Consider the following 57,334-nt stretch of genomic DNA (forward strand, 5'->3'; position numbering starts at 1 on the left):
GTGGATTATGTCCCTCTAATATAATTTAATCAATTCATGACATGTATCACTTTATTCTATGAAACCAATTAGTTTGAGCATATCTTCAGTACTTTCAAATAATTCTTTTCTTTTCTTTTTTCACTTGTCAAACCCCAAAAAATGTCAGATGGTGCACCTGTTTGTGCAAATGAACAGACAAAAAAATGCTATTAAAAATCATATTTTAATGATAAGACATTCAAAATTAAATATGATACGATTATTTCAAGTTTTAAATTTCTCAGATGAACCTGATTTCACAAATAAAAGTAGTTTTAATGCTGTTGATATAATTCAAAAACATTTGTCCTACAATTTGTATGTTCTCAAGTGTCAGGGTGGCACAACCATAAACATAGGACTTTTATTTATTAGTACATTGATATTAACAATAAACAGGATGTTGTATTAGCCATTAGCCTCTCTGGCTGAGTGAAAAGGTTTGTAGATCTCTCAAATATGGATAAAAATAGTTACTTTTCACTCCTAGGTGGACTGGTACACTTTTCATGTCAGGTGGTACAACCAATATAAAACTAGGAAAATGTTATTTAATCATAAAACTTTGTTTTGTACTTAAAAATCAAAAGTAAGAACTTGCTAGCAAGATTGTAAGCTAATACAGGTGTCCAAGTAGAAGCCTGTTCAATTTGAAATGAGTTGCAAACGTCAGGTGGTGCAACCAGTAAGTCAGGTGGCACAACAGCAGGAAATGTCATTATATGATATAATTAATGTGATTTAAAGAGCTAATATCATCTATTACATATCTAAAATGATTATTAGTTTTAAGTTGATAATGTTACCCAAATTAAAACCTTTTTCGTGACATTTTTTTAAATTCTAGATGCCACTATCAGGTAAAGAAAAATCAGCACAGCACAGGAAGAGAATTGAAAATGATCCAGCTTTAAGAGAAGCCTATCTTGCAAAAAGAAAAGAAAGGTAATACATCTTGATCAACCATAGTGCGAGTAGAAGAAGCCGTCCCCAAAGTTGTGCCCTCTGTAAAGAGAACTTTAGCGATTCACCAGGTCATCTCCAGTCAACCTGGCAAAATCAGGCACAGGGAGATTTATTGTTGGTCAGTCACAATCCATTGAAGTTTATCAATCAGTAGTGTGTTCCAGTTATGTGCCAAGCTATCTCATGTGATGTATCCTGACTTTGATCAACTTACTGTTTTTATTTCAATAGACTGTTGACTAAAACACAGTTTGAATTGCATTTGAAATAAAATTTAACATTTAATTATTTAGCAGATTTTCTGTCATCTTGTCCTGTCCTGACAGATGTTGTCAGGTGGCAAAACTGATAATAGTCAGGTGGTGCCACCAGGTAAAATATTCCTTTAAACCAATAAATAATAGGATAGAATAAAGAAATGTTTGATAACTATGATGTAAAAAGGTATTGTACTGAATGCATTAATTTGTGTTTTATATAATACTTTTTATGTCTTTAAATATAAAGTCAGGTGCAATAATAAGCCACTAGAATGAAGTATTCTTAAATATTTTAAATACAAAACACAACCACAAAATAATGATGTGTTAAGCACTGTAGACACTCTAAGGGATACTTGCCAAAGATTTCACTTAGAATAAATAATAGGAAAATACTTTAAAAAAACCAAAAACATTCGGTTGCACCACCTGACATTTTTTGGGCAGTAAAGTTAAAAAGAGTTAAAAAAAAATAAAACCTAATTTAAACACTTTAAAACAAGACATGTTTAAACACATTGTTGTGGAAAAAATATGCATTACATCCATTTTAAAAAGTCTTTTAAAAATTCCTTTTTAGAAGCTCTGTTTGTCAGTGACCCATACACATGCTGAGTATCATGTTTATATGAAATTTAAAATTTCAGAGCTCTAATTTGCAGCTCACATATTAGAAAAAGTGGCTGTACTTAGCATGTACTCAGTAGTAACATAAATGAATTAATTTATACTATTGATAGTTTTCTAATAGCATTCTGCTTCTGCATCATTTGCAGCTCTATTTACCTTAAAAAATATGTTGCAGCTGTTCCTTTTAACTGAAGTAGGCTGTACACTGACCATGCATCAAAAGCCTCCGTCTATAGGAATGTCCACAGAGCCTGGTGAAGAAAACCTCAGTTATCAAAGAAGGTATAACCTAATGTCATGATACCCGTTATCGCTGCTTTGGGTTTTAGGTTTCGCTTAGCCAGCTAACACTAAGAAAGCTTGGCTATGTTAAACTTGCTTGTAGTACACCACTTAGGTTGTTCATGACTAAAGCAGGAGTTTCTCAAATATGGAAGCTTAACAAACACGGTGGCTGTCTATAGTTTTACTTTTATTCAAATATTATTCTGATGTGTGTCAACCAGTTCTCCTCATCAACCAATATACTGGCAAATTAGATCTTAGGTTGCGAGTCTGCACTTCGCCACACATTCCAAAGAATAGAACCAAACAGGCAAAGAAAAAAAGAAAACAGTTTGTAGTCATATCATAGACGTGAAGGGCCTTTTATAAGTTCTCACATATGGTGTCGATAGCTGTCTTCAGTCAGATGCAGGAGAACTTCAACTTCAAAACTGTCAAAGTTAGGATCTAAATCAAGTGAAAACCTAAATGCACCAAAAACACTCTAGTGCCAGCTGTCAATACTTCATAGGTTGTGATGTGACTTTCCAAATGTAATTTTGGGCCAAATTATTGCTCTAATCCTTTTTTTTTCTTTTTTTTTTTGAATATAAGACCTGAAACAAACTGGGAAGTGTTGATTAGCCATAATCAACGTATCCTCCATCCTTCACTCATCAGACAGTTTATCTATTCATCTTGAAGCAATATCAGAACGTAACAACATGCAAGACTGATTAGCTGTTGATTAACCAGTGACAGTAAAATGTTCAAGTCTTGCCAACTTTCTTCAACCAAATATTTGTTGAACATTCAGCACCACAGTCTCCTTTATCAGTGAGCTCATGCCGGTTACTGTAGGCCAACTCTGCAGCAAGCTGAGTGAAAATATCAACATTATATATATAAAATCTCAATGATACCACATTTAACCTCCAACCATCACTTCATTCTGTGATAATTCAGTTTACTGCATCATCACATTGTAAGCGTTCAAGCTTTTTTAGTGCTCAGCAGTTTTATAGTTTTTTCTTTAGATGAGGGAACAATTAATGAATTTTATGTTTAAAAAAATATTTTTATTGTGATGCTTGTCTTTGGTAACATTTGTTTTAGTTCTTTCGTGAAGTTTTTATCTAAATTCATTGCGTAAATGCATGTAACAGTCAAAACACCAGATTTGTCTTCAGCCAAAGCCCAAGAATGATACCAGTTAAACTGAAAACATAATGTTTGGCCAATTAAAGGTAGAGTAAGTCATTGCTGAGAAAATGTGTAAATATTTGAACTCCATTTTTGTCTGTTAGCAAAGAAGCAAAGCCTGGTGATGTGTAAACCAACTTTTTGCTCAACATTTCCCCTTAAAAAAAAAGGGAAAGGAGGAGAGGTTGCTGCCGTCTACCCGCTCTATGAGCTGCTGCTACACAAAAACCATCTACTGGTGTTTGTTAAAGATCCCGGAAATACACTTTATTCTCCAGAAAATGTGCAACAATTCACTGAGGAGTCCTGTGACCTCACACATCTTCCACCTGCTGTTGTTTGTTGCAATAGTTTCTCATTTTGCAGAGACACTAGATATTTTCTGTCAGGAAATATTTATGGAATTGGACAAAAAGTGTATTGAATTAGTATGGATTGCTCTACTTTTAAACTATAATGAACGGTCCATATGTAAGATCCGATTACAACAAAAGTGTGAGCACCTTTCATTACTGAGATTCCATTCTACTTTTTGATGACGGATTGGATCCTTCTGGACAGGGGTGATAGTGTGCAAAGATATTCTGCTAGTATATATATAAATTCTTATTCTATACTGTAAAACAACAAATAAGGGGGCCGCCATCATTTGGCGAATAAACGATTCGTGTTGTCGCCACAAGATGGCGGCCGCTCATTGCTCATTGAGAAATCCGTTTTTCACCGAAGAAGAGCATGCAGGAACTGGACTGTACGCTGCTCCCGTTACAGTATTTGTAGCAGTGTTTTGGTTCTATCTATGTTTACGAAAGGACAGTTTGGGCTGCCGTGTAATTTATATGTAAATATACACGTCCTAAAGCGATAAGAGGGATGCGTAATGTGCACTTTTTGGCGAGCAGTGTTGAAATAGCCTCATTGTTTGGTGAGTTTTTTGCGAATTCCTCGTGTGCAGATGTTTCAACTAGCTAGATGTGCTAACAACAATGCTAATACTTCCCTTTTCGCCCAATTACAGCCATTTTTGCTGTGCTTCACTAGAAAGCAAAATTCATCCCTATAATGTCAATTCCTCTTCTTCTCACTCTTTCCATTCCTTCCTGCTCCTTACATATGCGGATATTTTGTTGTGAAAACGGGCATGGACACAAACTATCACCTCCCACTACGGCGAAATCAGCGTAAGAGGACCCCTAAGCGACCCATCCTTTATTTACCTGCACCTCTTAATGCTGTGTAAGGGTGGTAGACAATTAGTTAGGCATTTCAGGTAAAGCCTTAAGGCTGTCAGAAACTCACTTGCGAAACTGTGACGCCTTTATTCTCCTGTGTCGATGAAAATACTACGACACTTGTGCTCGTCAAATCTGTACAGTATCCAATTACTATATATCCCAGAGAGGTTTGAGGCTTCAAACCCTAAACCCCCTGCTGTAAGGACACAGTGCTAACCACTGCTTTACAGTGCTGCTCAACAATAGACCAAGTCTGGAAATGATATTAGGACTGGTCACATCTGGACTATCCCTAAGAACCCAGGTATTTTATAAACACAGGTCAGATCTGTAAAACCTTGAACCCATTTGTGAAAATGCAGTATTGAGACATTTAACTGCTCTTTAAAAAAACAAACAAACAAAAAAGAAGGTTTATGCCAAAACTATGTGTACCCAGCTCCAGATCTGAAATCACTACACTTTGACTGGTCAAATTTGCACTAGATTATCCCAGAGCAGGTAAAGATTAGTTAACACTGAATTTCAGGTTTGTAAAACATTTATTCTTCTCTTGAAAATGCAAAACTGAACATTTTACTGCTTTTTACAGTATTAGTATTTAGACTGATCCAATAAAGACTAAATTATTTCAGAGAGGCTAAGGAATCTTTAAAATACCGTTTAGGCTTTTGTAAACACTGCACTCTGATTTAAGCTGAGGGTATAAGCCTGCCATTGGTCACTCATTTTAGTTGTCTTTCTCCTCTCCATGTAAGTAAAGCAATTTTGCAATTTTTTCTATGTAGTTATCAATTTTAATCACAGCGCTTGTCCCTCGTGTGCAAATGTTTCACATACACACACAAAAAAAATCCACCTGTCGCTAGTTCTAGTTTGAGGGGGCACTGAAGCGGAATCCTTCGCTTATCTCTGCCCATAAAGATCATGATTGGTTGAAAGAAATGCAAACAAGCCAGAGCACGTTTTCCCCCTATAGCAGAATGATACTAAAGTACAGCCAGACCATGACTTACTACAGAATAGGCTGGCTCAGTGAGACTAGGAACCCCATAACTGCCAAAGTAGAAGCTGCAATTCAGAAGCGAACTTCAGTGTCCTCTGTACCCTGAAGAAGTCATCGTTTATGAAAAGAGAGTTTCATAGGCTGGTCTTAGTTGATGTTTTTGGTTGAGCTATACTAGAAATGTTGTTGAACACAGATTGGAGATCCTGTGTTTGTGTGTGTTTGTGTATGCTACAAGGTCTTTTCTTCACTGTGTTTGCGTGCTGAATAAATCAGATAAATGAGGTCATATCCTTTTTTTCCCCTTATAGGTTTGTCATTATTTGCTGAAATATCTTGAGGACACCAGTCAGGGAACCAACATCAGTCCTGCAACAGTATGTGAAAATAACTGCATTTTGCATGTTTGTTTAAAAAAACCAAAAAAACATTTAGTAGTCTTTCATAGAGATCTCTATCTGTACATGAACTGTTTTGCATTTTTCTACATGCTGAAATTTTTAAAGCTCATCAAGTGAAGTTGTGCTACACAACATTGTAGTACCTGGTGCAAATTTTTAGGGTGGTAATATGACAGTGTTGGAATCTATCCCAGCTGACTTAGGGCAAAGGCAGGGGACACCCTGGACAGGTCACCAGTCTATCACAGGGCCACACTTAGAGACAGACAACCAAGCACACTCACATTCACACCTACGTACAATTTAGAATCACCAATTAACCTCAACATGTTTTTGGACCATGTGTGAGGAAGCCGGAGAACCCGGAGAGAACCCACGCTGCACGGGGAGAACGTGCAAACTCCACGCAGAAAGATCCTGGGTGTCCTCACAGGGACGTGAACCGGCGACCTTTTTGCTGTGAGGCAGCAGTGCTAACCACTGAACCACCTTGTGTTCTTCCCTTGGATAATATATTGACATTGTCACTATCACCTTAAATTGCTCTTGGAGGACAAATAAAGTTTTTTTTAATTGAATTAAATTGTTTGAAAAGTATCCTGCCTTTATTTTGGCTACATGTGGAACAATGTTTGCTCTCGTAATCCTGTCTATTCAGTCCTTATCCAGTTCATGTCAGATCTGTTTGAATAGATTTTGTTGTGTATTATGCAAAGTGTAAAAGTTACTGTATAGCTTTACACTTAATTCTAACCAGCACACACTCTTTCTTTCTTCTTCTTCTCTTCTTTTAGTGGCATATCGACATGGTCGAAAAAGTATTAGAGAGGCCTATGAGGACCACTTCACAGCAGTGGATGCAAGAGAGGTACGGAAAGAAGTGGTTTGCATGGCCAAATAGTGTATTACGTCGTCTAAACCCACTAGGTAATAAATGTAAAGAATTGCTTTGTTAAAGTGGCAATACCTATTAGGGCCTGACCAAATTATCGGCTGGCCGATTAAATCGGGTGATCATAGCCCTTTTCAAAATAATCATCACTGACCGGAGTTTTGCTGATTAAACTCTGATATATTCTTAATTTCTCATAAAACAGTAAATGCTGTTAAGTGCCACAGTCGTATTCATACATTCATTTTGTGCAACTAGATTTTGTAAAATGACAAATATTCTCCAAGGCAAAAGTGTGTAAAAACACTTCAGAAACACCACGAAAAGCCCCGTTTTTGCTGCTGCTTTTTGTAAACAAGTCAAACTTGGTTCAAGGAGATAAGGAAGAGTTGAGATAGCTTACAACTTTACAGCGGTAAGATCACTCACTCTGCCGCAAATTCTGAAACCAAAACAGCGCATAGAGCCTCACTCTGACGGTTTTTCAGAGAACTACAGAAAACAACTTCTTATCCAACTTTTTGACTAACTTATTTAACTTAGATTTTTATTAACTTGTTCTCATCAACTTTAAAGACAGCACAGTCTTTTAGAGTACAGAATGACCATTCATCACTCCGTCAGCTGCGTGTTGAGGTGCATTAAGGAGGAGCGATGGGAATGCAGAGGGGAGAGACAGACAGACAGACAGACAGACAGACAGACAGACAGAGGGGGTTTATTCAGTGCAGGCTGAAAAGTTAAAGTAATCAACAATACTGTCTGTCTTCAGCAACCGTCATGATGTCATGTCAATCTTAGTTTTACTTTGTTAGAAAACACTATAAGGTGACCCAGGGTGTAACAGCAACTCACTGTGTGTGTTGTTATGGAGTAACATTAGTGTCGGACTATTTGTGACCATTATATATGCAAAATGCAACTCTGTCAAAGATGACATGTTTAAGAAATGCGTCTCTGTTTTTTATTTTGGTTCATATGAGTCATGACTTCATGGCAAAAGAATAATGGTGTAGCGAAAATGGGATTTAAGTGCGTCAGAGGGCTGCATAAATAATGTTTTGCCAGTAACTTAACTCATTATGTTGCTTATATACAGCATACACCTATGGCCTAAATCTAAAGATAAATTCATCAGTACAGCTGGAAGCTATATTCATGCATGCTCCATAGAAAGAAAAATGCACAATACAAATTTAAAATAAAATACCCCACATTACAGATATTTGTTTGGAAGACTTTTTTTTGGGTTTTTTTTTAACAGACGCATGTCATGTTTAATGCTTTGTTGCATGTTTTGGTACAGCTCTATTATACTAAAGGACAAAGTATTGTAAAACAGTAAAATGTTCTGCCTGTAATTCATATCTTTGTTGTTGTAAGCATGAAGGGACCAAAAAAGAAGCTATTTTATTCATTATATATTTTTTAAATTAATCGGCCGATTAATTGGTTATCAGAATTTTCTTTTTTTTTTTTTTTGCCAGATATCGGCATCGGCATCGGCCTCAAAAAATCCATATCGGTCGGGCCCAAATACCAACAGCAATAACCTTTAATTACATTTTTTAATCGGATCTGCATTTGGTGTATCTTGAACATTACATCCCAGAGATCCTAAACAGCTTCTGACACATTTTCAGATTGCATTTTCTTTTTCAGGCTGCACGGTGGCTCCAGGGTTAGCACCATCGCCTCACAGCTACAAGATCCCCGGTTTGCGTCCCGCCTGGGATCTTTCTGTGTGGAGTTTGCATGTTCTCCCTGTGCAGTGAGGGCTCCTCCTGCACTCCAAAACCATGCTGAGGTTAATTGGTGATTCTAAATTGTCTGTAGGTGTGAATGTGAGTGTGCTTGGTTGTCTCTCTGTGTAGCCCTGCAATAGACTGTCGCCCTGTGTCAGCTGGGATAGACTCCAGCCCCCCGCGACCGCAGTGAGGATTAAGCGGTGAATAGATAATGGATGGATGGATTTTCTTTTTACTTTCAGTTCATACTACAGCTGCCCTTGCAGTATGCACTGTTTCATGCAGTGTGCATACAACAAGGATCCATCCATCCATCCATTATCTATACACCACTTAATCCTCACTAGGGAGGAGCCTATCCCAACCGACTTAGGGTGAAGGCAGGGGACACCCTGGACAGGTCGGCAGTCTATCACAGGGCTACACAAGCACACTCACATTCACACCTACAGACAATTTAGAATCAGTTAACCTCAACATGTTTTCGGACTGTGAGAGGAAGCCGGTCTCTCCGCTGGAGAACCCAGAGAGAACCCACGCTGCACAGGGAGAACATGTAAACTCCACGCAGAAAGATCCTTGGTGTCCTCACCGGGACACGAACCAGGGATCTTCTAGCTGTGAGGCGACGGTGCTAACCACCGATCCACCTTGCAGCCCGCAAAGTAAAACCCCAGCGGCAAAATGATAAGATTGGAGAGCAAAATAATTTTTTAACCAGTTTTGTTCATTGGGGCCTCATGTCCTAGTATTCAAAGCCAAGAGACTTTTTAAAAATCAGATGGTGAGAAATAACAAAGATTTCTGTGAAATAACTCAGACCTGTTTCCTGTACTGTGCGTGGACTGTTCATGCTTAATGTGGAGCCAGAAAAACTCCTGACTATGTTCCCTCATTAGGCAATAGATAGTGACTCAACAACTTGTATTTAAATAAAAATCTTTGATATTGCCACTTTAACAGTCCGTTATATTGCAATGCTGTGCTGTTAACAATCACAGTGTTTTGATTAACTTTGAATAGTCATGGTAGGTATTCATTGAAGTAGTGTTTCTTGTTTGTCAGTGTTGTATTCACTCCTCGTGACACTCAAGCAATGGAACATTATGTCATCTACTCTGTAGGCGTTATTCTTTTATTACCTTTTTGCTCAGCACTTAAATGTCAGCTGTGATATTTTTGCATTTCAGGTGACAGTTCATCGAGTTGTCAATATTGTTGAAAAGAGGAACCCAATGCCACGGCAGGGGTTGGAATTTGATAGAGGATTTAATGATGACTCGTGGTATGGCAGTCCTCGAAATTACCAGGACAGTTACCAGGACAGTTACCCGGACAGCTACCAGGACAATTACCAGGACAGTTACCAGGAAGCAAGAAGTCACAGCGAAGGGAGCTATCCTCCCAGTGATCGTCGATACTTTGATGATAGCGCCAACTTTGGGAGTTATCGCAGACATTCCTCACCACCACGAAATGTAAGGCAGGCTTTGCATGCATTGTTTATATGCTATTTTTTTGTGTGTTATAGGTTTGAAAATAAGTATTTTATTTTTTTTTAAATCTAAAGAAAGTAGTGCCAGTGTATAGTCAGATAATGTCAAATCATGACTGAATGGCATACCAGTGTGTCTGACTGTCAGAAGGTTACCAGCTACATGGCATACTACTTTTATTATTTAAAGTTTTTATAGGCCTTTTGCATTTCTCAATAATACCAACAGCAATAAAATAATCCACTTTTGTAGCATTGTTTAGTTAATGTTGTTGAAACTGCGATTTTTGCTTTTAGGGGGCTTCGTACTCCCAACAGAGCTATGGAAGAGATGATCTGAGGCATCAGTTAGTCTCAAGGTAGTATGTTAATCCTTCTATCTCAAAGATTCTGAATCTGTTATCAATTTCTTCTTTTTTCCCTCTGATTATGTCGGTTTAAAGTTTCTTCACTGAATTCTTTGTGTAATGTATCAAATTGACCACTAGGTGTAGGCAGAGTTCTGTCTTTCGAAAAGCATAAACATGAGCGAGATTGTCCGTGTAATATATAATAGTGGAATATCAAGAAACACTATGTTACAAAAGTGTAAAATCACTTTCCTTTTCTGTTCTTTCCACTAACATTCAACTATAGTAAAGAACTTAAAATTTACAATTAAAAATTGTTGCTGTGGCAGAAAAGTGTAGCTTCAGAAAATTTATTTAAATACCATATTTCAGGCATTAATTGAAATTATAATTTAAATTTAAATCCACACAGTGCAGCTCACAGAACAACTACATCAACAGATACACTTCTTTCGTTGGCCACTTCAACATACCACCAGTTTACGGGGCCCAGGCCCCCCTTTCCAGGAGTCGTACCCGGCTAAAGAAGGGGACAAAGGGCACTAGTGTCTACTCACTCAGCCAAATAACCCCACCCCCACCTTGAGAGGAAAAACAGCTGGACCACTTCTTCCTCAGTCAAACACTCACACACACGTCTCAGATACTCAGAGCAGCAAATGTCTCATGTCTTTTTGGTCCTTTCTGCATTAAATTAATAGTTAGGTGCATGTTGTTCAAATTATTAAAAGTGCCTAAAGACATACTTACTATTTAGGGTCACATAACCAGTTTTATATTACCTACTGCCTCAGTTTTTTTTGAGGCACACTCCTGTGGATTTATCATGAAACCTTGACTGGTGGCAGAATACATAGATGCAGCATTGAACAACAACTTTAAAGACTCTTGAACCTGTGTTGATCTCAACTAATATTAAGACAAATGTTAAAATTTGGCAAATAACCTGTTCAGTATGATTTTATCAACTGCTCAAAACTACATTCATGTGGGATTTCCACTAGTAAGCACTTCATTCAAACTCTGCAACACATCACTGACTTAAAGAAAAGGATGAAATATTTTTGAGTCTTTCTTTAAACAGTTGCCAAATGCCCACACATACACTGAAATAGTTTTCGCCCTGCTCCTGACCATTAAATGGTCTCTTCCTAATATTGTTTGTGTAAAATGCATTCTAAAACTAAACCTGATGTTAAAATGATGGTCAGTCAATCAGATGAAAAGAAAGTTTCCCCAAGTTACAGTCAAACTAGCACCAGATTCACTCTCTGCAGGACAGTCAAAGAAGGAATTTAGTACTGAATGACTGTTAATTTTGACGACGCCAACTTGACATGAATGCTTTAGATAACTATATTAACTTCTGAAAAGCTGTGGAATTTTTCTTTATTCAGAATGAGAACTATTTAGTTTTAAACCATCATCACTTACACAGGGACCGTGCAATGGTAAATATGAACAAGTGAAGGACTACAATGACCATAAACTTATCTCTACAAAAGAGCAACACGGTATTGTTTTAGGACAGAGCTGAAAGGTATCATCCTCTTCTTTCATGGCACCCATGTAATATTGATCTATAATCACAACAGAATAACTGCAGTGTTTTGGTTTAGAGTAAGTTTATGCTTCAGCTTCTCCTGTCAAGAGGCAGCAGATTGCTTCTGCCCTCATCATTTTGCATCGACCACAGGCCGAAAAATAGGATTCTTTTTTGCAGAAGATACTTTTAGTAGCCACAATGACAAATGAACGACACTCTTATTGAACAGTTAGCTTTATACAGTAATCAAAGAAAGCAAATGAAGTAAAGATGCATGAATAACTAGTTCTTATTAGCTTGTTTTATCTCTAGGGTCTTATGGTTACTTTAGACTTCGTGATTCACCAAATTAGCGATTGACTGAACATCAAGAATTCTCCCTTTAAATGTCTGAAGTCACACCTTTTTTTTTTTTTTCTACGCTTATAATTTGAACATTAGTTTTGTACCACAGCAATGGAAGTTTGGTGTTTAGCAAATGGCAGGCTAAGTCTTGGCTACTTCAAACAGACTGTGAGTCGTAAAAGTTTGAGGCCTTGTTACAACGGCTTTTTGTTTGAGATGTGGCTTGAGTTCAAGCAGAGGTCATGTCAGCCAGGTGCCTTTGGGTTGCTTATACCTCTACACCTAAAAGATGTTGTCCAGACACAAGCTTTGAGTCTGGAAAATTATGGACACGGGATGTAATGAATAATGATGATGTAACAGTTGTGCTAGGTGTATAAAAAAAAAGTCTACTTTCATTACATGGTTAAATAACAGACAGTTTTTTTCTAACTTCAGCTCCATGTTTAGGGGTAACCATGGCTCTGCATACAATTGAAGACAGATCATAGTGAAGAGAGACCAAAATTGGTCCGTCTGTCAGCCAACTGCTGGTTGTGCCAAAGTGGAAGATTGCCTCCGTTCCACAAATTGATCAGTGTGCCACAGTGCCCCACTGATTTTGAGTTTAAGTCTTTGTGGTTTGTCTTCTGCTTATTCTGTTTCCATTACCAATATGAAGGTGCTCATTGATGAATATCCAGCACTTTTTGTTCCTAAACCATTAATGATGAAAAGAATACATTCTGAACATGCATTTAGTATGTTCTAGTAGATTTATTTCTAATGTTTTGTTGTAATGTGAGTTCCTTATTAAACTGCTTGATTTGCCAGTGTTTTTGACTATGCTTCTTCTCGTCTTCAGGAGCAGTGGTAGACCTCACCATTTCCGCAAAAGAGGTCGAGGGTCAGGTCCTCCTCAAAGGACAGAACAGGACAGAAAAGCCAAGTCAGTGCCGTCACATTCATATTGTTTTCTGGTGTGCATTTAACAAACTCCTTCATAAGCACACAGGTCTTAAAAACAGGTCCAGTTTTTTATTTAAGAGGTGAAGTAATAAGTAAGTTTCCAAGCAGACTTAGTCTTCACAGAGCATTTAAGATTTAACTGAGGGTATTACGTTGGCATTAAAACACAAATTATTTTCGACTCTTAACGGTATTCAAAGTAGGTGGATAAAATGTGCATTTTGTTTCATAATACTATTAAAAAAACTGTTGTTGTTAAAAGTGTTTTTTCTGTTGTTATCTTTCTGGTTAGGAAAGTTTTAAAAAAGCATGAAAACTGAGCCTGTTACTCAAGTGAAGTGAAATAACTTGCTCACACACAAAAAAAGCAGAAGTAATGCTAAAGTTCTCAGCAGATCTACAGTAATTCAGTTTTTAAGACCTTGCTATACAGTATATCCTCATGACAAGTAAGGTGCCCCTTGTTTTTAGTGCAGCACACTTTTAAGAATGCATTCCTACCTTCAGCTGTTGTGGTACAAGGCAAGGTTCTTATGGATGGAAATTGTTGATTGTTTCTTCCTATCATTGTTTCCATAGAGAAGATCGTGATGACTATAGGACCTGTCAGCCTCTTGTTATCACACGGGACCGCTCTCCTGGAAGGAGGGAAGCCCAGCCGTCTGTAACTGTTCGCTCTGGATCAAATAGCAACAACAGGAACTTCTCTCCTGACAAGGACAAAAGCTATTCCTATCAGCAGTCACAGCAAAAGCGTAAGTATTAAGGGGGCTGTAATATTCAAAATCCAGTTTTTCATTGTTTTTGGCACAGCTGCGTGTCCTATTTGTGTTTATGTTGTCCCACAAAATATGACAAAAGTGCATCCCCTCATTTATTGCCATTTTCCCCCATAGATTAGAAAGTGTTTTCTGAACTAAGTTTGCTCCTCTCTGCTAATCCCAATCTCCCCTAAAGCCTTAACACTTACTTACCAGCATCACAGCTGTAGTGCTAGAGTGTGTGAGTTTGTGAGGGCTAGATATAGTTTCTAAAGAAAGAATGGGACACATTGTGACAGCACACATCTCCTATGTAGAAGTTTGACTGAAAATACCAACAACTATAGTAAACAACTATAATATACTATAATAAATAACGAACAACAGCGAGCAGTCAGATGCTGTCACTTACAGATAAGTTTCAGGGCACATTTTTATCTCCATACCAATTATGCTTGGTTTGTACACATTTTACGGAGGGCAGGATAACGTCACCAATTTCACCATAAACTATGGGTAAGTCCCTTTAGGAAAGTCTGCAGATATGTGAACTAACAGAAGGGGCACTCAACAGCGTTACAAAGTCTGCATCAGAGCCCTCAGAATGGTTTAACAGTAGGTGAGGCCCACACACAATTAGCGGAAACACACCTCAAAATTTGTGAGTGTGGAGATTGGGATTTGGTCTCTCAACAGAGTAGATGCAGAGAGAGGTTTGCCTGCAGCCCTCTTCTTGAAATGGACGTGGGCAGTAACAGCTTAGTTGGATGTAAAGCTACACATACTGAACAGTCTGTTTGGAACAGAGCTGAAACCAGGATGCCCTGGTAACTTACTTGGTTGAGTCGGTGCTGCCATACAGCAAGACCAGAGTCCCCCTCTTCTTTGCTGTCTCTCCTTGACTATCTGTGAAATAACGGCAATTTTATTGAAATAACAATGTGTGCACTATTTTCAGTTGAAGCCTGAAATACACATTCTAGGGCAGTGCTTCTCAAATAGTGGGGCATACGATGCCGGGAGGTGTGTCTGACCCCGGGGCAGTGTTAATTTTGTCAGTGACAACTTAAACAAAAACTTTTCGTTGATTATCAGTCAAAACTTATAAACTTGGGCAAATTAGTGTAGAACGCACTTTCCACTGTTTTCCAACAAATGTTTGGTCGCTCACCTGTCAGAGGAGCTGCACTGCAAACACCTGGTAGCATCTACCGGAGCAGCGTGGGAGGCGTTTAGGGAACATCAGTAAAATGTACCATCTACAGTAGCAGCATGTGAGGCGTTTAGGGAACATTGGTAAAATGTACCATCTACAGTAGCAGCATGTGAGGCGTTTAGGGAACATCGGTAAAATGCACCACCTGTGGGCACTTTCAGCAATTGTTTGGTCTGTGTCCAGTTAATGACTGATATTAGAAGAGGATTGGTGACAAAATAAATATATTTTAATGTTAAAACATTTTACAAATGTCTATTCTTGTATCCCTGAAGATTATTGCAACATCACTAAGTTATGCAGAAACAACTATTCATCAGCTGCATGGTGCATTAACAGCTGTGGCAATGCTGAACCAAAATAAGGGAGCAGGGCAACCAAATCATTAGCTGGTGCGACCAATGAAGAAAGTTGGTAGCACCAGTGCTACCAAGTTAGTCTGGAGAGAACAGAATCGCAAGAAACCACATTCAACAGCTGAGGATCTCCTACGCCCCACTGCTGTTGATATGGTGTCAACAATGACTGATGAGACTACCACCACAAAATTGAAGGCTATCCCCCCTGTTGCTTTTACTAATCACTGAGCAAGTTGTTGCTGCATTATTTGACTGCTCATGATATTTAATTTCAGCAAATTTAAACTGGCTAATTTCATGACTATTTAAGGCGAGGGGGGGGCGCGAAAGATTTTTGTCCTCCGAAGTGGGGCCTGACAGAAAGCAGTTGAGAACCACGAGGGACACGTGAGACTTGCAGTAACTTGTTAAAAAGGAGTATAATATTGGACCTTTATGTCTTCTGTGGTTGTCAAACAGCTCAAGTTAATAGATTCAAAAAAGCTTCGCTTTCAATTTGGCATTGTGAGAATTGTGGTTAAATATTCTATAGAATATGTACTGTGCTCTTAACCTTACCAGAGGCAGTACTGAGCAGTGTTCGGTTCATGTAAATGCTGCATAACCTTAATTCATTATGCAGATATTAGATTTTTCCCACTTGGATTTGTAATTGAAATCTTTCTCAGATACCTTAGCAATCATTCTCCTTAAAGCAAATTTAACACTCTGAGAGAGGCAGTAGAAAAGTCTTGTCTCCATTTCTGGATCCAACATGAGCTGCTTAGCTTTGTTTTCCACCTTTGATTTTAAATCAGTTGCACAGACCTAGCAGTAATGGACTTGACCGTCTGACCTGGCACTCCAGTGGATAGTGTGACATCTAAAAACAAAGCACTACTCTGAACTACCTGACGCTCTGTGACACATACAGCATAAAAAGAAGCTAAAAGCGAATAGATAATGGGAATGATCCAGGCAAGTTGTGAATTTATTCTGATCGATACTATGGTTGTTTGTGCAGCTGTTGCACCCTGTGTAGTCATGATAGAAATCAGTTTCCCATTTTACAAAGACACATGCATCATTGAAATGTCGAAAGGAATTAAGCCTTTCCAGGTAAAGCATCTGTTTTCAGAGGTGGTGTGTAATGTGAGGGGTCAGGGTGTGCTGAAACATGTTAGGATGTTAATTAAGCTAACACCACACACTTTTAGAGGCTGGGAAAAAGAATGCCCTCAGTTTATTGGGGTGCTTTGGCTTTGGATTCAGAACCTGACCTTTTCCTTAGTGCTTAACGATGTTGTCAGAATCACTTTGGCTCTGTCATTTTACATACTTTCTTTTGTGAGTTTTATAGCCTTCAGAACTTTAATTAACAATGCTGAGCTAATTAAATTTGTGGATTTGCTTTTACAAAGCTTGTTTTAAAGCAATTTGACATGAGCAATGCTATTAGTTTGAGGGGAGACATGTGGACAGTCATTTGTACAGTCCTTTGATTTCTAAGATGTATAAACATATTTTTGTTGAAAGCTTAGCTCCATCTTGTACCACTCTTTGAAAATGCAATAAAACAGTGAGAAAACAGTTGTACCTCCCACCTTCACACCCATCTGGGATACTAATTAGGGCAGCACAGCAAAGTACACAAAAAAAGGGTGCTTTGTGATGAGGGCATCTCTCCCAAGCTTTGTTATGCAGACAGAATTCCTTGTACAATGTTTTTTTTTTTTCTGTCTTCATCTCTAACTGGTTGGCTTTGCAAATGTATGGCTGGTTAAACACTACACATCTCTTAAAGTGTAGCACAAGACTGTTGACCAAAAGCTTTTTATAATAGTCCAAAGCAGGACGAGTAGCCATGTTCAAGACATGATGGAGTTACTCCAGGAGAAATCTAGCCGGGGAAATTTAGTTTGTTGAATCCTCTCCTCCAGTTATAGAAACCAAGTGTCCTATTCACACAATGTGAGAATACCCATGATCCTCAGCTGAGCTTGGCTGTGTTGGATATTTCCCAAAGAATAAGTCACCCCAACTGTAGAGAAGATAGGGTTTAAAGTGTGCTACACACACATACATGCAAATGCATGCACTCACACACAACTTTCCATGATTGTAGCTAGTGGGCTATGACAGTTTTTTCAAAAAGAAAACTAGTGTTCTTTTTGAGTAGTTATGCCATTAATGCCTCTCTAGATGACGACAGGCTGTTTGCCCCAACTTCCGTTGTGAAAAAACAGCTTTAAGAGTTACAACCCCTTGTGCCTTTAGACATGGTTCGGTGACATGCCATATTAAGTAGTGCATTGAAAGTGCCTGGCTTTTACACTGTTGTTTGTCTGTATGCGCTGAACCACAATATCCAGTCTTTTTGCAGTGTCTGTAGGTTCTCTGTAAAAGTGCCATCTGGGGGCTCCACAGTCCCCGCTGAGGGACTCAAATGAAGTTTTACAGATCACTCTAATCACAATGACTAATGTCATTACTAAAAACCAACAATTTAGCACTATTTGTTTTTTTTTTTTTATCTAGACACACCGGAGCCAACAGAGGACAATGTTTCAATTTAAGCACAGCTGAACTCCACAACCACTATTGTGTGGGAGGCTCCAACAAGGGAGTATTAAAACGAAACAGTGATTTATACTTCTCAGCTGCCTCATAATGCTGTGGCCTCGCGATTGTTCACAGTGATAAGTGAACAATTGTTTAATACCTCACAGTAGAAAGCAGTTGTTTCTCCGGGGTATCATCAAAACATATAGTTTCGTGCTATTTTGTTGTTAGTCTGCACAATAGAGAGACTTAAGCAGCGTGTGTAGAAAGAGGAGAATAAACTATAATGCAGATCACTATCCAGATTTGACCAGGGATGTTGTATTTAATGTGGCATGTGTCCAAGACCCCCAGGGTTTATTTCAATACAGTGGAAAATGAAAAAAAAAACAGTGTTTCCGCTGTCATGTGTCGTTTGGCTCACCCTCTTTATGAAGTTATCTTATCTGAGTCAGAACTTTTTTGTTTAACATAACTGTTTGAAGATAATTATCTACTTGTGTGCTTATTATACTCTGATATTTTCTCCATAGATAAGCCCAATGTGGTGATGAGTCACACTCCCAGTAGCTCTGCGGAGGGGTCTCCTCACAGTTCAGGATCTTCAAAGGTAATACCAGCAAATCTAAGCCAGTACTGCTCTTAGAAGAAACATGTTACCAGTAATAAATTTGCACCTAATCTGACAGCTGGGGAAAAAATTCAGATAATGTGAGCTACAACGAATTGTTACAGAATATAACTACATGTGCATTTTCTAAGCACTAACCAGCAAGACAACTGCAGCTGGCTCCATAATGTTTGCGGCCCAAACAAATAACACACATCAGTTATGGTCCACTCTTTCATGTTGTTTAAAATGGACATTGAACAAGAAAATGTTTACAATACTCAACCTTGTCAATCCAAAAAATACATTACTTATATTGGGATAATAACAAGTGGTGTAAAGGTGACTTGAATTGAAACAAAATGAGGACATTAATTGCACCACCATCAACTTACATAAACGTCCTTAAGTCTTAAAGTGTCAAGATAATCAACAAACGTATTATTTGTAGTCAGTGTGCCAAAAACAGGCCAAAACATCAGCATGTTATTATAATTAACAAAATGTATTTTTGCTTCATGGGCATTTGGGTTGTGTTTTCTCTAATTGTAGGTGTAACAGATTGAAGTGTTTGTGCCACTGGTTCTTTACTTTGATCTGGCTGTCAAGAGCCTGTAGTCAGAGAGATCCACTCCGTATACTACCTCATTCCTGTTTATTGTTGACATGCGGCATGCATAATGAGACACACACGAAAACAAGAACTCAACACCTGTAAGAGTACAGAGTTGTCTCTATTTGAAACACTTTGAAATCAGAGCCAGTTTCTAAACCTGTTGACCTCGGCTTTAACCCTTAACCTTTGGCCCGCCAGGAAAAACCTTCAGCATCTGTAGCGGAGTCAGAGGAGGTGGCGGCTGCCAGCATGGAGCCAAAGCTGACACCAGAGGAAGACTTCAAGGCTCGCCGGTTGGAGGCCATTAAGGCTAAGGCTCTGGAAATTGAGAAGGTAGTCAGATTTGCGCCATGAAATAGCCTGACTTCTGAGAAATCATGTTGCTTTGTTGGTTGTGCTACAATTTCATTAACCATAACTATCTTCACTACCTTTGTTAGATCTGCACCTTCCTCCATTAATCGTGCTGGGTCTTTAATATTCTATTAAACTTTTATTTCTTAACTAGACATCTAGTGATATTTTATTCCCTTAAAATCTGGTATTAAGGTCAGATTGTCTTTCTGATTTCTTTAAGAGATATTTATGACATAATAATGGAGCATTTTATTTTATTGCGTCTTTTGGTAAGGGTACTGACCCGTGACAGTCTTATACACCACACCTGACAGCCTTTAATATCCCAAGTTAAAGTGATCACACAGGACTTAGGCACAAGTCGGGAAATATATCGTTGGGCGGTTGATGAAACAGTAGTCCACTGTGGCTGTCACACATCAGACACAAAACTAAAGATTCTAAGGGGTTCACCTTACTGTGTGGTGGCCTCATATTACATGTCTAGGCTTTACCCTAATCTCATGGTGGGTTATGTATGTGGATAGCCCTTTTAAATTGGCTTTATGATGTCCCTGAGAGTCAAGGGGTTGATGTGGGAGGTGTATAAATGTGTGTCTTGGCTTGCTACACCTAATATTTGAGAAATGCTGTAGTTGAGAAACTTTTTTTTTTGTTGTAGAAAAGGAGGATGAGTCAGCAGAGAAGTCCATAGCACTTCAGGTTGTGACGCTTCTTGTGGCCTGCTATTTGGAGTTGCACTTTTTCCCTCCCCTTCATCACTATGAACTACAGTACCACTTATCTGTTCCCGTTAAAGCAGGGCAGGAATTGCCCTGCAGGATGCAGGCGGCCCACCCACAATGTGGTACATCTCTTGGCATTAGCGCACACATGGCTACCCTGCCATTTCCAGCTGCTTCTACAGACGTGGTGAGAGGGAGAAACCTCGACTGCGTCTTTACTGTAACATCTGCCCCAGGCACAGTTAAACACACATTGATCTGTCGCTGTTGTGGATAGCCAAACTGAGCATATCAGGTAGTGGACAGCTTTTTTGAAAGAACCGCTCTCATCAAGTTAGTGTAAAGTAAGTCTGTCACATGCTCCAAAAATGTAATTACTGCGTCTTTTTTAAAACATTTTATTACCTAAATTGGCCTTTTCAGCAAAGTCTAAATGGTGTATATTCGTCCCAGTTCTCATGGGGCTCATTTAGCCTGAAATGGATTGGTTATACCAGTAATAGCTCATTGTTTTTTCAGCCGAGAGCTTGTTGTAATACAGACTATATATTGATATTTAAAGGTTTTCAATGAAATCTAAAATCTCAAATGAACTCACTGGCAGTTACCGTCCCTGCTTGTCATAACACTTTACTAAATTTCATTACTAGTATAATGACTAGCATGCTGTTGTTTTGTACATCTTAACCACAGTACCTTATTCTGGTTTTTGTTTTTTTTTTCTGATGCAACATATCAAATCAGAGCATTTAAAATAACAACCACAAAGAAACTTAGAAAATATCCTTATTTCAATATCACAATGTAGCTAAATGCCTGGGAGTGATTTTCAGTGAAGTCCATTCATCATCTCAATCAGCACAAATGAAACATATCCATTTCAACTATTAGCCCCTCCATTGAGAGGTCCGGTTTGCAGCTTGAGTGATTAAAATGGCTCTTTTAATATCCCCTAATGTGTACCAGCCCTCAAGTCATTACCCTACTTCCCTTATTATGGAGGACCCCTGCCTGCATCAGCGCTCATTTGAACAGAGCCTCACTAAATGTCCATGTGAGAGCCGTATGTATAATCTCACTCAAACTCCTAACTTCCCAGCCCCCACTCAGTATTCCAGCGCACACTCCTGACGGTATGTTCACAATTTGGACCTCCACAAACATCCGATTTGGGCAGAAGCCCACTTTTTAGGGCTCCTCCTTAAGGCCCCTAGTGTTGCTGCTTCTCTTGGGGCTCCGGTCCATCCTGTGTGGCCCCATAGTATCAGGCTTAAAGATCAGCACATGACTCCCACTTCAGGGAGGGAACTTAAGCCAAACCTCCTTGCAACCTTTTTTCTAATAACATAAAGAGCATGCCCAGGTCAAAAGCACTCTTCCTGTTTGTTCAAGTAACGTGGGATCAGTTTTTACAAAAATAACAGACTATGTGAAGTCACTCCACGATTGTTCAGTACTGCAATTAAGGTAGCGCATTCTTCACTGCACACAAATTTACATGTAGTCTGGTGCACATGACAGCACACACTCTTGATAAGAAATCTCATTCATTCTGAGTTCATTCTAAGGCCACTTTTTCCAAGCCTAATTTGAAACTGGAGTGAAAATGTCAATAAAGGCTGTCGCTTGGAACAGCATAGGAAGATGTTGTGGTGAAAAATAGCAAAGATAATGAACACTTACGTGATTAAGAGGAGTTTTGGAAAATAGATCACATGGTTGTGTGTCATAAGCCCATCTTTTATGTCACACCTTAAAACCTGTAACAGGTGTTTCTTCTAAACAATGCTTTCTTTGGTAATTTTTTAAAGAAATGAAAAGTCTTCCCATGAGGGATAGTGGTATCCTTTTTGAATTTGGTTTGCGTTCTATTAGGATTATTTAACAGTTGTTTTTAACAGCCTGAAAAGGAGCAGATCATACTGTGTGGAGACAGAGAAGGAAACATACTTTGTTGAATAAAGTTGACCCTGAGATTAGCTGGCCACACGAGTCGTGAGTCTCGCTTCCTTGTGGTCGTACTGAAGGCTACCATTATGTGAGGCCGCAAATTCGCTTGACATGATCTGCAGACATTAAAGCGTCCTCCAGAGTCCAAACATCTCCCACAGTCTGGGATATTTCTGTCAGCGTTGTCTTGACTGGCCTTTCCCAAGTGTGTGTATGGGAATGTACAATATATGTTGTGATCCTGTGACAGTAACCTGTACTGCTAAAATAATCAGCCAGAACATTTGATACATTTTCCTTGTAGCTGGAACAAACATTGTTTCAAATTCATAGACTGTAGCACAGAAGGTTAGTCAGGGATACACGAATGAGCGGACAGGTGAGAATCACTCTCTGAACATGCTGTAGCTAGTTCAGTAAGGATTATCAGGAGGAGAGAGAGGAATGAAATAAAAAGGACTAAAGGGGCTGCAAGCATTGCAGTTTTTTTTTTTTTTATAAACAACATTGTAATTATGAAGAACAGCATAAAATGAAGACCCTTAATTTTCTCTCACCAACCTTTGTGTATAATTTTACAGTTTCACATAACCTCATATAGTCTAACATACACAGTTGTGCACCTGGGATTTTTTTGTCGCAACAGGTACTGTCAGTATCCTCCTTTTTAGACACTTCTTAAAATGGGACTTTTGTTTTGCCTGAAAACACAGTGAAAGGTTCCCATGTGGTAAACTGTTTCTATGCTTATTGTTCCAGGCTGAATGTCATATTATTTCTGGTTTCTTTGACCTTTTCTATGTGTTTAAAGCCCCACCCAGCTCACCTCGCTTTCAGACTTTGACTGTGGCAAATGTTTTGTTTTTTTCCCCCTCATGTCCTCCTTTTCCCTGTCAATAATATTAGTAAAATATTTGAGTAAATCATATATTGCAAACACTTTGCTTGCACAAAACCTTCTTCAAATTCTCATCAAGTAATGATAACTCATATGACAGTGAATCACTGCACAGATTAATGGATATGTGATCACAAGTTAGCAAAGACAGATTGCATAATATGTATCTAGGCGTAGGAACAGCAGTTGTGGCTTTAAATTTCCCCATAACTGACAGAAGCCTGGAATAAAGCTGTTTAACCGGTTAACCTCACATTCTGTTCAAGCATGGATGCTGATTTAAGTTGACAGGCAGCATTTTTCTTTTCAAACTTACCAAAGCTGATGACTTGTGTTTTATTGCATTTAACTGGCAGTTAATAGGAGATCAGATACCGTCAGCTATTTTTTTTCTACAATGAAGGCCTACAGAGCCCACGTTCCTAAAATGGTTATGTGGTCTCCACATGACACAGTTATAGTACCTCTTAAGACGCTGCAACTGTTTTCATTATGTTGAAGAAGTAGGTCACATCTTAAGACACAAGATAAGACAATTGACATGAGAAAGGTACTAAAATTAACTAGACATGATGATGAATATATTGTGGGATACACTATGATATCTGTACATGTATTTTATGTCATATAAGCCTGCTTGTGTGTAGACATTATCTAAGAATTGCTACTTGATCCATCGCCTCCAGAGGGGAAGTTTTAAGCCACTGAAAAGTATCCTGCGTGCCCCAGTGACTCTAACTTGAGGGGAAAGGTGATAAGGGCTTACCCTTTGTGTACTCTGATGTCCAGTACTTCTTTTGGAGAGGCTAGTGTAGCCTTAAACCTCTCAGTGCCTTCAGTAAAACGCCCTACATTTAGCCTTTTTGCCCCAGGTGATAAAGATGTTGTGAGTTTGCACCTGGGACTCTAACAAAGAACTTAACAGCCGTTTTGGGTCGGCAGTAAAATCTGAGAGGGATGTGAGAGCTTGTTGCAGTGTGGTGTGAAAGAATGCTACAGCACCACTAACATACTCTGACACCTCGTGTCCCTTTTGTTGAGAGTGGACACTTGAATAGACTCCCATACACACATTCACACACCTGTTTCATGGAATATGCCAGTTTACCAGATCTGGGTTAATTAGGTTTGAAATGAGGAGTCGTAGATTTCAAACAGATGTCAGACGGAGGTGCTTACCTGTGTGGGAGGACTAATAAATGTATCACAGAATTATACATGCATGCATTTTCTTTAACACCATACAAGTTTTTTCTTTCTGTTATACAATTACACATCTTCATTTGCAGGGTTTCCCTTTTTATTACTTTTCAACATTGAATCATGGTTCACAAAATTTACAAGAAAATGACTCATGCCAAAATGAAAACAGATTTCCACAAAATCATGTCTGTTAATTAAAAATCTAAAATGTAAAATAAGCATTTGCAAAAGCATTTACCCCCAGCAAGTCAGTATGAGATTCACCTTTGGCCCCAATTACAGCATTGAGACTTTGTGAATAGGTCTCAATCAGTCTGGTACGTCTGCACTGCAGCGTTACTCAACAGTTTTTTTTTAATTTTTTTTTTTTTACAGAACTGCTCAAGCTGTCAGGTTGCACAGGCATCATGAGTGAACAGTCCTTTTAAAGTCCAGCCACAAGTTCTCAGTCTGATTGAATTCTGGGCCCTGACTCGACCACTCCAGAGCATTCACTTTGTTGTCTTTAAGCTAAACTAACTCTGGCTGTATGCTTTAGGTTATCGTCTTGGTGGAAAACCCATTTTCTTACAAGTTGCAGTTCTGTTGCGGACTGCATTAGGTTGTCCTCCAAGATTCCCCTACAGTTTGCTGCATTAATTTTACTCTGTACCTTTATAACCAGAGCCTGCTGCAGACAAGTATTGGCACATCATGATGCTGCCACCACCATGCTTCATGATGGAGACAGTGTGTTTGTGATGAAGTGCATTGTTGGGTGTCAGCCAAAAAACTCAATTTTGGTGTCACCAGACCAAAGAACCTTCTTCCAGTTGACTTCAGGGTCTCCCAAACGCTTTCTGGAAAACTCTAGTCAGGGTTTGATATGAGCTTCCTTCAACATGGCTGTCTCTATGCCATTCTTTCAACTGGTAAAGAGTGTAACTGGACCTTCCAGATACAGGTGTCTTTATGATACAATGCTAGAGGAACATCAGCTGCATTCAGATGATCTCCATTTCACTAATTGTGTGACTTCTAGCAACCCACTGGCTGCATATGTGTTGAATTACGGAGTCACTTTGAAGACGCAATCACTTATTTTACATTTTACATTCTAAATGAATTGACATTACTTTGCAGAAATGTTTTCACTTTGACATAAACAAGTTTATTTGGTAAATTCTTGTCAAAAAAGCCAAATTAAATTAGCCATGATTGACTGTTGAAAAGCAATAAAGGGGAAACCATCCAAAGTGGGTAAATACTTGTATTAGGCATTGTGTGCTACACATGCAGGAATGTATGACACAACCTGCTAACTTAGATTGAGGTGAAGTAGATTTTATTTACTACAAATATGTGAAACACGTTTTGCAAACCCTAGACAAGTTATGATCACTGTATCTTCTTATGAATCATAAATATGATTTCTTGCCATTTTTAGCCAAAAGAGCAAACATTTATTTTTGGGGAATCTCAAAATAACAAATACACAGATTTTTGGTGTTCAGCCTAGAAAATACAAACAAATGTCTGCTTATAGATGTGTAAACATTCAGGACTAAAGAATCTTTAATGTATCTATAATGTTTGTTTGCTTTTCTACAATGTATACTTGATTATATCATCATGAATATTGGCGCTTCTGATATGATTGTTTCATGTGCAGCATTACAGGCAGGACTGTGAGACATTTCGCACAGTGGTGAAGATGCTGGTGGACAAGGAGCCCAGCTTGGATAATCTGCTGCAAGCTCCTCTAGATGCAAACCTGTTGGACATCAAACAACACTGCCTTGATGCCCTTAAAAACTTCATGAAGGAGCTGGATGAGATATGAGAGCAGCTGTACACAACAGCAGAAACCCCACATCACAAAACGCTGAGGTGACAATGTAGAGTATTAACACAAATAATTTATCCAAAGTTTTTCATTTTTCATTTTTCATCATGTCCTTTAGTCAAATATTAATGATTGTGATTTTTATTTTATTATTTTTTTAATCAAGTATTATAAACTGAAGACAGGATTTCTGGGAAGGTAAGGAAGATGTGTTAAGACGAGACTGAGTTACTGATAAAATGGATATGTGGTTACAGTGAAATACTTTTTGTATTTGAAGTGAAATCAAAAGGACCTTTTTGGACTGAGATGCAAGCGTTGCAGTTTTTATTAAAGACTCAACAAATTAAGTTTGCAGCTTCAGCTGCATTTTTTTTGACAATGAATCATGTTGACAAAACCAGCTAGAGGCTTGGTTGGTTTTATTATTGAATCCTATTGATGATGCACTGCCAGAGAAATTAGTGAATCATGAAACTAATTTAGTGACGTGTAATAATTGTCCTTCCGTTCTTTGCTTGTCTTGCCTTTATGATTGCAATTGCTACTGATGCAAACTTAGAGATAGATTAATGTCTTTGAAGTGGAGTTTTATGAGGTACTTACCCATAGCCAGCGTCTTACCTACAGCATATTATACCCTGCATGCTTCAGGTTTTTAAAAGCAAAGACGACTGCTGGCAGAAATGCCAAGTCTACTGCTGTTATCAGGGTCAGCAGCAAAACATGTGTTAGCCACCTAAAAAGACATCCACCCTTAAAGAAAATCAATATCCATTTAAGCATACACTATATTTAGAATATTCCCATAGCTTTACCTCATCATCGGACAGCCCTTTTCTTTAGCACTACATTTTGTCACCCATGGAACTTCTGTATTCCTACTCACTTGCGTAGACAGCTGCAGGAGTTCCAGGGATCAACAGTAGGTAATACAGTGGCTATGAATAGGTACTTCATACAACCCCACTTCAAAGAGAAACACAAGTATTTTTCAGCCAGTATTGAAGGGTCCAACTCTATATGGTATTTTATCAGTGCAGTGCTATTTCATACAAAGGAGAGTGCATTTTATACATCATATTTTGTCTTATTTTAAGTTTAAAGTGAACTTCTGATGAATTCTTTCAAATCTATTGAGAAACTTTTGTAAATAAATGGTGTGGCCTTAAAAATAAAATGACCCCCCCACCCCCACCCCCCCTTTTTTTTAATGCAATATATCAATTGAATACATTTGTGCAGGAAGAAACACAAATCATGATATATAGATATTTTTTATTACAATTATCATCTATCTTTGCCTTATATTCCAGTTTGTACATTTATACAGATTACAATGATTTGCTTACAATACAATGACCCATAAATACACCGCTCAACCAAGCAATTTAATTCACACAGTGCTTTCATGTTAGTGCCGCACAAGCCAGGAAGAAAACACATTTGAAGAGCTTGGGTCACAGTCAATTTGTCATTATATTTCTGACACCCTCATAAAAAACAAGTCTCCATACCGACTGTCAATAGTTTACTGTTAATGCCATTTTGGTACAAAGCATGTCAAGGGTACAAAAATAGCCGTTTTGTTTTTTTTGTTTTTAATTCTACAATATATACATAATATCTGCACTGTTAAATAAACACAGTTTAAATTGTGTTCTATAAATATGCATTATTCTGAAATACTTTACCGGCAGTTTGTAATGCTACAGAAGCAAACACCTATGAATAATCAGAACATGAACTTGTGTTTTACACAAGCACCTTCGTAAATTGAGTGCTGTGAAGCATGTAATAGCAAGCAGACTGTTATTGTATTTTAAACAGTGAACATAAGAGGCAGAGGTGAGTTTCAGAACATTTCCTAAAGCACAAAAGTCTAGGAAAGTCTAGGAAATTATACAGTTTTTCCCTTTGTGACCTTTTTTCTTTTTGGACTTAGTCCATTGGCCATAGGGAGGAGATGGCATGCCTGCCACTGGGCTAGGCAAGTCATTTGTGTAGTAATGTCTGTGGGGTCTTGGCTGAGGAATGGGTTGACCTAAGAAAAAGCCTTCCTCCTCAGAATCAGATGAGGATGAAGAGCATGTGGAACACCAGTCGTCATCATCATCGCCATACAGCCCCAAAAACCTTCCCATAGCTGGGCCCTGTAACCTGTAGTCTGACATGGCAGCAGGATTAGGGTGACCATGGAAGGCCTGGTGCTCCTTGGGACCGAGGGCATTCCTTCTATGGTCCACTTTGTAACACATTTGGGCCCTTTCCTTGGGCAGAAGGTTAAGAGCATTGTCAGAGCGAGACTTGCGACTGCGGCGCCTCCTGTGGTGGTGATGATGGCGACCAGAGTGAAGCTCTTGGCCCTGTTCCTCAAAGTGGTACACTCTCCGGCGAGTCCGTTCACTCATAGGGGGCTGACGCACTGGAAGATCGCCATAATGGCCATTGTCCACCACATCATCAGAGAATTTGACTTGCTGGGGCCTGGACTGTGAACGTGTCCTCCTGAGGGCAGGGACATGAGGTTTGGGTCTTTCCTCCAAGGGTGCTTCCTCTTCTTCAGGAACATTCTCCTCCTCCTCCTGCTCAGATGCAAGACTTTTCAGGGAATTTGCACTTCTGTGTAACATAGAAGAATTGAGGGTTCCCATATTACTGGTTTTCTCACAGTCTTCTGTCTCCAGTTCATGAAAGCCTTGCAGGGAATATACCAAGGCTCTCTCTTTACTATCACCATCTACAGAGGCCCCTGGAGAGGAGAGAGAAAAAATTCAATAATGCTTGCAGATGAACTCAAGAGTCAGTTTTACAAACCGACCACTGTTGGTACAAAAAAAAAGTTTCAGATCTGATTTACTGAATTCTGTCTACTTACCAGTAATATTGGAGAGAGCAAGTGAGTCCATGGAGTCCCGGACACTTTGATCTGTCTTCTTGAATTCGTCCGTGATGCACTCCAAAGAGTCAGTGTACCATTGTGGTTCCTCTCCCTGGAAACCTCCTCCAGCCCCATGATCCAACTCCAACTCTTGGATTTTTCTGCTACTTGCTGGGCCTGGATGACTGCCGTAGGCAGAATCCCCTAGCCCATCCTGTGACTGTGCCCAGTACATGTCAGCCTGGTACTTTTTACTGGCCAGACTCCCCCTTCCTCCTGCTCCAACACTGCCAGCTTTTGAGGACTCCTGCTTTGACTTGGTATCTTTTTCAGCAATCCAGAAGTCTGTGGGTCTGGAGTCATTGGCTTGTTGGAAGACACCATGTTCGCCAAACTTTAATAGCAGCTGAGTCATATAGTCTTCATGCTCAGCCCACTCCTCCTCCTGGTCCTCAGGTGCCTCAGTCTCCTCACCACGCTCCCTCCAGAAATGCTCATCAGATAAGTTCATGTGGGCAAGCTTGTTGGTCAGGGTGTCATCAGGGTTTCCACTAAAGCCAGGGAACTTATAGTTGACAGAGGGAGAGAAGAGGAGCGATTGTCGGCATTGGTCAGCTGAGCGACTGCTCTTGCCCATGCGCACGCTGCGGCGGGATTCACGTGAGCGTGCTGACTGGAAGGCAGAGTCAGAGGAGTCAGAGGCATGCACGTCTTCCCCAAGACTGCAGGCCTTGGAGCAGTAAATACGACCCTGATGTGGCAGGAAGGGGCAACCCAGTAGAGAGCTCTTACACTGGGCACAGCTGAAGCAGCTCTCACTGGCATGCCAATGGAGCCCATCATAGGTCATCTGAGCATGATCAACACCTGGGTAAGGGGAAATGATGATACAGTAAGCCACACATACAGTATTTCTTGATCTGAGTCATTAGGCAATCATGACCGGTGTAAAGAGAAACATGATCTTTTACCAATGTGTTCCCCGCAGGCCTCACAGTACTCTGCATAGAGAGACTCAAAGCAGCCACAACAGTATGGTCTGCCGTCCTTCATGATATAACGCTGGCCACCCAGGATTGTCTCACATTCAAAACAGGCGAAGTGCTTCATGTGCCAGTGGCGCCCCTCTGCCTCTGTGCATTCATCAGCAAAAATGATCTGGGGACAAAGATGTACACTGAATGAGACTAAACAGTTATATTTTGCCTTTCTCACTGTCAGCGATCTTTATGTTCTTACTGGATTTATTTAAGTTAGTGGAGACATATGTTATTGCTATTCCAGAGGAATAGGCGATAAACTTAAGACATTTTTTCCTTCACGACAATGTTTTTTCTCAGTATTTCAGTCTTGCTGTTTTACCTCGTCACAAGCCGAGCAGCGTGGTTTGAGTAGCTCAGCATGGTGCCTTCCACAGTGGATCTTTCCGTCGTGGTAGAAGTAGATCAAATCTACCAGCATTTCACTACATGTGGAGCAGGCAAAACATGCCGGGTGCCAGCACAGCCCAGGGCTCGCCCTTGTAGCAAACACTGCCATTTCTCCACCGTTGATGTTTTCACCACACTGCAATATACAGACACGACTGCTTAAAACATCCTGAAGTCACTCTACAATTGCACATTCGCTGTAGGTTATAAATATATTCTACAACAAAATCATGTGACTCCTGCAAGGACATAGGAACTGTATCATTTGTATCAGCCTTTGTTGATGAGAGGACAAATATGTGTCTTGTGTGTGGCTGCATCAGGTTGTCCTAACTGCAACCTGTGACAGATTCCTTTTCCTGTCTGTCATGCTGACCTATGAAAATATCAACGATAGTGACTTGGGATACAATACGCCGTTCAAAAAGAGAGGCGAAAAGCTATCTTCGAGAAGCACGAGTCACCAGGTTTATGGGTACCCTTTGGTGGCTAAACTATCATTGTAAATACGAAGTGAAACACTGTACAGAGCGACACCAGCCTAAGCAGCAGACAAAGACTTTTTAGTCTGTGTGGCTACAAATTGTACACTTGTGTTTCTCTTAAAAACCATAGCTGACACTGAAGTCTTTATTTCAGCTTTTCCTCTGGGTTTTAGCTAAAATTGGATCCACATTAGCCACTACCCATAAAAGAGATGCACAGAAAAAGTTTGCAAATCATTGTCAATGCTGTTGTTAAAGAATGCTTTTTTTTTTAAAGCATATGCTAACTAGCGCTTTCATTTTGAACTGACTTCTGTCCTCTCCACACTGTAAACGATACATACAAGACAGTGAACGTACATGCTCACAAATGCTGTTCAGAAGATTGCGGGGCAGCAGTTTTACTGTGCCCCTCCCGAGTGCTTCCTTCTTCCTCTGGACACTGAACATATGAAGCTCCTTCTTCTCCTCCTCACTGAGGGACTGGCAATAACGAACCTGAGAATGGAGATGATAAGTTATTTATAAGAAGGACAATATACCAATGATTACTTCTTTTTCAAGTTCTCATACCAGATGTGATATAAATTTCACTTCAGTGATTCAATTGCCTTTTTTTTTGTTTGTTTTTTTTTAAAATATATTATGCTCCTTGAGAAATCCCATAGCAGGGCTGTTGGCTGCTAATAAAGGTTATAAACTTAGATAAGTATGAGATAGGGCAAAGTGCATACCAGAGCATGCTGAACAAAAGCAACTCTTGACCCCAGCTTGCCCTTCCTACACCCCCCAACATATCTCCACCCTCGGTCCCTGATTGAGAACCTCATTTTTACAACGGGCCTTTTTGATGTTTCCCAAAGCCTTAACAAGAGGGAAAGCAGACGTTTACACAAACAAGGCCTGTGTTTAGAGTGAAATCAAGAGGACGGGCAACAAAAGAAGAGAGACAGCCAAGTCGGACTGTGGTGCCACTGCGGTGGTGGCATCACATAAAGCCTCTTTCAACCAGCATCCCTCTCTCCCACTGAGCAGTCCTCGTAAAAACCACTGCTATGACAGGAATCCTGCTGGTGGGGGCTCCCGGCAAACATCATAAAATCATCAAGTCAAAAGTCACATTGTGCCCACTCTACATGTCTACAAGATTGTGGAACAAAAATCCCCCAGTGTGATGTCAACGTGAATGCCAAGGGCTCACATTAGTGGGATGGCATGGACGTGGTGAGGCTTTCACACTGAGGGATTAGTGGGCTGCAGATACAACTACTCCAACAAAATGGATAGTGGATCTTTCCTGCAGCTGCTGGATCAATTTTATGATACTTGCATTTACACACATGCACAGAAAATATGCTCACCTCATTATCATGTGGTGGCAGTTGGTAGAGGAGCTGCTTGATTCGGAACTTCTCTCCAGGACTGTTGACATAGGGGACCTTATCTTCAGGCAGACAGGAGAAATATAGCTGGACCTGAGGAAATGATGGTGAGGAGGTACAGTATTAGGCATGGTTTGTTGAAGTTGCTGAAAAACACTTTCGAAAGATATAAATAAATCACAACTTATCCGTGGGCTAACTGAGCGGTTCAGTAAATTTCTACAGAAGCTAACTAAAATCCATCCCAAATGATACATTTTCAATCGTTTTTGGACATCGTTCCAAGCCTATAGTTGTTTTTAGTTCACTAAAAAGTTCTCTTTAAAGCCCGATTTTTCATCCATTAAATTACGGCAATATATTATTGTTATTATCTTGGACAGAGTAGCCCGATATTTATTGACACAGATTCTTTTCCAGCGAAGGAGAACCAGCACATTAATTTGTCATGAGGCATGTCTGGGATGTCTCTGTGTAAATGTATGGAAGACTGACTTTGTGGAATCAAAGAGTTCACTTGAGGTTGTCCTAACACCCCCCCACCCCCACACACACTCAAAATCAGCTCTTTGGTGATGACAGTGAAGGAATATTCTTCATAAATCTGTACTAAACAAGCCTAAACGGGTCAACGGGTCAAATCAGTTTAACGGTTGTATATTTCAGTCGTATGCTTGTCTCTATAGGGACAGGACAAAGCAGCCTGTCGTGGGGGCACCCTGACCTTTGGGGCTGACCACTGAAAACTAAACTTTATGAGGGAGGGGCTATTACAGTCAGCTAGATAAAGAGGTGGGATGTGCTTGTCTTGTGTGTTGGGAGACTTCCTGCAGCTTTCGCCGTCTAAGGGGGTGGGTAACAGCAATTTACCCTGACAATCAACCCAACGTCTCCCCCCACCATAAATTATGCACATCTTCATGCTGCTATTACCCCTCATCCAGCTTCCGAGGGTTTGCTGAACAGTCAGCTATCACCCAGGACCTATGTGCTTCTTCAGTGTACTGATGACCCATAATGCACAGCCCATTAAGGGAAATGACTGCAGTAAAGGCATTACAGTTGACCTATGCATTTCTCAACACAAAAGGTCATGCGTGTTTGGGCTTCGGGGTTCTCCGCTTCTGCAAACCCATCTCTTGTTGCCCATCACCCACTCATTGCTTCCATGTGTGTTGTTTAACAAGGGCAGCGGGATGGAGAGACTCTGGGAGCAGGAGAGAAACACAGCAAGAAGAGAGAGAGAGCTCAATAAGGAGAGAGGAGGAAAAATGCAGCAGATTTGGGAAAAGTGCCACATCACACTGGCTGCCCCGCGGACACAACTAACAGCCCTGTCTGTGTTTGTGGAGGAGAAGGCTTGTTAAAAGACGGCCCCTTGATTCTTAAATCCTGCCAGCAGTACTAGGCTCGACCCACCAAGTCTTCCTCCTAGCAGATCTCTCATAATCACAAGCAGACTTTGCTATACCGCAGTTTGTAAATAAAAGTACACACATCCTGCCTGGAAGTGGCTGCATGCTAGAGCCCGACAAGTCTGCCGCAAACAAAAAGACCACAGAACTTTTATGAAATATATTGTCTGTCCCATAGGTGCCGTTTCATACAGACTTGACTTGGTGTGTTATGCAGTAATGGGCTGAATAGCGTTTATCTGGGCCAGGCAAATAGGCTATAAGGGAGTTAGAATCAGGTCAGGGCTGTTTTTATTCTCTGTCAGGAGGATATTATTCACTGTGCTGATTTGGGGAAGAAATGGATTGTGAGCCATTGAAATACATACCACAATTAAAGAGAACAATGTCATGCTGTACGTCTTTGTAGTAAGAGAAGGCCATATCGGAGCTGAGCAGCCTCATGAATTTCACAGTCACCTGTAAGTGATATTCTGCATACCTGTTCAGGTCTGAGGCCAGGTGGTACCCAGGCGTACTCCTCTAGTGCACAGCCAGAGTCGTCGTCAGAGGTTGAGCTGCGTTGGAAGCCAGAGGTTAGCTTACTGACTTTGTGCTCCATGACAAAGTCTCGCTGGCGGGCCCCACCCTGAAAGCCAGCCGCTGGCCCTGCTGCACTTGTCAGGCTCATCAGGCTCTCTTTTTTACTAGACAGACAAAAAGATGGAAGGATGGGGGCGGGGAGGAAACAAATGGGAATTGGGGAGAGGATAGGAAAAGAGGTGGAAGGATTGAAAGACAAGAAAACAAAATTGTAGATCACTTCCTGCGTGATGCTGTCCTCACTCCGTATAACCCATGCTCTCATGTCAGTGGTGTTCCACTGAATGTTAACCACCAGCTGAATCACACCATCAGAGCCTCTTTCATGAGGCCTGCAACCCCCCTCAAAAGCCCATTATGGTATCTGAGCAAGCTTTTCTTGGCTCGCTTCTGGTGATGAGTCTACTACATAAAGACACTCATAAAGAGAACTATACCCTTTCACTGCTATTGTGGTGGCAGTTAAACATGTGCCCTCCTCATGTGGCTTTTGAGGATGTAGAGACCATTAGGAAATTCCCTAAGCTTCATGAGGTGACGTCCGATCTCATTACAGTGACGATAACAAGCAGTTAGCTATTCATAAATACACACAGTACATCCAGAGTTGCTTATATGTATGCCTACTCTTGGGTAATGACCTCATACTCTTTTACTGTGCAGTTATTCAGTTTGCTCAAGTTCAACATAAAAGCAAGAGCAACGCTGGCTGTTAAATCTTTTTATTTCGCGTCATCTGTGGACTTTAGGCCTACATGAGTCATCATCATTTTACCCAGCCGAGGTGCCGCGTCATACTACGTCCCAAGAGGGGCCACCACATGGGATCTGATGCTGGCTTGATCAGTTGAGCCTGAGGTCTGTATAAACACAGGCCTGGCCTTAAGAAAGGGCCACCATATGGGGAATGTCCACAAGCCTGCTCTCTCCCTTCATCTCCCCTTTTCCTTTGGACTGTTTGTTTTCCAACCTGCTGCAGTGAGTGTCTGATGATTCTTTCATCTTTTTGCTGGACAAAGCAATGGCAGACAGGTGACGGAGCTGCAGAGGGAGGGATGGGTAGAGGATGGACGGATGGGGTCGACTGATACTGACAGTGCAGCAGGAGACAGAAAATAGAGCAGGAAGATCAAAGACTGGAACCATTTTGAGCTACGTGTGTGGTGATCACGGTCACTAATGCACTTTTACACATCCACATACATGACTGTACTGCTGAAGTGACAACCAGATAAGATAGAAACGAACTGTACATAGCTGGGTAACATATCATTTACATATGTATATACATAAATCATACATAAATCTTTATCGTCAAAGGTAACTTTAAAGCAGAGATACTGCGTGCAAATTGTGGCCACACAACGGCATTATGCCGTTTATGAAGTAACGGTAAAATCTAAACCATAGTTTAATCATAACACAAGATGTGACGGATCATGAGGTCCGCAAACTGATTCAATACCTTCTGTAAAAATCACAATATTCATCTTAAGTTTGCTGTCATAAGCCGAGCTGTTACATCAGCTTTGTAAATCTTTAGTTTGACAAAGTGTTGAACCATGCCACCAAATTCAGTAAGTTTGTGAACTATGCTTGCATAGATTAATTATGATCAGTTGTTAATCAGCCTCTGACACTAGGTATCTCTCTATCCATCCCTTCCTATCGAACTACTTCTTCACCTGTGTGGTGTTGCTTTGTCTGTCCCTCCTAAAATCGCTCCCTACAGCCCATAACTTTATTCCATGAGCTGCTGTAAGCTTTTTAGTACCAAGTAAACATGGAGAAGATGAATGTGTGTCCAGTTGTGGTCATTTCTCACAGGCCAAGGGCTCTAGCTGAGATCAAATGGGAGCCAGCATCCAGCATCCTGGCCCTTACACCTCCCCAGCCTCCACCCCCTATGGCTGGCAAGGGCACAGAGGGCCGCAGAGAGACAGCTGAGAAAACCAGACACATTCGAGTGCAGCCTTTGAACACAGACGTGACAGTAAAGGGGCCTGAAAATCTACGTTCTCTCCTAGAATGATATATATGCCTGGCTGCTTCTGGGAGTGTGCGGGTCCTACACTTGACGAGGGAATGCACACATGGATGCAGGCATACAGAAACTATAGGCTAAGCTGGTCCACGCAAGCACATAAAGCATTATCAACACCCTGTCAGAGTCAGCTGCATGCTCATGGACGTTGCTTCTCTTTTAGCAATGATGGTGGCATACCAGGCCCTCCCGTGGATGATTAACTGCTTCACAGGACATGCCAGTCCAGGCAACTACTGGCTATTCATATCAACTCATCTTCCTCAAGGACAAGTCAGACACTGTGGCCTCAGTCTGCCAACGACTGGCATGCCCGGTCAAGCATGCCCAGTCAGAGATTATCAAAGTATGATGGATAGCAGTGGTAGTGGATTCATGGGCTTTTGGGGGAATTTGTAAAGGCATTGCATCACAAAGTGTCAGTTCAGGCAAATTGGCTTATGACATGTCCCATTAAAATGTCTCTGGTGGCCTCAACAATGGTGCCTTTGTTAAAGAATCCACAAAAGGCTTGTTCCATCAAGAGACTGTTTATCTCTCTTTAAGTCTTTTTTTCTTCCCTGATGATGTGCCGTCTTATCTCCTCATACATGACAGTTAAAGCTCTCAAACCCAGATAACCTGTCTTCAGATGGATAGCAGGGTGAGAAATAAGACACTCTCTTGTTCTATTCGCATCTATTGACTTGCAAATGAGACCAAAATAACCTGCAAAAATGTGGCCTTGTTTGAGAGCAGCTTGGGTTTCACGTGGGAGATAGCTAACTATAGGCAGGTTCAGTCAGGAGCCAAGAGACTCTGAATTCATTGCCTCGCATTTTTATCAGGCGCAGAATCACTCATGCGCCACATTTGTTAGAAAGATGTTTGCTTTCACATGTTGGCCAAGTATCTGCGAGGATGGCTCACACAGCCAAACCTGACTCACAGGAATGTCAGGCTTGAGCTTTAGCCAGGCCCCTCAGAAGGAACGCAGGATGTACACGGCTCAGTGTTAGGCGAAGCCCCCTTCTAATACAACCACATCTGCTCTCATGCTAATTCTTCTTTTAGAAGTCATGCAGTTCATTTCCTTCGACTTTGCCCAGAACGCTTCTTTAACACTTCGAATGACGGAAGCACTGAACCAACTAACTTAACCATGCTCACACCAACCTGCCAACTTACTGACTCATCACTTGTGCTGGCTTTTAAAGTTTCTCTCCTAACAAGGAATCTATGGTTTGCGAGATTCGTTTTCAACCCCCACCCCACACCTCACCCCGCTCCCCCCTGCCTTGCCCTCCTCCCACACTAGCCAGACCCCTGCAGTCCTGAATGTTTAACAGCCCCTCACTCTTTTGTAAAGGTGCTTGTTAACATGGCTTTGGGAGCTGCAGGTCTGCATATCTGACTGATCTGCCCATGGAGGGTTAGAGGGCGGCGGGGGTTTTATCAGACTGAGGCTGACCGACATGTATGAAAATGTTAATGTCTTGCTCCACAAAGAAGAGGAAATTTAAGTCATGCCAGGTGAAAAAGGGAAGCTCAAACACATCCTTGCTTTGAAAGGTTTTCTATGAATGCAGATTTTTAAACATCCCACACGTTACTTAGGATGAATGAGGAGGCTTGTGTGCATCATAAAAGCAAAAACTGCAGAACAACGCTGAGGATGTTCATTCATAGTATTTATTTTATTCGAGTCAGCTTGAAAATACCAAAAAGGAAATGGTGCTGACAGAAGAAGCAGAGAGGAGACGGATTTTTGCAGAGCTGAGGTGTTACAAGGCTGGAGTTTGGTCAGCTTTTGGAGGCCTCCTTCCATGGCTGTGTGGAGTGTTTTTCCAAGACCAAATGGATGGGAGTGACATCCCCACAGAGATCCACATTAGAGACCACCTGCATGCTCTGACCAGACTGAACTAAAACTCAACACATGTAATGCTGTCACACTGCAGACATGAAATGCATTTACACCCTGCTGCTTTCAGCTGGAAGTACAAGAAACTTAAAAGGAACTTTTTAAACACTGACACCGTTCATGTTACCTTTTAATTTATTTTTTTGACAGGAGTACTTCTGATAGCAGACTTTTCAGCAAAGATCACACATTGCCATCTCTACCTGTGATGTACTGTATGTTTTGTGAATCATGCAAAACACTGGTTATGAATTAAACCGTCCTCACATCAAGTTGAATAATAAATCTACAAGAATTTTCCAAATCTGCACCAGATTCTAAGAGCAGAGACATGCAAAGATGAGTTATGCTGCAATACTGCAACATCTCTCCAAGCATTTTTTCCCCCTTCCTTTTAGCATCACTACAACCAAAGCAGATTCCTCTGGAAAACTATCTTCAGTTTTTTCCCCCCCTGCTAGGTCTTACCTCAGTGTAGGCCAACTCTCCTGAGGCAAGCAGGAAAATGAATCTTATCACCACTATATCCAGTCCTAGATTCTTCTCCAGCCTCTGGGCTCCATATCTATGCAAGATCCTCTGAGCTCTAAATCCAGGACAGGAGCAGTCAGCCTTCTGTAGCGGAGCTGTCAGCACAGGACCAGCCCATATCAAAGCTAAGACTAAAACGTCAGAGAGATGTCCGGGTACATGGGAGAGAGTGTTTGAGAGAGGTGAGTGCATGTGCGTGTACATGAAGGAGCCCAACCAGATGGTCATCCCACCCTTGTCTTTCTCACCCACCTCTCCTCCTCCTCCTAACCCAGCCCTCTTAACCTCAGGCCGGCCCCCTTAACCTCAGAGCAGCCAGTCACGGCGGGGTTCAGCAGAGTGAGGCGTCTCTCCTTCGGCAGGCCCTCCCCTCGTACTTCAAACACATGCTCCCAAATGAGAACCACCGGTAGAACGCACAGGAACTGCGCTTTTAAGTAGCACATCAGTGATGGCAGAGCTCGTTTTACCACACTAACCGCCCCATATCCACAACAGCTTTCACATGACAATCTTTTTTTCTCCTCCGCTATCAACAGCTCAAAGATGTGGGGAAGGTGGTGACTGTTACAGTCAGGCTTTGGTTTAGCTGGTGGTTTGTCTTTCATTTCTTTCGCGCTAAAATGTCACTAAGTTATAGAGCGCAGTTTGCTAACTAAAGTTTTATGATTATAGACTGATTGTCAGATCAAATGAACAAAAGATGCTTTATTTACCCCCCAAGAAAAAGTGCTTCCTACGCTCTACATCTTAGATCAGCCTCACAAATACACTTTCCCACAAGCTGAACATGATGTCAGTAACTATCATGAGACCAGCTATCAAGCCTTTACCATGTAAATCACAGAATCCTCGACGTAAGACAGTTACTTGAACCACAAAGCTGTGTTTAACAGCTTAATGTAGTCTGAGCCTGAGAGTTAAAAATACCCAACATTGTTTAACTCAACTTTGTCAAGTTGTGCAGCCTTATCATTAGAATCATATATTTAGCATTTATTTCTAATATATTATGTAATAGTTATATTTATATATAAGAAGTCACTAGTTTTACCAAAATGTTACAGAAAAAGCAGAATATTTAGTTCAGAACAGAAATGTTTCTCAAATGTGATGATCAGCTGCTTGTCCAATTTGAGTGTATTTTAGTTGTATGAATCCTCATATTTTATCCTTACAAATTATAGCATTAACTCTAAAAAAAAAATAACTGAACGTCTGTTAAAACAAATCTCTTAAACTATTAACTTCTATTCTTTCTGTTAAGACATTTGTAAAACTCAAATATACACGTCAGCCCATCCAGTGAAACTCGCCAGGGAGGATGCAGTTGACCTCTGCCTCTCCTTCACCTCTGCAAGAATGTCAGAAGGTGATTCTCTTCCTGTTGCCTCAGAAAACAAAAGTGGCCAGTTTGGGTCAAATTCTGGACACTTTTTGCATCCTTTTTGCGGTTGTTCGGTGCCAATGTCAAAGTGTTACTTTTGCCCAAAAGGACATGTTTGCAGTGGACGTAACTGTGTCCCAATGAACTACAAGTTTTCTTTTCAGAGAGGCTTTTGCTGTAGAGTGTTAACATACTTTAAGACTGTTAAAAAAAAAAAAAGCAGTAGAACATTTTATTAGGAAGTAAGGAATCTATTAAACAGTTACAATTGCTTTCTTTATAAACATTTGAGCAGCTGTTTAATTTTGTGGATGTGACGTCAAGAACTAATTCTGTGAGCTGGGGTTTTTAAGTAGGGGATTGATGTAGCAAAGTTTCAAAGCTTAGAACTAGTATGAAGAAGAAGCAGTTGCATTGTTTTAAGATTGCATCTTTGCTACAGAATTGTCTTTTTACACATCCTTAAAATATTGTCTCAGTGCTAACTAGACAGCAAACCTTGATGCATGTTTGATAAAACATCTGCTAAAATGAAGGCTAAAAGGTCATTTCTACTGCTTGACTGACGGCATCTGACTAATTGGCACTTTTTTCTATCCTCTGCACACCCACATATGTCACACTCACACCATTTTGTGCTAAAATATCATAGTGTGGATGCTGAATGGTGGCTGTCATTTAAATCAAATGAAATGCAGCTTACACCTATAGATGTTCTATTTAGAAAATAAGCAAGTTTGTACGTGAAACTGAAACATTTAAGTGAGTAAGTTGATGAAAACCAGTGTGTATTAACCCTGAGTTGGTGGATGCACTGTAGAGGTGTGTGGATGTGTGGACAAAGCCACTGTAGCAGCCAAGGGCAGGGAGGAGAGACACCCTTTCACAGCAAACTTCAGGCCTTTGTCCTGGTCCAAAAGACTCAGCACCCTGCACCATTAGCAACTCTTTGAGGGGAGGGACAACACAATGTGTGTGCTCCCCCCCTTGAAAAAGGCAGGATTCATGAAATGCAAAGCTAAGATGGTCAACTAATCTGGACAAAGTTGCAGAGCGACAACAACACCAGTAAGAAAGCAGAACTGTCGTTTATTTCCTCAACATGTAGAAATAAATCAGATGTTTGTTTGTTGCAAGATTTTGCCAGATTTGTATTTTAAAGGAATATTTATCCTTTCTTACAACTTCTACTATTCTCAACCTACTACTACTACAAACTGAAGTTTAAACATGTGGGCATTGACAGTGAACTATGGAGTGGGCATCTATTTAAAGGCATCTGTGGATTATCTTTATCAGTCTCAAAGAAGCCTGCATCAGAATAACATCACCTCAAATATCCCGCTGTGATCTTAGCACTCTAAAGTTAGAAGAAGTGAACTGCACAGTTCAAGGTTCACCTCAGATAGTTGAATAATATAAAGTTGTACAAGTCATGCATCCCTGACCCCTGACCTTAGGGAGCACCAGATGACCCATAAATCTATGGCCCTGGGGCTTTACGGCCCATTCCCCTGTCATAGCCACAACGACCTGAACAGCATCTCACACCTGGTCTGCACCTTCTCATCGCTGTAAAAGAAGGAGAAGTAAGGAAAATACGCCCTTGTGCTAGCGGCAAGGTTGTCCGTGACCAGCATGCCCTGACAATGACAGGACAGGGATGATGATCATCAGAACCAACGCCCAACGATAAAACTGCATTCTTCTCTGGCCCAAACACGTCCTTGAAGAAGGGGACCCATAAAACCAAGTATCTTGTCAATGCTGACTGCTACATCTCACAGTAAGCATGAAATCCCAATGGTAACACTAGCATGAGTTAAAGCCTGATGTAATGTGTTTGAATTAGTCAAGTTTTGGTCTGAAGACATGTCATAAATTGGGGGTACCAAAGAGGGCGAAGGGAAGGTCAGTCTCTAACTTACAGTCATTGATGACCATTGTTGAGAGCAGCTCTCACTAGTGTGTGAGCTACCTTATAAAAAGTAGGCATTCTCAAGGTTTAAATGACTTGCCAACGGGTATTAGCAGGACACAGGCCCAACAAAAGCTTCAGTTATAAAGGCCAATAAAAGCCTATCACCCTACTGTAACAACAATCCTTTTTACGCCTTGAAAGAGGGAGGAAAAGGTCAACTGGTGGAGCAGTCAGCGCATTGATATTGACTTAGCTAGATTGGCGCTGACAAACTCAGGTCAGACCGTGGGTTTGTTGGCCCTATAACCCTCACATAACCCCATTTTACTGTTTCACTCTGACACATTGGAGGCAGCCGAGGGCAAAGCTTAGATTTAAGCTTAGTTTCTGACAAGGGACATTTGTAAGAATTAAAGAGAAATATCTACTCACTTGACACTTGACCTCTAAACATCATGTGTTTCTCAACAGCACTGACTAGGAAAAGTCTAAATGAAAAACAGAAAGAATCTGAGATTTATTGGACTAAATTGGTAATGAGATACGTTTACATGTGAACTTTTCCACTTTAACTGAAAATCTAATTTTCAAACTTACCAAATAGGAACACTAAGGGCCACAGTGCTTAAATTATAAGTCTATAACCAGGCTGTCTGGGTTTAATTATTAGATTACAGTATGTAATGCTATCGTATAAAACCATAACATAATAGTTGTTAAGTAGATGATGTAAGTTTGAATGGTCCTGGTTTTATGGGAGCCCTCTATCAACACACTACTTATCTACCCATTTATTTCTTTTTATTTAATTTGCACTAACCCTATTGTGTCATGTGTGAGGTAATGCAACACTGAATTCCAGTTTCCATGGGGTAACATGCAACACACGACAGGCCACGTCTCCAAACAAAACCTGGTGACAGGAAAGAAGCCGTTTCTTTACTTCATCATACTACTGTATTGCCAAACATTGCAGAGATGTATGATCAGGACGGGTCATATTTCACCCTCGATTTGACACCCTCTCACCCAGTTGTAAAAGCTGGACCTCATTGGGAACAATGGGAAGTGGAGCGACAGAGCTCCTGGGGCTGTTAAAGGGAGGAAGCCCCTTTATTTGAGGACACTATAACTCAACAAAAGCCTGTGGCTGTCTACACACAGAGCAGGCTGAGGATGAATGGGCTACTCTTACACTACACACTTGCGCTAACAAAAGCACTGGATCAGCAAAGGGCCAGCCCTGTCATGTGTGGTCTCCATGGACAAAGTGGGATGAATATAGACATAAAATTACAAAACAGCCCCATTAACACCCCAAAACAATGTGTTCAACCAACGAGTCTCTGTTTTACCACCATGTTATGTCTTCAGTGAAGCTTTAAGATTTTCTCTGTGACTATGAAAACTCTCGGGTTTTCCATGAATTCATTTCCATGAAAAGGTTTGATGACTCCTGTTCAAACAGCACCCTGTCCATGTCCAGGTTCAACACTTGTGACCTCTGAGACTTTACTACATTTTTAGCGTATGACCTCATACTTTCAGAGAGTCGAACTCACACACTACTTAAACCTCACACCTCAGACACATCTGGGCTTTTCCTCTCAACTTTCCTCGAAGTTCAACCGTATATCATTCACATGGCGACCAAACTATTTCCTGTGTGTTTCCAGCCCTGGGCACCAACAGACACATGACTGAGACCGTCGTAGCAAAACAGGAGATACTTAGGTGTGAATGCTACGAGCTGTTTGCCGTCGAAGGAGACGATGCAGTTTAAAAAAGAGGACGAAAAGGTTGACAATTCCCACACGTGGAAGCATTTTCCTGAGCTGCATGGCTTCAAAAGGAAAACCGTGGAATCCAACAATACTCTGAAACAGTTAAGAGCTGCTCAGTCAGGATCCCACTAATGATTAACATTCCTCAAGAAACGCTCTGTTACAGTCTTTTTAGAGCATTCTAATTAAACACATGCTCCAGTGCCACAGCACAGAGGGAACTCTGACAACTGCAAGCGGGGATGCTTCTTTCCAGCTCTGCTTAATTGGACACAATTTAAGTCATTAAGGTGGTAGTAAAAACAGCAGAAAGAGCAGAGGAGAGGCCCAATGATCTCCCCTGTAAGGCTCCCCGTTGCTCTGATGTTGTTGACCCTTTCACCTTCTCATGTGACTCACATTAAAACATACAGAGAAAAATGTCCAGCTGGACATTTAGTTCAGCCTGAGGAGAGCCCTGCTGACTGGTTTGTTAGATGTGCCTAATGTACTTGCATATCTAAAAGGATAACCAGATTATGCATGTTTGGAGATGCTATATTTTTTACATGGATACATGTGCATCTGTTCACCACATTGTGTTGCCTTTCTCTGTGTTCTTTGTTGCTTCGACGCATATTTTTTGACACTTTATTTGTTGGTGCACTGTACATTTTTTTTAAATGACCTTTCTGCAGATGTAGCCAGTGCTGCACAATAAGTTGAGCTGTTGAACCTGTTGTTTCAACTGATAACATAATGGTGATAGAACACATTTGACATCTTCCTATATTTGTGTTTTTATGGCTTAGATCTTTAGAAGACTGAGAGTTGTATGATGATGAAAACATTAGACTTTTTCTTTCAAATAAAGTAAGGTTCCTTTGTAAGAGAGTGTACGATGGGGTGTGGTGGCCTCAGGATGCTGGTCATGAAAACACAGCATCTCAATAACCTTGTGTCATTCCCAATACAGTATCTCTCTCCTCTGATTTACTTCCAACTGTCTATAATCCACTGTCTAATAGAAGCATAACAATAACCCCTTTCTAAAAATTCACACAGCATTTGCATTATCACCACTGTGATTATATCGTAACTGAGTTAAAAAACTCTTGTAAGGAACAATAAACATGGACCTTACAACTGTTACTTTGAACAAGGGATCCAGCTACCTTAGTTTAGCCTCTCTGCTGACACTGAATGCTGTCCCAATACAAATTTCCAAATTGTAAAAAGCATACCTCACACTTTTACTCAAGTCCAGGTTTAGATTATACAGTATTTTTGTCTAATGAGATAGTTGCTGCATTCAATTAGGCAATTACAGAGTGTGGAAAAGCCCTAAAAAGAGAAAGAAAAACTGATCTGTCTGGACAATATGACACACCACTGTTTTTGTGAACCTGTTATCAGGATAATATTGTGTTAACATAAGGCAAAATGTAGGCTAAAGACTAAAGGTGTGCTTTGATTACATGAATGTTAGACATGGTACAAACAGTACATCCTCAAAATAGTACTGTCCCACACATTTCATTTCTTTTCACATAACTTTTGATATAGTTCAAATCTTGACACCTGCCTCTTGAATTGTGAGATGTGAGTTTAAAGGAGTGGAGTACAACAGCCCACTTGTGGCAGATTGTGTAGTTAACTTGGAGTGTTTGCATACATGTTATACTGTTTACAGTACATACTGAGGTCCAATCTGAAGCCCTCAGGAGACCTCCATCAGTTTATCAGATACAGACCAGACATTAGTGCCTGGGATCTGTGTGTGTGTGTGTGTGTGCATGTGTGCATGTGTGCATGTGTGTGCGTTGGCACAATGCATGTGTGGAATGGAAAACGGGACACAACTGTCTGCCTTATCACCCTCCAAATTACGGATACCAGTCCTCCAGGGCTGAGTGTATTCTTAGAAACCGTGCATGTAATATGCCTGTTTCTGTCAGCATCAGTGTGTTATTTTTGGAACTGCTAATACTGAGGTCACTAATGACACCAAACCATTTTCAGCCATGGAACATGTGAGTGAAATGGGGCTACGCTCCGCTTAATTCGAAAAGTCATAATCCTTTCCATGAAATCTAAGCTGCCTTTTCAATTTTTGATTTCTTTTCAAGATCATAAAATATACAACAAGCTCCCTGACTACGGACAGGACACATGCACAGATGTGCACATCTGTTGAGCCACTGCTCTTGTTTGCTTTGGGAGCCCAGCCCCTAACAGGAAGACAGTGCGAGCATAGCAAACAAAAGCCGGGCTCTTTGAACTGGCCTCTCACTAGGAGCGCCGTCTGGCTGTTGTGGCCAAACGAACTGTTTCTGTGTCAGCTCAATGAAGCCCACTGTGGGCCTCAGACTGCCGCTCTGCAAGACACGTCCTCAGTTGGCCTTTGTCAATATTAACCCATCTGTATGTTATCCAGCAACATCTGCCTTCACTGTGATGGATGACTATTTCCAACTGATAATAATATGTTTCATCTGTGTGAACAGATTATACAAGATTACAAGGTAGAAAATGCTGAGTGTAAATCCACAGATTGTAGTCTTCATAAGAACCGTCAAATTCACAGTATAAATCACAGTAAGTGTAGGTTAGAGAATATATCAGACTGCTGACATCATCTGACATCTGCATCACAAATGACAAATGATGCATAAAAATGCAAAATATGTTTAGTAAATATGGCGCTATTCAACACAAGAACCCCTGAATTTATTTATGTCATTGTAGTATTTGTGCCTTGGGCTGCAAAATTTACCTCAATTTACTTCTATTCTGTATCACTCAATGAAGTAGATGCGTAACGTCCATTTAATTCAGTTTTTAGAGAGTTCTGGCTCTGCATGTTTGCAAAATTGTCCCCCAAAAACAGAAACTAAAATCTGCTCATAGCTGCACTTATTAGCTGATTTATTTTGCTATAAACAGTAATTTGTCAAATGATCATTGTGTACATGATAAAATAAATACATGTAAATGTTCTCTGGCCTTTCGCAACATGAATGTTTGCAGGTTTTTGCTTTGTTTTGCTTTACGTACTCACTAAAAATGCTTTGATTAGCCAATTTGACTACTTTATTATATATATACTGGATTAATGTCCTCGCTTGAAAGTGTTTTTGCTGTACCACTGATGTCTTTTGTTAAGCCTAAGCTCACACCTAAACACAAATCTATCCATATTTTCCGTTCTTAAATTTTACAGTAGGTCTAAGCTTCATTTTGAGCAACTTTTTTCTGGTTATTAGACATTCCATATTTGCATTTATTCATAATTAGTTCTTTATATCTACCAACTAAACGCTGTTGTAGAGTATAATCATGTTTTTAACTGTAGTGAATGGATGATAATATTAGTATTCAATACCAAAGGAGCCAAATCAATATAATGTAAATATGAAGGAGTCTTTTCCATAACGAATGTAAGGCATGTGCCCTATTGCCGTATACAGAACACTCAGTGTTCTTAGAAGGAAGATGGAATTTTCTCTGAATACGCTGATATGAAAAACTCGCCCTCTGGAAAACAAAGCGAAGAAGAAACGCCTCTTTAAATTGTTCCCCAAGAGGAACAGAAAGGGGCAATACATTGATTTATTGCTTTGTGTTCATGTTAATCCTGATTTATTTAACAAAATACTTTGAACAACTTATAATCAACTTCAGCACTGTGTGATTTGGGGAAAATGGCCAAACTCTGTACATGCATTTGCTTCCAAACCTGATTAATGACACACTAAAATGTGACAATGAGTTTTAATGAGTAAAAGGTCTGAGAGGAATATTCTGGCAGACGTCCAGCCACTGTCCCCAAAGTCTGTAACTGTAACCTCTCAGGAGAAAAAAAAAAAACTTCAGGAAATACCTTTGTTGTCAGGCCAAAACTCCCTTGCCCTGCAGGGTCCATTTTTAAACCCTGTTGACCTTTTCCATATCATCCATGCTCACTGACTCCACCCCTGTGACAATGCCAACAGGAGGAACAAGAGCCACAGGAAGGGGAGTGGAGAGGGGGAGTGTGTTTTGCATATTTCCAGCCGGGGGTCCGGAAAGCTTTAACTGAATCCCCTGTTGTGTGCTGGGGAAATGAGCTTTGCTTTTTAATGACTATCTCAGGGTAATATGTTTTCTTTTGCTCCCATCCCTGTGATGCTGCGATTGCTTGGATAGACAGAAATGAAGGATGGAGGGAAAACATGCAGGCATCCCACCGTCTCTGTCAGGCTGGGTCGGATGAAATTTCCAAAATCTTCATCTCTAAGGTTGCTGACATTTGGCATCCTTACATCTGTTATTCCCCTTTATTAAAGACAGGCATGCTGATAATAACCAGCTTCGTAGCGCTGCACTGTGCTTATTATGCAGTATACATCCAGAGCATCATGCCTATACATGGTGGTGATAATGAAACATGTGTGTCAGTATGACTTTCATCATCATGGTGGTCTCATGGTTGGTCCCACAATTAAACTGTGCGGTTACCAGAGATCTGCTGGGGCATTAAACTCCAGTGTGTGAGCCAAACCCGTTTTCCTCTAACATCATCCTGCAGCTCCTAATAAACAGAGTTGTGCCTGGAAGCGCTAAATCACTAACTACCTTTAATCACTTTAGAATAATGCTTAGCATGTGGATCCAATGTGTGCCACCGCTTCAGGCAGATCCCACTGACTCTCATACATGATAACGTTTGAAAACTGCAGAGGGGGAGTTCACCACATGGCAAGCACGAAGTAATAGTCTCTCCTACAGACAGCAGCATCCACTGGTTGGTTGGTTACGGTTATCCCACTCTCTAAAACCACACTGTAACAGTGCCCTAAATTTGACCATCCAAGCCACCGTCCATTCAGCCAGGCTCACTGACCACAGATTGAGGGACCACCGGCGTTTAAACAAGCCATATTTCATCCAATCTCCTGCCAACCTACCACAAACAGTTTACAGTCAATGGACTCTGCTCTCTGGAGTTTGTCTGTGGCAACTCGACTCCATGCCACATCTCCCCATCCAGAGCCATGAAAGACTGGCCTCCTCTGACAGCTCCTCACAACACACGGCCCTGTCCTGCTCTGCTTTTAGCCCTGCTGCGGTGAGCTGGACCACGTCTGTGGATAAAAGGCTGCCAGAGTGTTTGGCTTGCAGGCGATTTACACGGACGCGAGGGTGATTCATTCTAGCTTTGCACAAACAGGCCTCTGTGTACATTTCACTGGTACTGGCCTTTTAAATCAACAGTGGGGAACGTATACACACGGGCACTGGGACTCACATTCTGCTCATTCACACTCAGCTGGGCGTCTGCCACACGTGCACACAGTCTGCGACACCAACAGTCTCACACACACACACATCGGTGAACACACAGACACACACACCAAGACGTGGCCCTCTGTTTATGTCTGAAACTGTTTTCATTTCTGTGATTTGTTTCCACCTCTACCACTCTCGCTGTGCACAAAGTATGCTAATGTTAGCCTCTCCAGTCAAAAGCTGCATTACATGCTGCTCATACATAACGCAAACCTATCTGTATCTGCTGTCCAGCCCTAAAAACTACAGTTTTTAACAATGCACTTTATTACTCAAGCAATCCTTCAACACTGTCCACATTTAGAAAGTGAATGCCTGGTTGACAGAGTGGAATCAGAGCTGTCTCCACTGCTGCGTCCACAAAAAGTGATGATAAAGTCAGTTATTTATTCCCCTCTTGTGTTCACACACCAGCCCCAAACAACACACTTAAGATTTTTTTAAAATTCTATTAATGGTGCATGTGATTTGACTCAAGGCTTTGGAAATGAACAAGCATTGTGTGACATGTGGAGCTGCTCCAACAACCTCACCACTTGCAAATCATTTAGTCTATAAATAACAAGATTGTGAGAGAATTGTCACCTGCGGCAGATCATTGAAAGTGTAAGCTCAGCACACACTGACCCCAGCACATGCCTTTTCTACTAGATCATCTAAACATTAATATCTGCAGCTGCGCAGCATGAGATGCAGATTTCAGAGGCTTTACGGCATGTTTGACACATCAAATACATTCACAGACAACACATGTACACTTTTGATTTGTAACTGTATGGCAATGGGCAACTGGCATTAGAGGCAAGAACTTGAATTTAATGCCCTTATCTGACCTGAAGCTGTAAATTTACTGAAAGAGCCTTTGAAGTTGATTAGAACTCTAAGCGATTCACTGACTTTACACTCATTTGGATGATTCTTGTGACTCCAAGGCAGTGAAGCCGCCAGCCTGTAGTATGGCCACTAGGTGACACCACCACCTTGGTTCTGTGCTCCGTCCTCCGTGCATCTGTCCACAGCACTAACACTCAAACTACCCTCTGTGTATGTTTTTTTCCTTTACAGGTCAGAGTCTTGAGAGAGAAAAACAAAAACACGAACATTTTTCAGTGTCGTATTCATGCATGGGAGCAACTGTGTATAAAAATAACTTCTGGAACAATTATAGCAAGATTTTTTCCAGGAGAGTTACACTTTGAAGTGGCAGTGGTGACGCTGTGCAGAACCTGCAGCTAATCTCCCTCCTTTGTAGTGTCAAAATGTCCCAAAGTATAATACCATTTATATAAATGCATTCTTGCTTGTATCGCCCTGTGACACCTCAAACCACCTCCACAGCCCATCAGTTTAATGCGTCCAAATGCAAACCATTTCATATCCTGCATCTGTAGTTTCCCCTAGACGAGCTGTCCTGGGATCAGCTTTGCTCTGTTTTCATCAGCTGCGGTCATAGTGACAGATTTCAGGCCAGTTCGACTCTGTGTTCTCGCCCTGAGCCAAGTGGGTCTGTCATTCTGTCCGCTCTCAAGAAGGTATGCACAGGATTTAATGGCTTACGGTGATATCTACTGTGGTCCAATGAGAGCAAAATATTATTTTAGACAGCCTTGGTTAAATATAACAGTAACTGCTCTCCTGTGCCTTGTAAGTTTGGCACTTTCTATCACAGCTGAGGATGGAAATGTTTCCAACTTGAGGGTTTGTCATTGTTCTCCAAAGGAAACACTTTATGGCATGTTTAGCTCTATGAGAGGTCCATAAGGAGTAATGAATTCACTCAAGCAGCATGCAGGGTTTTTTTTTCTTCTTTTTTTTAATTTCTAGAAGCAGAAGCTGTCACAAAAGAAATGCACATCTTAGTCCTAGGTTCAGTTTTAAAAGCAGTCAATGAATTTCAGGGCAGGACAGACAAGATCATTTTATCAAAAGAATCAGCACTGACTCATCAAAACAAGCTATTCGACTGAAACTTGGGTTTCCAGATGAATTTCACTTATTTTAATAAAGCATTTAAGGATTGAACCGTTATGTATATAACACTGATTTCTAAGAATGTTTATTTTTTTATTTTTTTTTTCAGCTGGTCCACTTATATAGTCGTTCTCACCTTATCCATCATGGTTAGAATTGAAGAAAGTGACAGTAACATCTCATACTGTACGTGTGTGACCACGTTCTCTCGCACTCAACAACACTCTTGACAGCTACGGAGCCTGCAGTGGCGGACAGACAGCGGTCACGGAGCGCAGACCAGTTGTCACCAAAGTGACAGGCGACAGCTGAGTCCATACATCTGGAGGCCCCAGGGACTCCACACCTCCACACGTCCGACGACTCTGACCAAGTTTTTTCAGCGTCAGAGAAATGAGGCTACTCAAAGTGTACGCGCAGGGAAAGTGAAACGTGTCTCTTTGGAGATGTCGCTGCGTAAAAGCGCAAATTTGCGTTAGGGGGATTTACAACCAGTATGCTAGCTTTTGGGGCTGACACAAGTAGCATATAGAAAATATAGCGTATGTAAGTGATTAACTATATATTGTTGAAAGTGCTGCTTGTTTTGCTCGTGAAAATCACAACAGTGAAGTCATAATTTCCGTTTTTTCCCCACACAGCATCATTTCGATTTCGATTCAGTTTCAGTGCGTAAAACCTACAAACAAAATGTCCATAAAAATCCGACAAACAGACTTCAGGGGACCATAGACAGTAAAATGGCTTTTTAAAAAGCTACGGAGACTCTCAAGGTAAAAAAAAAAAAAAAAAAAAAGACTGGTTAACTCACCTCCAAATGTGCCAAACGTGTTCGGTCGCAACGAACCGAGTATTCAGAACCAATATTCCTGAAGAGAGAAAGGCGATTCACGCTGCGTCTCATTGGCATTAGATGCAAAGTCCAGATAGAGTGCACCGCTGTGCCGAAAAGCTGAACCAGGAGCTGTGCAAAGCGATAAGCTTAAACCACAGACACTGGCTGCATTGGAGAGGAGCGCTGAGAGAGCCCGGTTTGACTTTACGCACTGTCACCACATCTCAGTCATTTCAGCTACGCACGGTGCGCTGTGGTGCTCCTCACGGCGGTCACAGTGAAATGACATTAGCTTTGCTTCCTGCCTATTGGCTTAAACCAGCAGCCCCCACCAATCCTGGAGAGACGGACTAGTCTCTGCAGCCCAGTGGACAAATGCTCCTGAGAGTTTAACTCTTGCTGCTGCAGTGGAGAGTTTAATGAAACTGTTCATTCAAGTACCTGAAAACACACTTTTGTTGGCTTCACCAAGAGAACGACTTTACTTATTAACTTTTGCCTCTGTGTAGCCTAGATATGAACCAGTTAAATAAGCGTTGTGACTTTAAGTGTTTCTCTACCACCAATAATTAACCCCTCCACTAATTCATGTGCATCAGTTCTATAGCTAAAGAAGCCTTGAGGTACATAGATGCCCTCTTGTGAACCTCAATCCCATCATACATTTTTTTTTTCACCAGGTGTAGAAATATGATCTTTATTTTACAAACCTATTTATCCTTCTTTCCACCAAAATTTTCACAATGTGCTTTATGTTCTCGCACACAGACTTTGTAACACTACTCCCATTTGCAGTAAGGCATGAAAGGTAAGTCTATCTGCATACGCTGAAAAGAGGCTATCGCCTGGCTGTCAGACAAAATGCTCAGGGATGATCAAAGACTCTAAGAGAACAGCCACCACCCATAAATCAGTGTATAGCCATAATACAACGGTAAAAGATTCAGGTTTGTCACACAAAAGATAGTTTTCTCTTCCACAGAATTACTGCATTTGCTAATTTTGAGGCGTTGTTTGCATATTTGGAATTTTGCACATCAGTTGTACAAATTAACTCATGTGGTGACAGCTTAAATCCAACTCAGAGATGTTTTTTTTTTTGATTGGTAACCTTAAAAGAGCTCTGACCTGCTGTGACCCAGATAAGGCCTCTCGGTGACATTGAGGCTGACATCGCGCCCCCAAACAGTTCACTCAAATCTGGATCATTTGTCATATTTGAGATCAGGATCTTGAAACACTTTTGAAATCCTGTCCTCTCTCCCAAAACTCGATTTTAGACGTCTGAAACTCGAAACATAGATGTGACAAAAAGTATCAATATAATTGCCTGACCTTTGACCTCTATGGCTCTCCTATATCTTTGGCTGACCTGGGTTACAACCTGGTGACCATTGCATAGATGTGACTGCGTGAATGTGTCTTAAGTAAGAACAGGTTTAGTGAGCTCAAAGGGGTCAGTCTTTCTCTGCACAGTCTTGGCAGTAAGCAATGGAACACAGCGCTGTGCCAGATCTTATATGAACCAGATGGATATAAGCTACTACTTTGTATCACACTTCACTGCAACCGCTCACTGTCTTCTTATCAGGGCTGCAGATATGAAGAGAATACATAGAATTCAAGCTAATCTACATGAAGTATTACACGCAGCACGCGTCATTTAACCCGTCACATCACCTCACACAGAGCAGCTGATCAGTCGCTACACTTAACAAACCTTAAAATACTTTTCTTTCTTGTTTGTCTTTCTGATGTGTCTCATTTTAGCATCAGAACTCATTTTAGGAGTCTTAGATGTATTTAGAGATATTTGACCTATTTCTGTTCTATATTTTCCTGCTGCATCTTTCAAAACTTAACCAAAAGTAAGTTAAAATCAGCCCAACCCCCCCAAGTTTTATCTTGAAGTGACGAAACAGTATAACATCTTATAAACAAACACAACTCTGAAGCTGACAGATATTATTTCAGTCCACTGATTATTATGAGAAGTCTTGTTTTTGCTTCAGGCTAGAATGTTGGACTGGCTAGACCTGAATGTTAAAGTCTCTCTCCATCACTCATCTGTCTCTCCTCTGAGCTTATCTTTATGTTATCTAATGAGATATTTATGGTGGTGTTAAAAAAAAACACAACAACCTCTGAGCAGCATCGCTTACATGACTCCGGACCATAAAGATGCTCGGCATACTTTCCAGAACATCTCACTCGATGTGGCATGCGACTTTTCCTGCCTGATTTTAATAACATAGAACTTGATTCTGATTGCTGTGTATCAAATGTAATCCTGGTGCATTTGCTGAGCGTCGGGGCATCAGTCGGTCAACAAACAGATATATTTTTTCCACTCACTGCTGTCTCGCAGTGCCGTGTTATTCTGTGTGACAGGGAAGTGGTGAATATGTTGATAAAATGGTTAGTTACTTTAAGGCACTCTAACCCCTAAAACAAATCTGCTTTAATTAAAGAAGACGTCCCATGTAGGCCCACTTACTTTTTTGACTTTCCACCCACTTTGCCTTTTTTGCACTTTCCTCTCCACCTTGCAGAACATCTGTCCTTCGGCGGAAACTCTCTTCCATTAATTATTGAAAGAAAATTCCCAGTGTGAACCTACAGTACGTGTTTTCAGCTGTGCAGACACAACAATGGAAAATGTCTCTAAGTCAAGCCACTGACTTGGAGACCCAGTTTTAAAATCTGGTGGGAATTCTGTATTCAGCTACAGTGAATCCCAGCTGCATGTTTATTTTATGCTCATGAAGTGTAAATGCATCTGGCTGAGTAGTAAACAGTGGCATAGATTCAAGAACATACGTTTTACCACTAGAGTTGTTTGATATTTGGCATGAAATTACAGTAATTAAACTGTCGAATAGATACAGGTCTCCATTTGGCACCCTGAGCCACAGACAGTAATGTAGTTGTAACCCTGGTTGCCAGGTTGCATGAGGATATTTACTGTAGTGTTAACAAGGTCTTAATCAAGGGGCTTGCTCTGCTTTTCATGTTTGCTCTATGTGTGGCTGCGTGTTTGCTCGGGCTCAGGCTGAGTGAACATGAAGCTGCAGTGCATGGGTAAACTAATTTTGCTGAGTTGGCTTCTATTTTCTTTAATTGTGCAAGTTTATAGTGTGTACTGGGATATAGGCGATAAAGAAACACAGCGGGTAGCCGTGTCTACCCCAGACATATATTCCAAACACACATTTTCCTCTAAATCCATCTGAGATGTCTCATAATCGCTTGTTGCTGGTGCATTATTCCACATTAAGGTGCATTCAAACGGTTTGGGAGAGGATTCTTTTTCTAAAGAGGTCATTTTTGGTTCAGTTTACAGAAGGAACTCTCCAGTCCAAACAAAGGCAGGAAAACAAACAAACAAGTGACTGGGACAGAAGCTGATGGCTGAAGGCAAAGGTGGGACCAGTCAACAGAGCAGTTAGACCTTGTTGCTGTCCATAATCAAATACTGGCAACCAACTGGTCATTCCAGTGCCCCAAAAGGCCCAACTCTGCTGACTTGTTACCGGAGAGCTTATCACAGACAAATGGGATCACGTTTCTAAAACTAATAAGTTCATGCATGAGCCACAGATACAGGAGTCAATCTGATCCTAATTGACTGTCCCACATAGAAGATCTGCAATCGTCTCCACCAACCGTCTACCAGACTGTCAGAGTAACAATGGGCCATTTGGCTTGTTGATCACATTCTAAGACTATCAGGCCATTCTAATTAAAATGCTACACTTTATACTACTTTGTAGTTGTTGCAGGAGGGCTTGAGCAAGAGCCAATTAAAGACTACAAACAGCTACTGAAACGAGAGAAGGCTTGCTTACTGATGGCATGCTAATTATGGAATTGTAGGGTAGGAGTCATAACAAATTGCCTCAAGTTGTGGCAATGATACCTGCTGACCTCTATATTTGTATTTGTGTCACCTAATTGTGTACAGCCTTAGTATGACGGAGAAAAGGGGAATCCTCTGATCATTTGGTAACATTAAAACAGAAGCTCCTTTCAGCAGAACTAACAAAACTAATGTCTTTTCCTGCTATTCAGTCCGCCATCTGCAATCATTCATTCTTCATAGTTCAACTTTTCTTCTTAACCGTCAGCTATGGAAGAGCTGCATCCTTGTTTTTTTTCAGATAGAGGTGTCCCCCTTTGATTTAGGAGTATTACTAAGGAAGTATAAATATGCTGTATTCCTGCTCCCTGAAGCATGCAGTGTATAGTTTAATAGAGTAATATTTCCATTGTAAAATATTTGTTTGAACATATGATGATAACATTTTGAAAATACATCGAGAGACGTTCCAGTACTGGTTTTGAACCCCAGACTAAGCATCCTCACCTGTCATACCGTCCAAACTCTATTTAAGGCTCAGCACAGGTGGTGCTTCTGCATCTTTATAGAAGGCCTTTGACCAATTTGTGTGGTTTTAAGTAGGATCATTTTGGCAGCGCATATGCACGGGAAAATCTGAGGGATCGTGTTAGTTGATGCTATACAATGCTGTCCCAGTCCAAGGAATGTGGAGTTGGGAAGGGTTTTAGGATTTTGGACTGGAAAACCAGGGAGCTTGGGGGAAAGACAAACACTGAGAGAGTTCAGCTGAGCCGTGCCAGCAAACAGATTTGAGTTCAAAGCAGCATCTCCTCTTTCCTAACACAGTTTGGTTGATGAGCTCTGCGTCTTTGCTCGTGTGGGTGAGTTTCCCTGCTGAATTCTTCACGCCCCTCTAAATGTTATGCTTCAGACATAAATTGTCAGAGGATCAGTCCCTGATGTTAACTGGTTTCCGTTGCTTTTTTCCATCTCTGTATCCTCCCTCAGCCTTTCATTCTTATCCCAGACACTGCATTGCTCCTGCTATTAATTCCCCAGACATGGACTGAAGCTCCTTGAGGGAAGCTGCATTCCCCGGGCCGGTCCTCTGTCGCCTGTGAGATAGCGCAGAGCACACAACCTGCACCACTATTAAGATTCCTTATGTTACCCAGATAAGGAACATAAGAGGACTTCTGCTTACCCTCTGCCTCTACTTTAATTTAGTCTCTATAATGCCTCCCTTCCTTCCTCTCTCTCT

General features: G+C 40.8%; 2 protein-coding genes across 4 annotated transcripts; one reads left to right on the forward strand and one right to left on the reverse strand.

Moving 5' to 3' along the window:
* The first annotated feature begins 4,096 nt into the window (after positions 1 to 4,096).
* LOC103353229 (periphilin-1) lies at positions 4,097 to 27,567 on the forward strand. The gene is made up of 10 exons (XM_008276098.1): positions 4,097 to 4,269; positions 5,897 to 5,962; positions 6,781 to 6,854; positions 9,817 to 10,104; positions 10,419 to 10,480; positions 13,207 to 13,290; positions 13,890 to 14,065; positions 18,721 to 18,797; positions 19,612 to 19,746; positions 26,198 to 27,567. Coding segments are annotated over exons 2-10 (1,068 nt in total). The 5' UTR covers positions 4,097 to 4,269; positions 5,897 to 5,961; the 3' UTR covers positions 26,369 to 27,567.
* Positions 27,568 to 27,629: 62 nt separating this feature from the next.
* prickle1a (prickle homolog 1a) lies at positions 27,630 to 52,501 on the reverse strand. Of its 3 annotated transcripts, none has more exons than XM_008276100.1 (8): positions 52,209 to 52,501; positions 34,446 to 34,650; positions 32,529 to 32,642; positions 31,528 to 31,665; positions 30,615 to 30,818; positions 30,224 to 30,410; positions 29,250 to 30,119; positions 27,630 to 29,123 (listed from the first exon to the last, which is right to left on the reverse strand). In XM_008276100.1, exons 2-8 carry the CDS (start codon positions 34,632 to 34,634, stop codon positions 28,264 to 28,266), a joined length of 2,562 nt encoding a protein of 853 aa, XP_008274322.1. In that variant the 5' UTR covers positions 34,635 to 34,650; positions 52,209 to 52,501; the 3' UTR covers positions 27,630 to 28,263. The 3 variants fall into 3 exon arrangements, with proteins under 3 accessions (XP_008274322.1, XP_008274323.1, XP_008274321.1); XM_008276101.1 differs by lacking the exon at positions 52,209 to 52,501 and adding an exon at positions 38,962 to 39,230; XM_008276099.1 differs by lacking the exon at positions 52,209 to 52,501 and having other exon boundaries at positions 34,446 to 35,282.
* Positions 52,502 to 57,334: the final 4,833 nt, after the last annotated feature.

The sequence above is a fragment of the Stegastes partitus genome, unplaced genomic scaffold, assembly GCF_000690725.1.
Source record: "Stegastes partitus isolate 25-593 unplaced genomic scaffold, Stegastes_partitus-1.0.2 Scaffold65, whole genome shotgun sequence".
NCBI lineage: Eukaryota > Metazoa > Chordata > Actinopteri > Pomacentridae > Stegastes > Stegastes partitus.

Bases quoted from the DNA above. Each gene is read 5' to 3' on its own strand.
- prickle1a (XM_008276099.1), bottom strand. From the start codon at position 34,811: ATGAGAGCATGGGTTATACGGAGTGAGGACAGCATCACGCAGGAAGTG. The intron at 32,643-34,445 runs GTATGCAGAATA...TCATTTCCTCAG, and splicing joins CTGGCCTCAGACCTGAACAG to GTCCAGCTATATTTCTCCTG. The intron at 31,666-32,528 runs GTGAGCATATTT...CTCCATTCTCAG, and splicing joins TGCCACCACATGATAATGAG to GTTCGTTATTGCCAGTCCCT.
- LOC103353229 (XM_008276098.1), top strand. The intron at 13,291-13,889 runs GTCAGTGCCGTC...TTGTTTCCATAG, and splicing joins GAACAGGACAGAAAAGCCAA to AGAAGATCGTGATGACTATA. The intron at 18,798-19,611 runs GTAATACCAGCA...TTGGCCCGCCAG, and splicing joins ACAGTTCAGGATCTTCAAAG to GAAAAACCTTCAGCATCTGT.